We start from the raw sequence: 67199 nt of genomic DNA, 5'->3' as shown, positions 1-67199 counted from the left end.
ACACTTCTTTCCAGAAACATAAAACCAAGTTTTGTTCTGTAGTTTCTTTCAAAACAATCTGTTCCACCGCATTAAAGTTCATGACAGCTCTGTAAATTACGGGCCACTTGGCAGCACAGTTCTAGAAAAAATAAATACAAAACATTATTAAAAGTCAAAACTTACAACTATTTTAAGTCCTTCCTTCTACATTTTTTTACTCCTGCAGTTGTGACAGATCTGTGTTTGTTGCACACTTCTTTTGCAACCACCTTAACAGGAAAAAAAAAAAAAGTCAATTCCTTTATTAGAATATTTGTTTAACATTTTAATCCAGGATATTCTCCTACCACACTCAAGAATACACAGTAATACCTATCTATTTTAGATCTGTAACAGCGGAGTTCTTTTGTGGGCTTTCATTTAGCCATTTCAGCTGAAAGCAACAAGCAAATAAGCTAAAAACAGCTGAATCCAGTAGAATGTAAATAAGAGATCCTTGCCAAATCTTTCCTGGTTACCAAATGCTCTACCAAGTTTAAAGATCCCATTGTGATACCTTTGTACTTTATTTATAAGGCTTTGAATAAGCCACTCCCTTTCCATATTTGTTTGAGTTTATGCCTGTATTCCCATGATTATTGCAGAACAAATCCAGGTGAAAGGTTGTTCTTGTCTCACACCAACATTCATCTCTGTTTTTCCCCTTTCCCGATGACATTTTCTTAAACCATCAACTGAAATCTTAGAACAAACCAGAAGAATTCAACCAAAATATTTGAAGTTCTGTTGGAGTTTTGTTTTCTTGAGAAACAAGGCACCTTTCACAAAGCAATTTAACTGCACGCTGGGTTTCAAAGATCTCATTCTAAGGAGTTTTTGTGAAGTTTCCAAAGGAAGAAAAGCTTTTTCTGCTTTTCTCATTTCTCCAGTGGACTGAGAACTCTTTGAATCATATCCAACTATTTGGATATCTAATTTCATCAGTGATATCTATGCAGTACTGGATGCACTCCCACAGTCCTGCCTGAACATATTTCAGGCTGAATTGTGCAGGACTTAGGAGGGGTTCTCTGAACGCTGTCTCTCCTCTGCACCTTTGCTGGGAAAGCAGAACAGCGTTCCCAGGGCATTACACAACTTTGCCGCAGGTAAAGCATGAGATACTGAGTGGGAATGCTAATTAGAAAAAATTCGAAACTGAGTGACCTTCCCTCAGCACTAACATGCCACATAGTACTAGCTTTGTCCTGACATGTGAGGCGCTTCTCTTCTGTATCTAGTCCAGGAATCGCTTTAGATTTCATGAATCTACATGCAATATGAGTCAGATGTAAACAGAGTTGCCCAACCCTTAAAAAATTCCATTACACTTACTCTTCCTGCCAGTTAAAGTGAAAGTTTTAGGCCGAGCAGGTGGCCCACAATTCACTACCTATTTTCCTCTGGCTTGAGAGGCTGGGATGAAACAGAGGGTGACAGCACAGGTTGCTACCTGTGCACGCAGACATCACCAACATTTTCACGCACCCCTTCCTTGCACTGTTGTCCTTTGGGAAGCTGTTTGTGGGCCCCAGACACACTTCCAGCCTCTGGCTGGCACAGGCCATTAGTCAGTCTCTCTAGCTGAACCTCCCACTGATACCTTCCAGGTGCCACCTTGCACTCACGGCACAGGGCTGACCACACAGCTATAGAGCTGAGGAGCTTCCCTGGGCAGATTACACTTCTGCAACACATACCAACACTACAACAGTGTGGCTTAAAAAAAAGCAATAATAATAGGAAATCCCTGTAGTCATCGAGTCTGCTAATTCTTTCATTTTTCTTTCTTCAAGTCTGATGATATTTCCTGTTCAACTCAGAGCTCCACTGAAATGGAATGAAACTATTTGATAGGCATTGCTCTTTTACTACCAAAAAAAATAATTTAGTTGTCAAGGAGCATCAGGGAGATCTACAGATCTAGCCTTGTAGGCTCATGGACAGAAATGCTAGTGTTTTGTTTGTGGAAAGAAAGGGAATCATTCATTGTTTGAAAGTTTTTGGTACTGAACAGCAAAAGCTACTTATGTTCACTCACCCTTTATTACATGAGGAGCTAGTACAAAGGGTAACCATGGGTTTCTCCCCAGAACTTGAGAGAAGGTTGTTTGATATACACCAGAGACTTGAAATTAAAGTTGAGTTCAGAAAAATTAAGATTAATTTTAAATTAAAAGATAAGTGACTTTAGAAAAATAGGCTTACAGGTTTAGAAAAATACTTCTTTGCTTTCCACTTTGTTCCTTCCTGAGATGCTTGGTGGTTTCTGCTCCCCCATAATATAAAACAAAATAAGAACTCTTTATCTCCAACCTCACTTCAGTGACTCATACCAAAAACATACCCTTTTACTTCCCTGAACTTCTGAGGAATTTAGAAGTGCAATCCTCAAAGCCCCAAGGGAAGTTTGGCATTTCATAATAGCCCAGGAGCCCCACCTGATGTGTGAAGAATGCTTTGAAACATGCCTGTGATTAATTAATTAACATATTGGCATCTAACTAGCTTTTTAACACTCCCCCTAATGTTTTGGTTCAGAGCTGCCTGTGCCTGTCATAGAGACCGAAGTGGATTTATACGCTGACCTTGTAAAGAATAATGCATTTTACATCTGAGTAAACATAACAATGCAACATATATACAGTAACTTGTACGAAGGATTAATTACAGTGATTCGCAGTGCTCGAAGAGTAGTCAGTTTACAAAGGGAGGAAGCAATTACTTTTAAAGACGGTTCTTTTGCTTCAACATTTCTGAGCAGTTGCATCATTCTTATTCCTAACAACAAAGCCAAAATCAGGATGTTGGAAAACAGTTCTTCAGATGGGAGTCACAGCTCTGACCTTAGGTCTGCTCACCCAAGTGAAACGAAGGCTCACTTGCCCCTCTCCCTAGGTAGGGGGATGCCTGGGCGGTGAGGCAAGGCTTGAGCCCTCCGTGCCCACCGTACCCTGGGTAGGAGGCTGCTGGCACCAGGGTGAAGTCCTCAGTGGGCACAGAGCAAGGAACATGGAGGTGATGGACAACAAGCCCAGCAGCCAAACACTTCGTGCTTCCCTGTGGTTTACGTGAGTCCAGCTGTCCGGAGATTCACGTCCTGCACGCTGTTTGGTATCAGCTGAAGAACTCAACTGTGTTATTTAATCTGTAGAAAAATGTTTGCTCAAAAATGGTGAGTTAAATTAAATCTCCATTGAAGTGTTAACGAAATTACTTGGTTAACCAGGGTATTTTGGAATATTTCTGGTTGTTTAGGTAAGCATAAAACCCACTCAACCATAATAACAAAGTACAACCAAAATACTCAAGCAAACACAAATCCTCTTTCTCCCCTTCCAGCTACTAGAATAAATAACTTGTTTGTTGCATATGAGAGAATCTGAGGCAAGTGCTAAATCAAAGGAAGGAGTTTTGCAGTTGGAGGTTCATGGCCATCCTTACATCTCGTGGGAGTGCATTTCACTGCGCAGCTCTAACCGATGCCTCTGGCCTTCCCCGTGCCACAGAGCAGCTGTGTTATTGCGGGGGGCTGACAGGAGCAAAGTTGCTGCTGGCACAGGTGCTAGCACGTAGCCCAGGTGGGGCTTTTGGGGTTGTTCTCCATTGTCTTGGAAGGACAGAGTCAGTGTGCAGGCGATGGCTTTGACTGCTACCTGGGCTCGTCACCCCTGGTTGCTTGAGCAGGAGCCCGTGCAGAGTTAGCAGCAGTTGTTTTTGTCCTTCTTTTCTAATTTGCCTAATAGTCTTTGCTTTGGTTTGACTACAGACATCAAACCTCCTGAAAGACCAGGAAGCACTGCAAAGTCATATATTGAATTTGGAGGTGGTTTGTGAATGTCCCATGGGTCAGTGAAAAGCTCAGTTGTATCTAGTTTCCTAGAATAAGACGTGGAAGTAAGGAGCAAGCAGCAATGAATTTCTCTTTGAAAATGGTGATAAGTCTAGATCCAGCAATTGCTTTCATCAAAGAAGGCTGCTTTTCTAACGATGAGTGACATGCCAGATAAAGATCAAAACTGGATCAGTGTTCACAAATGAAACCGTTAGATAAAAAAAAAATAATGGTGGAAAATAACCAAGTGGTATTTGGTTTAGAAAAAAATCATATGGGAAATAAAAACTCTAAACCATTTGAGAAGGAGCAGCCCTAGTAGAAAAGACTGAGTTGATGCTGAATGTCAAAATGTTTATAAGCCTAAAAAATTATAATTCAGTGCTGTTGGTACAGAATGAGGATATGCTGATCTGTCTTGTATGACTCTGTATACACATCTGGATACCTCAATACCAGAATGACAGCCACAAATTGGAATGAATTCAGCAAAGAGCAACAGTGCAGATAAAAGAACTAGAGACTAATGTATGTTGAGAGAGTAAAGAGGTTAACACATAGCCTGAGGGTAGAAGAAAAATATGGTAACTCTTACAAAGTATTTGAAAAGTGTGAACAGCAAGGAATTAAACTGCTTAGATTGCTACGGGAAAATGGAAGTAAGAACAGTAACTTACCCTACCCACTGTACTACTGAAGAAATATAAACATCATGTACTGCGTAGTCTCATTTGAAGGTGGAAATTAGGAACTGCATTTCTTTCAAATCTGTTGTTCCTATGTCTAAGTTTTCCACTTTTTGTACAGACTAATGCGATTTTTTTCTGTAGAGTAACATCACAATATATTGGATTGCCACCCCAAAAGCTTTTGCACTCTCTCTAGAAACATTTATATGTGGTAGCCAAGAGACAAGAGCAGAAAATTTTTACTGCTGATTGAGGATTTGTCATTTCCACTTTTCCCTCATTTCCAAACCGTGTATTCTAGGAGTGACTGCGTTGCCTTTGAGCAATGAGAACATTACAACCACAGACAATGCCATGGGTGCTTAAGGCTCAGGCATGTTCTACAAAGATGACTCCTGACCCCGCATTTCATCAGGAGCATGCCAACAAGTGCCATTGGTGGCACTCTGTGCCACTGCAGGTGGCCAAGTTCTGCTCATGATGACATTCCTGTTGCTACACTTGAAGGAACATTTGTAACCAGAGCCCCATTGCCATGACAGGACCATAATTCACTGGCTAATCAAAAATAGCTGATGACAGCATTTGTTGTTCAAGAGAAGGAAACGGCCTTTGAAGGGCATTTCCACCCATCAGATTTCATTACATAACACTAAAATATGTCTTTCTGAGTATCTGCAGATTTCACATCCTGCACCTTTTGTGCTTTAGCACAAATTTTGCTCATGCCAAAGGGGTGATGGGTGAGACACCAGGTAGAAATTCCAGAACCTGCTCTTCTCTTCCTTCCCTAAAATTTTCGTAGTCAATGGTACAGTCTGAGTCAACAAGACACACCTGACTCAAACTCTCCGATATGATCATATTTCTATTAAACGTTCTGCACAGCTTCCATTCTCGCTACATCATAAAAGCCACTGCCTTTTCAACAAGAATCATCTAAGTAGAGAAATGTTATATTCACCATTTAGGGCTCTCAGGTGGTTCTGAAAAGGCTAGAGAAACAATGCAAAGAAAAATAATAATCAAAATTACGTGAAATCTATAATGGCTAAACTATGCTAATCACAAGTTTTATATACTGATTACATCTTTGTAGAGAAATATAGTCATAAATTATCGTTGAATCAAAAATTCACACTGTATGCTACCAATTTCCTTCTTGAAAAAAAAAATAATTATGTTAAAAATGATTTTGGTCTTTGTCAAGTTTTTGGGTAATAAAGGCAGTGAGAAATTCCAGGCTCTGTTGTTCTTGTTCCATGCTGCTTCCCTTGACAAAAGGTAATCTAATAACACTATGCTGCCTGTTAAAGTTTATATCCTGCATAAATTTGGCTTCATGACCAAATTTTGTAGTTCTTAGTTGAGAAAAGTTATTTTAGAAGACGAGGAATTTTGACAAACCAGGACTGCACACAGGAGTCCTGCCGTTATAAGCTGCATGGTTGGTTGTTTGTATATGAAAACAGTGATATAAATTAGTCCAAAATCTAAATTAAGAGCACCAATTTAGAGAAAAAAATGAAATGTGTCCCGACAGAGTAAATAACTGAAGGACCTGCTTATTATTTTTAACATTTCATATTCTTCTATAAATTCAGCTGTGGTTGACAACACAGAAAAGTGGCTGCATTTTCTCAGTTGATTGGGGGTTTAAGCGATGTAAATTGGTGGTCCCTGCAGGACAGCTGGCCACAACCAGGCACTGTCACTGCAGCTGGCAGAAACTTGTGCACTTGTGCAGGAGCAGGGAGGCCAACTACAAAGCGTCTCTGTTCTCCACGGTGCTCAGGCTCGGCCTCTCCCCTGGCAGAACCTCACGAGTGCCATCTTGAAGTCAAGGCAAGACTGCTGTCATGCCCCGCTTCCAGACACCTGAATTATCAATCCGATGTTTTCTGTCATGTCATCAGCAATTAAAAAGGGAAGCAGGAGACTGAAAAATGAGTGCTGTATGGAACAAAACTCCAGGCTTTAACAGGCGGGGTATGAGCCTTCCTGCGTGCATCATCCTCCTCAGCGTCCCATCCCCCTGCTGTTACAGCAGCACCCAGCACTTTGCTGCAGAGAATTATTTGTCAAGAATTAAAAAGCCAGATTTGCATGTAGGCAGCTCTCATAGGGCTGACGATTGGATTGTCCTGAGTTACAAGTAGAAGTATTAACCACTTAAAGGGGTATTAACCCCACAGCAAGAAAACACAACCATGCTGTTCCTCTACACACATTAAGGTAGGTAGTATACATTGTACGGGACTGGATCCTCTTCTGTCCAATAATCTGACCTTTGTAAAAGAGAAAGGGCCTATTAGGAATTAATGTACTGCACATAGAAATGTCTGGTTGCATTCCTCTTTCACAGACATGTGTTTGGCGCCTGAGGTATTAACTTTCAGACTTTGTTTCTTTTTACAGCATATTCGTCTGCAGTACTGTTGCCTACAAATGGGGTGCAGTAGAAAAACAAACTGTGTTGCCTTTGCACTTTCCCAATGCTCTCAGATGAAAAGGTAGGTCATTCATAGAATCATGAGTGATCTCAATGATTTCTTATATGAGACACCATAACCTAGTGAGAGTTTATTTTCAACTTTGGTAAGAACTATAACCCACATTAAGTTTCTATTTATAAGTAGCAGAATTTTTTAACACTCCAGTAGCAATAGAATCAACAGCATTGTCATGAAGTGTCTCTGTAAAATGAGAAAATAATAAATGCTTAGGCACAAAATTAAAGGCAAATCATTGTTATTTAATAAACAGACAATTGCTTCCAAAACATATTACATCCTTATCTGGTTCAGAGCTACTTTATGCACTATTTTGATTAAGTGGTTTTATTTTATTTTTGTATAAATGAAAACAACTCTTGTTTTGCAGACATAAGAATGAAAAATACATTCTGCAGGATGTTACTCACAAATCTTTCAAACAATAGTTCTGACCAGAGTACCCCAAAAAAAAAAAAAAAGTCTGACCAATGAGTTGCACAATTTATGTTCTAAAAGTTGTCTGTGCTATAAAATAACATTTGCTAAATTTCTTCAAAACCAGTGTATATATCAATTCAGATATGAACATACCATTAAGTTAAATCTAGTATTTTTTTAATGTAGCTGACAATAATTTTTTATTATATACCTTTCCTCATATTGCAATGCTTTTTTGGTAGTTCTACTCTTGTATCCTTACTTTGCAAGAATAACCGTGCAGCTTTTCATTTGACATTAGCAGGTTACAGTACTCAAGGCAGACATCAGAAATTATATAACTAGGTATGTCCCTATTCATTCTTCACTTTTTGTACAAGAATAGCTAAAAAGAAGCACTAGTCCCTCTATAAAATGTGTATTATATTAGTGTGTATAATGAATATTATATCTGTTCAACATTAAGCAAAAGATAATAATAATCATTTCAATAGTAGGATGTAACTGCTTATACATTACTAAACAAAGGAAATTGGAAAGGACCTTTATGTGACTTCACTCCAGAAAAGAGTAATTGGCAAGAGAATACTTGGGACAGAAGTCATTGCACCATCTTTTAACATGATAGCAACTGTGTGTTCATGTACGCAGAGCTACTCAGTGCAGGAGAGTTGAGAATATACGCTCCTGTGCATGAATATATGTGAACAATAATGCTAACACTAGTCACTTAAATGGGAATAAAGAGGAAATGGATGGAAAAAAAAAATTGATTTTTGTTAGCAGCATTTTCCTCATGTATTCACCAACACTAGAGCTTTTAAGATTCCAAGAACAGAATTCCTTATTCTGTACTCATGGGCACAAAAATGTTCATACAGACTATAATAAATGCATACTTTTGCACAGTGAAGCATTTACTATATTTATCTTCCTGAAATTGATGTTACCGGCAATGATTTATATTTGGGAAAACACTTATTTTCCCTTACATGAAGAACAAACTATTTTTATTGTTACCATTTTTTCTCATTATTTAAAGTTACTTCCAGGTATCTCTGGATTTCTAGTTTAAGACCCCCCTGTGGGGAATCCATTCTAGATGGAATTTCATGATGACATATCAAAAAAGAAAATCTTACCTTGACATCTTCATAGCTCAGTCTGGTGCTATAACGTACCTGTTGACATTGACCAACTGGTTGCTATGACCCAAAGAAGAGCAGCACCTGCTATTCTGCTCATTGAAAGGTATACTGATCTCAGTGTTGCACATTTAGTTTAAGGATGTTTTTATTTCATTTTTAATTATGAATTCTACTCAGTTCAAATGGTTGTACATAAAAAGGTGTTGTTATTTTACAAGTTACCATGCAAGGTTACAGAAAAGTCTTTCTGCATTCGTAAAGAAAGCCTCACCCAAAAATTCTATGCACAAATCAATATATTTGGAGACTGAAATTCAGAGCAAATTCAGAGACAAGCTCTCATGCTCTTTTCTTCTTTGTACTCCTGTGAGAAATGAGCCTCTTCTCCTCTAACTTGCCATGAATTTTAGCCCCTATTCTTTTGCATACAAAGAAGGGGGAGCTCCCATGTGGGCTTGTGCAATATGTGAATTTTCTCTGCCGTCACCACCACCTCTCTCACCCCTGATCCCACTGAGTGGAGAACCAGCACACCACCAAAGAGACACAATAACTTTCCACACGCCGGGGAGCTTCCTCCGAGAAATCAGCAACACTGCTTTAATGTACTTCATTACACACATTGAGATGGGCCCCATCCAAAAAGTTTCCTCTGAACACCACCACATGGGACCCCAGTGGGTGAGAGGATCAGCACCCACACAGCTCCAGCCTCTTTTTTGACACCTCTGAGGACACTCGACCAGAAGTCAAGGTGACTTGCTCTGGCTGGAGCAGCTCTATAACTTCACATTAAACCATTACCTCTCCTCTCCTGAAAAAGATGAATCCTCTCCCCATCCCTTTTTTGTTTTTACACACAACAGGTGAACAAAGCCCCAAACCAAGAAAAATCTGACATGCTTTCATTAATATCAATTCAGTACAGTATTTTACCCACTTAGCTCATAGTTACATTACAGATACTTGTCCAGAAACTTGTCTTGCCACACTAGATAAGAATGAGCAGAAATTTCACAACAAACACACAGCTGAATCTTGCATTAGTTGTGGAGATAAATCCCAATGTCAGCATTCTATAACACATTTCTAAACTGAATTATCTCTATTGCAGTTCATTTCCAATCATCAATATTTTAAACTAGGTCTCCTCAAGTAAGGATGTGAAAGCTGACTTACTTCCTCTTTAAATGAAAAGCAGACAGCCCTTACAGTTCGCAGAAGAGATAGCTCACCCATTATTTTATAAAACTACTCCATGGAGAGCAATAAGATTCGGAGGTGCTTACAGGAAAAGAAGAGTCACTAAAAGAAAGATTATCCTAACTAGCTCCATGAACCATCAATATCTTCCTCTGTTTTCCCTAAAAAGGGTTTGTTTTGTTCTCAGGAGGAGAGTAGAAAGCATATGAACAGTGATCACAACTCTTCCAAAAGATTTGAATAACGAAAAAGAAAAGGGCTTTGGTGGCCAATAATGATAGTGGGATGCAGTAGAACAGATGTCACGTCTTGGCTCTATCAAAGACTTTCTAAGTGACCTTGACTTAGGTAAGTCAAAATCTCTCTGTGTCCCAGGTCCCAAGGTAAGCAGGGATAACAGTAATACCATCTTTGTGATCTTGTAGAGACAGCTCCTTACTGCAGCATCTGTCTCCAAGTCAGCCTATGTCAGGCACCTAGGACATTATTGACCTCATATCCGTGTTGAAAATGCCATATGATGTAGGCACCTATGATGATGCAATAGTTGCTCAACAACTTTCTGTACGATATAATAACTTCTAATATGGATACATTTAAACTGTGGACTTAGTCTCAAATAATATAGCATCAGAGTATAAATAGTCTACCCGTGTTCGTGTAGCCACCCACCTCACATGAGGAATTGCTTGTGTAAGGGAGAAATACTAATGTATATGGAGGATAAAAACTAGTTTCTCATCAGATCTTAGGCATCTAAGTTGGATGTAAGCAAATGTTAAATACCTAAGCGCAAACAGAAGGTCTTGAAACACCATCTTTCCTGCCTAATCCTGTGTGCACCTATGTCTTTGTCCTCAGAGTTCTTTGGTGTATGGTCCTGTCCGCATGCAGCTCAAGGTCACTGTCTGAACACATCAGCAACTGCTCTGTGACCCATGTCCTCTGATACTACAGTGCCACTGTGCATGCTTCCTAGCCCTGTGTGGCACATGAACACGCTCAATACATCCACAGGAGGAAGCACCAGAGGAAGTACCACAGCAGCTGCTATTTCACTTAGAGGAGGAAGAGCAAAATCCTGTTACACAATAGCTTAGCAATTACAGATAAGGACAAGCTGCACCCACTTCCCAAAGTGCTGACCCACCTCTGCCATCTCTCAGAGACTGCCTGAAGCAGGAGGCTTGTGGCCATGCTGCTGTAAGGGTGTTCTTGGAGTAGCCACAGCATATATGGCATAAGTGCTTATCCCATCATTTCAGGAGTGCAAGAGATTGTGTGACTCTCTGGTCAAGGGGTCACATACTGGCCTGGAAGGCAGGACACCCAAATTCCTAATCCTGCTTCCAGTACAGTAACACATAAGCAGAAATGTGGAAACTACTATCCATGGTAGAAGAGCAGGTGAAGAAAATCTTGAGTGCTCACGTATGCTCACACACAGGAACATATATAAATGTATCCTAAGATAAATGAATCACTACACATTATTCTTTAGAGGAATAACAAAGGCACCTAACTCTAAGGAAAACTCCTGACTGAAAGATGGCTCCACCTACACGTCAGAGTTAGTTCCAAAGCTGAGTAAAGAAATGGGTCTGAGAACATACTTTATAATACAGAAAAAAACAGGGAAAGAGCAAGGACGCATGGCCAGAGGTCTGCAATAACTTCTGCGTAAGGAAATGATCACATAGTTCATGACCTTTGCAGTCCGGAAAACAGACGACTCAGGAGGGATGTGGCAGAGCGTGTAAAATAGTAAGTGTCATGGAAAAGGTAGTATGGCAGCAACTTTTTACTGTAACTTCGCATTCAAGTTTGAAGGACATCAAATGAAGCTTCAAATGAGAATTAAAATGGAACTGGAAGATGTAGTTCTCGTGAAATGGGTGGGGTTAATTGCAAGGAACATCAAAGATGCCAAAAGTAGATACGGACTTAAGAGGCAATCAGATCACCCTCGCCTATGATCTTCCCTAGGCATCCATTTAAGATTACTGGGAGTTTGGGGGTAGGATTATGCTTTAATTCAGGAAAACATATAAACACAGTCTCCCACAGCATGTTCCATGGGTCAGAGGGACTGCAGGGGTCAGCGTACCAGAAGTGTCAGGGATAAGGCTGACCCTCGGAAATCATTACTTCTTCTAATTGGAGCTAATGCTCAGAGCCAGCTTCACATTGCTTAGGTAGGCAGTGAAATATCTGAAAATCCGACCCTGTTAGTCTGTTAAAACACTAAGGTAAGGGCCTAGACTTTGTATAAAGAGCAGAAAGGTATTCCTGAGGAATACTGAACTGACTACAGTCTTGTAGCTTTACTGCACGGGTTTTACAACCTCTCTCTTCACCTGACTTCTGTCTGGATTGCACAGGATGTGTCCATGTGGCGTCTTGCATCCTGCCCTTAATGCAAACATGTCTTGAGAGGAGAATCACTTAACCAAACAGAAAGAGTCTGATGAAAACTTAATTAAAGTAGGTGGAAGTAAGTCCATTGTACATGCTACTCTGGGAATATACAAATCTTACGGATTTTGAGTTTTTGTGAACCTAAGGGATTTTTAAACTCTCCAAAGGTTTGCAAAATGAATTTGGTCTCTTTTTACTCTGCCATTTAAACTCATAGTTTGTTTTATTTCATGTAAGGATAATTCAATTTTTAAAAACCCACAAAAAATGTTTTTCTAACTACAGACAATCATGTGCAATGTATTAAGGACAGAACAGCCTCCAAGTCCAAGGTTTGGCATAGGCTCAGTTCTAAAGAGACATACTTACAAAAATTAGGATTTTTTTCTTCTCTCTGCTGCTTTCCCAGGGTGTCTCTTTCTTTTTTTCACATAGGCAGCTCTCTGCTTCTTTTCTCACCCTATTTTTCACCAAATATACTTCTGTCTTTCTTACTTTTTTGTAACCACCCTTAGATAGATAAGTAAGATGTACTCCCAGTAATGCTGGAGTCAAAAATTTTAATGAATAATGTTTCAGCAGGTTTAAAATCTGTCAGAATGCCTTAGCCCAATTCTAATAAGAACAGGATGTCCGTGGATTATTTCCAGCACTCTCTCTTGTGAGTTTATCGCTTCTGATTCAGAAGCACTGCATTTTGAATAGTTAGGGCAAATATTCAAAAAGCATTGCCTTAAATTACAATTTGATTTTGTTTAGGGGTCTTCATGCTCCCTTTTTCATTCATTCATCATGAATATGCTAATATGTGAACTGATGACAGAACTGATCAGAGTAAGAAGTAAATTTTAAATAAAGATATAAAAAAATCATTCGTTGGGAAGGACCCAGAGATCAACAAGAATACCTAGAAATTATCAGGAAATGTTTTTGAATGAATTTGAGATAGCTGTAAATAGTTAATGGGGATTTCTTTAGGAAAAAATTAAAGAAAGTCTAATTTACATAGGTAAGTATCAATAAAATGCTCAGTATGAATATTGAGCATTCCCTTTTCAGAGAAAGGGCCGGAATAATGGTTCATTCAGCCACTCCATGGCAACAGTCCAGTCTTCAGGGTCATCACCACTGGCACTAGGAGGAAAATTAAAACTAAACCTAGCTTCTGTTACTGTGGCACGTCATCATGTGTGACATACACCTCAGATCTTCCCTTTCCTCCCACAAAAACATCTTAAAGTCAAGGAGGTTTTGTTGATATTATTCACCACTGGAGCAACACCATAGTATTTATGTAAAGGATGGAGCAAAAGCCGTCAGTTTATAAGAAACATCCTTCCTCAGACACAGATAATTCCAAGTCCAACAGCATCTTCCAAGCAGCCCCTGCTTTTGGCTACTTGAGAGTCATAGTCAACAAAAATGAAAAAGGAATGTTAAAAAGAAATCGGCCTACTGTATCTCATCTGTAAAATTACACTGTCTCTTGCAGAGAAGAGTTACTTTTTAAAACAGACTTTAAAAAATAACCCCCAGAATAAACTAGGCAACCTCCTTAGTCTGGCTCCAGATGAAGAACCATCACAGATACAAGCCAGTTTGAAAAAAATTAAAAGCTAATTCTTGACGGGTAAAAGGTTCAAAGAAAGAAAACTTCAGCATTTATAAAGAAAGACAACTTCTAAAGAATCCTAAATAATATGCTACCAGAGGCATATGTTTTACAAGGCATATCTTTAATGTAAAAAGTAAACAGGAGGTGCATTCTCATGTCAGCAAACGCTGTTCCTGATCCTGCTATGCACAGGGGATGAAGCTTATTGATTCTTTTTTGTGTTGCAAAATATATAGTAATTACAGTGATTCAAATTTCTGCATTTTGAAAGACTATAACTTCTTCTCCCCTAAATTAAAATCCTTTCCATCTGTCCCAGTGCATAGCTCCACGCTTATCTGAACAGCAGCAAGTCAGAAGGATTCCAGAACCTGCCCACTTGGCATTGGTTTAAATATCCAGGTAAAAAAGTAGAAGTGTGCATTAATTCTGGGCATATTTTATTTTGCACGTGTATGCACTTAGAAGCATTTATTGCAGCAGAGCTACTGCCAGAAGCCAAGTGAGTAGATTTTGGACCTGAATATCTTTTCATTGCATTTTTAAAGGAAATATCCAAAAACACATCAATCTATTCTCAGCTTACAGTATCTTAAAGTACAGCGATAAACTCCCTATTACTGACAGCAGCTTTAGCATAAGAATTGCCTGTTATTATGTTGCCTGGAAGTCCTTGGCACACATCAGGATTTGGGCTGTCTAGATGCTGCAAACAGGACTCAGTGAAGAAGGTCAAAAGGAACTGTTATTAAGTTAGCTGTAACCAGAACCACTGCTCAATGGAAAATTTTGGAGAATCTTGGACCCACATGCAGACTAGATGCTCTGGCCACTTGTGATAATTGCTTAGTCTGCATTCTTGAAACCCTTAGTTGCTAACTCTGACTGGTTTTAAACTGGAACCCCTTTTCCTGTCAAAATCCCAAGGCACAGAATCAACAGAAACAATGGAGAAGAGGATGTTATTCCACTTCACAAAATGTTATCTGAACACAGAATAAGGACAGAGGCTACACTGAAATGTAAGCAAACTGCAATTTTACATATTGCAGGCCAGAAGCTGCCTGCATCTGAAAGGCCCGTTCTTTTTCACTAGAAGCAAAGAGGAGGCTGTAAGTGCAAACCAATGGTAAATCTTATGAATGAAACAGAAGGAACTAAAACAAAAACAGTATTGAGTAGTTAGACTCCGACATTTAAATAGTTAATGACCATCTTGCATTGGTGTACTTGCATAATCTTGAAATACTTTATTATTGAGAAATAAAAACAGATTATTTCCTTTACGAAGATGACAGCCAGAATATTTCTTTATGAACTTCAGAGGAGGTTCCTTTCATTTACAAAATGCCAGGACTCAGTCAGTAAACAATACAGCTTTGTTAATTAGTTACCCAACCTCATATGTGAAGTAATAATCCTTGTGATACGTGGCTCTTGCTCCATGAACTCTCTCACAAATAAATGTCTTTTGGTGATAAAGAAGACGTATCTCCCACTCCTTTTGGCTGAATCGTGTTAGTTTTGCAGTACTTCTGTGCTACAATAAATCTACAGAAAAGATTTGAGGTAGTGGCATAGATTTCACAAAATATGTTACAGAAAGCTTACATTGTAAATTCCTCTGTACCCACAGTTATAAAGGACATGTAGCAGCTTGCTGCCTTGCTGTAGAAGAACCCGCAAAACATATGCAAAATAATGAAAGAAAATAAATATTTTAAGGACCTGATCTTGCAAGTTGTCAAGTCGCCACCCAATGATTTCCATGGGAATGTTTGTGCTTAAAGAACGTGCTCAAGAGCTTTAATGATACAAATCCAGAGAACTCAACTTTTTACAGCATTTGTACTTCTCCTCATTTGAAACTCTAAAGATAGTCCTGACAACTTCCTCAGTTGTTTTAACCAGTTGATGTATTATAGATAAAAGAGAGTTAGAACTTGCTTTCCTTTTCACTTAAAACTTTGCCTTTTTTTTTTTTTTTTTTTTTTTTTTTACTGTGTGCCTAAGTACATTGATTAAAGAAAAACCCGCCTCTGCCTAACCTGGGCTCATTGACACATTATTCTATTTCATAATTACATTGAGTATTTTGAGCATGTGATCTGCCATACGCTTTATCTGAATGCATTTCAGCTGCCTGATCTTTTAATCAAAGAGGAAATAGATCTATTTGCGGTAAAAACATGACATGATTACTGAATTTGCCTTACTTTCTAGAATTTACAAGAACTTTTTGTACCCAGGTTTTACAACTGTACCGTGAGTCATCTTCCTAGTATAAATAGAGATGTCATCATTTTTATGACACCATGTTTTCTTTTTCTTGCCCCAATTTCCGTTCTGGCTTTAACCTAACAGTTTAACCTTACTCTTTCACGATTGCTTCCCGTGTTAAACTCGTGCTGCTGAGAACTCTTTGTTGATCTCTTCACCTCTTGCATTTCTGTTTACTACATATTGCATAGTCATTATTAAAACCAGCAATATTTTCTTGGAAACGTTTTTAAGGTCACTGAAGTGTTTTGGATTGCTGCCTGCTAGTAATCTGCCTACAAAGAATATCGTGAATCAGTGCTTAGCCAGTTGAACCGATTGTTGCTCATATTATTATTGTTCTCAAATGACTGGGATTCTGTTGCGGCAGGAGCTTTACAAATATAGGAAGAAACAGTACAAAAGGACCAGCTGTTGTTCAGATGCTACAGGTTTTAAAACCCTTTAACCAAAATGACACATGACTTTCATTAAAGAACAATGTTGTAATGGTTCTAGTACTCTTGGCCAGGGTCAAAATAGCTGGCTTTTAAAAAGAGCAATTTTTCTACAGGAGCTAAAATGCTAAGTAAATGCTTTCTTTCTTATGCTTCTAAATAGAAACTTTCAGAGGTAAATGGCAATGATAATTATATTTAATACATCATACTGCAATGTACTACGGGTCTTAAAGCCAAAGACAAAATTTGGTTGCTCTTGTTTTGTCATGGTGAGAAGCATAATATATGTGCATAGACTATTCATCCTAAAAAAGTTGAACAATGTCATACTTGTGCTCAATCATCTGCACAGTATTCCAAATCATTTATAGAACATTTTAATGTATTTACCCCAGAATAAATTGAGAAATTATTTTCTCTGTGGTTGCTTCACTTCCCACTGGCTTCAGCGGCAAAACCAGTTTAAGAAGCCTGGGCTTCTCCTCTTTCACCACACCAGCTTTCTTCCTCCCCAGCAATACCCACAGAGCAGTTTGTGGGGCTCTGTGAGAAGGTGGGCTGCTGAAAGGCTCTGGGTTATGAGTGACCCTGGAGAGGCTGATATACTGTGGTGTAGGGGTAGGAATGAGAGACGAGCAGGAGAAGAGGCACATGGGAGGAGAGAGGACTCCTTCAACAAACATTATCTTTGTAACACAGACTGACATCCTGAGAAATATCCTCCTGTGGCTCAGGAACAGCAATGGGAAGGTGTGAAGATCTCTGCAACAAGTTCCCAACACCTTCAGTAAAGGGGAGAAGGCACTGAATCTTTAACAGCAGTCGTAACTTGCAAAGGCAAATTAATCACAGGCATTAAAGGGGTTACAAACCCACTCCTCCTTACCCCCAAAGTCTACAAAGTACAGCTAAAAATTCTTCCCTTTATTGGGGTCACTTATTTCTTCAGATATTGTGATATTATTATTTCACTGATGCTGCTGTCACCTTATACCCTTTTGTTAACTCGAAAATGCACTGAATGTGAGACTAAAGAAAGGCTCAGTTAGATTATTTTTTCTGGCTGTGGCAGATCCAGTGCCAATGGTTACCCATACGGACATCCCCAAGCTGCTTACCCAGGCCTCACCACCCGTCCCAAGAGAGATGGCTGCACCTTCCCATCTGCTAGAATCACTGCAGGCATAGCCTCTTCTAACCCAGTTCTGTCAAAATTGATCCATGCTTTAAAAAAAAAATATATATATATTTCACTGCGAAGTATTTAAACTCACTCAAATCATTTTGACAGAATAATGTTAATGAGTAACAAGACATTCAATTCTGCTGGAGGCTGAGGTTAGGGAGGGGGGCAAAAATTTCCACTTGGAAGAAAGTAGCAGGCAGGTGACAGCAGCCGAGTAAGTCAGTCCCTTCACCCTGCTGGCAGCCACCATATGTAGACTCATCTCATACTGGCTATCAAAGTCTGACCCAAGCCTTCAGTTACTCCTGAGTGATGCTTTTCAGACAGTCGACAGCATCTGTTATTCAACAGCAAGCTAGACAGGACAGCTCAAGGGTGCCCTAGCCCAGACTGTATCTGGATTTGGGTGTAAAAGAAGAAAAAGTAATGAACAAACAAAAATAAAACTATTAAAAAGTAAATTTTGAACTTTTCTTTACACACTGTAAAGCACAAACATTGAAAATATTTATTTATGTTTCAACTTTTCAAGTGACAACACTGCTTGAAATTCAAAATACTGACTTTGAATGAGAGTTGCACAACTATCAGGCAAGTTAGTCTCTTAGGATGCACTTTTCCAAACTTTAATAAACCATGGAGACACCACTGCCTTATCTTATTGTCTCTGATTCCTTTTTCAATCAAATATGTTTCAGTTCTGGTCATATGTTATTAATTAGGTAACTACATGCTCTCTTTTGAACGGGTCGTGTATTGAGCAAACCTTGAGCTACATCCAGATCAGTTACTTCCAAATTCGGCTGTGCCAGAGCTGGACTTTTTCGATGGCAAAATCACTTATTAATTATTCTAAGATACAAGTTACTGTGGATGTGATTCTGTTTTTATTTTGCTGATATAACGCAGTATTACTCGGTCAGCAACTATATAAGGAAGTATAAAACAAAACATTTATTTACATCAGGCTGCATTGCTGTTGACTTAGTAACACAGTAGCAGGAATCAGCCTCTCTGAATCATTAATACCTTAAGGGAAAATTACCTGGCTGACACATCATTCTTTAATGTAATTTTTCCATGTCTTACCCCTTTCAAACAAAATGAAGGGCTATGCTTTAAAACCCATGTAATATGTAACAGGTGTGGGATTTGGTAACTTTGCTTGCATTAAATGAGCAGGTACTCCTAAAAGCCCTCACAAAAGAGCAAGTTTGGTCTCAGAAATCCTACCTTAGCACACCTAAAGCACAGGAGTTGTGTATAAGTGTGCATTATTTCCGCATTATATTCTGCAAAGTTTTAAAACGTTTGCTTGTGGATCTCTACTTTTTCATATGCTGAGCTAAATGACAGAAAGTGTAAGTGCCAGTGCAACTCAAACTACTTACGTTTTTTGTAACTGGCCTTGGAGAAGACTGCAATCGTTATCAAGAAGAACAAATTCATTTTCATTAGGAGTTTGGATAAGGAAAGGTTGTAAGAGTGAAAAGTACTTGTAATGTCAGAAGACCATTCTTGTAAAGTATCTGTTTATTAAAAGCTACCAAAAAATTAGCTAAAATATGAACGTTAGTTTAAAACACATGAGATTTTGAAAAGGTTGTGGGAAACCCAAATATTGGGTGGGTCATTTTCATGGATGAGCCTTGAAAAAAAATAAAATAAAATAATAATAATAATAAATTAAATTAAATAACTAAATTGTCATCATTTTATTATTTCCAAAGTGAAAAGTAACAAGATTTTCCATGTCCAGCAGAATATATGCACCACCGTTATCTACATATCTATGTCCCATGCATGTATGTACTCAGACCACCACAACGGCTCTAGCTCCTGAATGTTTGTTCCCTTCCAATAATACTTTTAGTTCCTGCCCATATTCCTAAATTTTTCCTGCTTTTCCTGCTTTTCAACTTAACTCACATTTTTTGAGAAATTAGGCTAAACTCAATTTAATTTTTCGTGGAAGGGTTTAAATTATGAAAATACTAAAAGTTCTAGTATGATTATGTAGGGCTGATTTCTATATCCACAAACACTGAGAGGAAGAGACCATAGCAAATACAATTCCCCTGGTTGTGTGGATGGCAGAGAAACTTCAGGTTATTTCTTTTCCACTTTGGACCTCATGGGGACCCTTGTAGTACTGCTATGGAAGATACTCAGCACTCCTCAGTCCTAGAGGATTTGACACAACCCCATTTCACCTCTGTCAGATCTTGGCATCTCAGTGGAATAATTCTCTGTCCTCGCTGTGCCTGTCCTACAAGCTGTAGCAATAAGGAGTCATTGATCAGGACATTCCATGCCCACTACATTGCACAGTACTTATCCCAGATGTAGCATTCTGCAGTATTTTCGTTAATGATTTGCATAAGGGAATCAATAGCCCTCATATTAGCTTTGCAAAGGATGCAATGCAAGGAAAAGCCGTAAGCCCTACCCTACACAGACAGCAGGTTTTGAGTTCAGAAGGATGAAGTGAAGAAACAAAGAGGATGCATTACAGAAATAAGATTCTTGTGGTCATTAAACAAATGGAGCACATTTCACTAAGGACAAATCCACAGCATGGCACTTGGGAATAAGTGGCTGAACAAATACAAGATGGGGAAGGACTGACCAGGCAGCAGTTCAACACAAGGGATCAGAGGTCACAGGCTGAACATGCGTCAGTAATGCCACTGGGTTGCAAGAAAAGCAAATATCGTCCTGGAAAAGTGTCAATGGGAAGGCTTTGTTCAGATGGAGTACCTCATTTGGTCTGAAGCATCATTTCCAGGAACGCCAGGAATCAAATGCAGAGTGTACAGAAGAAAGCAGGTAGAGCTCCCCAAGTCGGGAAACGTTGGAAGGACCTGGCCCTTCATCTACAAATGAAAAAAACGTAGGGAAACTTGGTAATGGTTTTCAGACATGTGAAAGGCTAATGCAGAGAGAACACTGCTGTGGACTAAACGTGCAGCAAGGGAGAATCAAGCAAGAATCAAAGTGGATCAACAAGTTTTAGCAAAATAACTGTTTCTTGTGTAGACACAGCATTTTATAATAATGTATTCACTTCATTCTTCTATGTCATTTTTTTTCTTGGAATGGTTTTTCCCATAGGAGAATTTAAGCTACAGAGTCAGAACAGATTAATTATTGTAACTATTTTAACACCAAGCAGTGCTAGGAAGGAATCCCAGTTAACCTGGATCTACTCTTTGGGTTCCAAAGCGGAGGTGGGCTCAGTGTTCCCTCTTTTTTGTTTTTGTTTTATGTTTGTTTGTTTTTTAATCTAGATAATTTCGAACTAGGGTGTGAATTAATTTATCTCTTTGCTTGGGAAGACTGATCATATTTCCTGGTGTTGTCTAATTTGGCAGGAGAAAAGTTAATGTTTTGTGTCAAATACTTCTGTCCAGACAGGAGCATCTCACTGTCACTGATTTTAACTCTGATTTCATTCAAAACTGCATGTGAACAGAAATGCTTTTTTTTTTTTTTTTTTTTTTTTTTTAAACTTAGTGGAAGGATTGCACAGATAATTTGGAATAAATTCTCTGATCAGCTACAGGCACTAATATCATACCAGCAAGGAATCTGCCTCAATGGCCTCCTCTGCCTTGCACAGCTTGTATCATATGGTAGTATTTGATGTTGGTCAACACCTGCATCTCATTAATATGATTGTTATCTTACAACTACAGAGTACCATACAATCAGAGTAATTTCATGCTTTACAAGTGTAAAAGAATAAAGTACACAAATACACAGAATCATTTTGCTAAACATCAAGTGTTTGAGATGTCAAACAATGAAGATTACATGTAAAAGATGGACAGACAGAGAAAGAGCAAACAAATCAGAGTTACCAAAGCTGGAATTTCAGATATTCTCCTATAAAACAACCAAGAGTGAATATATGGCTGACTGGTCAAACAAACCTCTGCAACTTAACATATGTAAATAAATTTAAAATTTCACAGTAAGCATTTATGATATCTGAATGTAGAATGTCTTCCTCAATAATATACCTCATAAAGACCAGAAGAAGAAATAATCACGTCCACAACAGAGGAACATCAAAGTTTAGTTACTTCATCTTTCCTTTCCATTGGAAATGAGACATTTATTAAAATAGAAAGCCAAGAATATCACTTATTACTCGGATTTTATTTATTTATTTATTTATAGACCTGGAAAATGGTGAAGTACTATACTGAAGAATGCATAAATCATTAGGAAACCCTATGTCAGCTTATCTTAGGACACCTTTGAGACTATTTTGCCTGTATATTTAGACATAGTATTAAAGATATCTGATTGTGGAAATGAATGAAAATGAGAAATAGAAACAAACATTTTTAAGTTTGACAGCTCTTTACCTACGTCTCTAATTTATCTGGTAAAAGCAGCACTTGTTTACATATCAGAAGAAAAATAAGAGGTACATTAGCCTTCACTCTATTGCAGCTTCACTAGCTTTAAAGCAGGCAACATTTGTATTTGATTATTTCAAGAGAAGAGAAGTTTTAAGAGAAGTTTTAAATGCTCTGAATGGCACTGAGCATGTGAGACTACAGTCTAGGGCTCCAGTCCTAATGTCTGCGTGTCTGGGAGGGAACCACTTCAATGGTCTCTAGGACTTCACGTGCCCCAGTGAATGAAGATAAGTCAGCAACAAAAGTAGAAGAGATCACACCATCCCGTGTTCCTTCTCCTCTTCCTCTCATTTGCACTGCAGAACACACTATGTATCTGAACTCAGTCCAGCTGCAAGAACAATTACGGGTCACCAGATGTTTGTGATCACAAATTTAGTGAAAGATACGACATCCAGAGCTGAGCTGATGAAAGACATGTGAGCCTTCTTTATGCATTTCATGTAAAATAGCTTGGGTTGTTTAAAATTGTCCTGGAGAGCTATTGACTTTGCACTGAAACAAATGAGGAAACTTCACATGATCTGCTCTGCTGGTTTGGCCGTGGGAGCAGTAACACCTCAACGAAGCACAACCTTTCTGCAACAAGTTTCTTATCACGGCACTAATGTGTGTTTGGAACCTGAGACCGTGCTTGGCTCAAAAGGATTACAGCTTCAAAGACAGCGGCTAGGAAGAACTGACTGAAGAAAATCCAAGTGCCTACCCACTCAGATTTACACAACCAATTATATTATCAGTGCAGCATTCCTGCGTGCCTAGCTTTTACATGATTATCCCAAGATAGATAAAAGGCCGAATTAGTCATACAAGTCCTGATAATGTTTAAAAAGAGTCACAGACTGATTACAGAAACTGCACGCGTTTTATGAGCACATAATAACAAGAACATTTGTAACTTCTACTGCTGGAATGTTTTTTTAAAACAACCACGTGGTCTCATATAGGGATGATCATCTACATATGGTAGTGTGTATGACTGGATTTGTGTGTATATAAGCATGTAACCAGATAAGGCAATGTTCTAAAGTACTATAACCCTACGTGCTTTACAAAATACATATATCTGTATAGTCCTACTGTTAACTTATAGAAGTAGAATACTGCTTTTTTAATTTGTTTGTTAATAAGGAAAATAAAACCTAGACAGAAGATGTTAGAACAACAGTACTGCCATTTTTATACTCTGTAATTAATACAGAACCTTTCTGTTCTTCAATACTTTTAGCTTTCAGATTTGTGCTGGTTAGGAAAGATCAGCTATACTTTAAAATGGAAAGGATGTTCCCTGAACACTGGGTTCAGATGCTCACCTAGAGATTAACTAAGCTATGTGTTCAAAAATAGATCATCATAATCTAATATTGCCTTCCTCGTGATTTATAAGCAGCTGGAGCTTCAGACTAGAACTAAAATTAAAAATAAAAAAAAAAAGTGTAGTACTCAGTAAGAAAGTATTTTGTTTACCCATGAAAGCTTGTAGTGACTCTACACAGTGAGACTCCCACACCTTCCTTTTATTAACTACAGGATTGGGGCCAAATTCTTACTGAATGCCTTTAACTACAACCAACACAATATTATGTAAATACAAAATCCTCACAGTAGTAAAAGGAGCCTTTAAATGCTGTCATATTTTGGTTAAAAAATATATTTATTTCTTCTGCATGTACTTAGAGTCATCAAAAAACATATAGGTAGCTAGCATAAAGCTGGACCATCTTTCCATGCATCGTGAAGGCTAATAGCCTACAAAGGCATATTTAGGAAGTGGGGTCCCTCTGAGGGTGGGCTCTTTCCAAGCTGTTCAGCAAAGCTAGGTGGTACCAAGAAATGAGGTAGATATATTTTTCTTTTTAAATACTCGACAGCTTGTAAACATAAAAACTGAAAAATGGTTTTGCGTCCACCTGAAAGAAGGATGAAACTAGATGCCAGGATCAAAAAAGGAGAAGCGTTGTCAGCCCTGCCAGAACTGGTTGCAGCACGCTGCTGCCCAGACACGGTTGTTCCATAGGTCTGAGCCCCACGTGTGCCACAAGGGAGGACGTGCCAGGAGCCTAGGGTAACCCCAACAGAGGCAGGCAGACACCACCAACAGGGCAGTCCCACAGCACCTGGGCAGGGTCGGGCTGGTTGGAGGGACACAGTCCTTCAGCAGCCCCAGAAACGGGTATTGCACTAGGTTCATGGTCCACCCAGGGGCTGCAGCCAGGTGTTCTTGCTGGAGAGAGCCAGGGACAAGGCTTCCCATAATACAAGTTCAAGGTCAGGCCGGGAGGTGGGCTAGAGACAAAGTTGCCTGTAACATGGGTCCAAAGTCCAGCCAGGAAGGCAGCCAGCAAACCCAGATTGCAAGAGAGCTGGACACGGGCATGCCTATAACACAGTGCCAACAGGAACGGGATGCCCAGATCTGAGCTTACACGGGCAGGGTGCGTGTCACAGGTGAGGCTGCTCGGGTCAGCTAAGGCCTGGTTGTGCCCTAGGAGGCCTGAGGGAGCCTCACACAAGGCCCTGCCATTGCCCATGGCACAGGGTACACATAGAAGGGGGTCTCCCATCTTGGCAGCCCCGCTCCAGCCCCACCACAGCTGCAGCCCTAGGCTCTCTCCTTCCCTCAATCCTAAGCAGAAGGCATCACACACTACAGGTTTCAGCATCCACTGAAATGCAGGGGTTTCTCACAGGGCCTGATTCTCAAGCGAAGTGCTGACATCCTGACTCCGACACTAGCTCCTGTCAGGTTAGCACCCCACTCCTACTCCGCATGTCCTCCCAGTCGCTGTAGGAGATTTTGTTACAACGGGAAGGGATCGCTAGGACAAAGGGATATGCAGAGGCACAGCCATTTCTTGGTTGTCGTGGGCTTTCAGGGAAATCAGAAATAAATGTAAAAAGAGTTGCCAAAGTAGCTCTGTGCTAGTCATAGGTACCCTGACACTCAACAGTCCTTCAGTCTTGGAGGGCATATGATCATTTTGTGCCACTGACCTGCAACAACACAATAGGCAAGAGCTCAGCCCAGGTAATTGTACAGTGAAGGGTCCACGACAAGTTCTTGATGATAATTTAGTGAATAAAGTAATGAACTGGCCTTGCTGGAGACTTTTCTGCCTCTCTGTGACTCCTTATAATGTGTCCTCCTCCGCCTCCAGTCTCTCTTTTTCTTGTAAAGCCTTGCTATAAGTTAATTTCAAAACTGCATAAAATTAAAAATAGTCAAGAAGTCTTTTTTTCTGTCATAAAGGTTTTACAAGGTGCCAATCTGATCTCAGGAGTATGGGTCATGGACGTTAGGTAGACAGGGATAAACAAAGCCAAAAGCAATGGAACAAAAGATGTCTTGCCTGCACTTAGGGAAACTCCAGGGATAGGTTCGTGTGATTTTGTCCAGATCAGTTAATTCTCTCTACTGTGATATCGCGTTAAATGTCTTAAGAGAAAGGAAAAAAACTATTAAAAGAATGTGTATGTTTTCTAAGTCAATTTTCGCAGCAATGAAGGTCTCTGAGTTTCTATTCAACAGTGAATGGTATTTGTTACGTATAATACTAAAATTTTTAAATAATATTTGTAATGCATATGAAAAACAAATAAATAATATATCTGTCTAGTGCACTGATATAGTAATTATTGCCTAAACTCTGCTTCATCCTGCAGCCAAATTCTCACTGATATTATCTTAGCATTTCTCATGTGAGAGTCCGTTTTGAACTTTTTAAGTAGAAGATTATATAAATATGGATTATGACCTTGAGGAGTTCAGTAAACTAACATGATGTTTAAAATGACTTAGTAATCAGAATAGAAAGGAACAAATTGTGTTTAATACTAACATTCTCTAGCCATGATTAACTCCAAAGATGACTAAAAAGCATGCTTCTCTTTTTAAAAATATTAATAATTTCAACACTAATTAGTAGATCTACTTAACAATATTTCTCAAGATCATAAATGATCTTAAATTTCTGGTGAAGGGATTCCAGGCTGCATTACTTCTTGTAGCCTCCTTGCTCATTAGCAGCAGCCACGATCACCTTCTAATTAAGTTTCTTTGCATGTGTTTATCTATGCATGCAAGGGCATTTTATGTGGAATAAAAGGGAGAACTTGTGATGTAGACGTTCTGCATTTCTTTGGGGGTGGTTGCAAGATATGTGGATTGTTCCACGTGTGTGCTGATCCAGAAAATGTTTTTCCTATATCACAGGGGTACAATAAATCTCAAAAAGACACGTTTACATGACAAATTACAGTAAAATCTTTAATGGTCCAAGGTAAATTTCAGTCTCAGTTAAAAGACTATACCTATGCATTTTACAAAGAACGCAAATGGCTAAACAAAATGTGAAGTGCCACGATGTTTATGGGATAATTGTGTTCCTAGCAGCTGTATAAACCAAGTACTTTGAGGATTTTAAAATAAGCTGTAGATACTTCTGTAAACTTGCACTGGATTCTGCTTGTCACGATCCAAACGTACTTACACATTCACGGCAGAGAAAATTTAAAACATCATACAGGAAGGAGAAACAAATGCAATGGACATATTTTATGGGTCCATAGTAAAACTTGCCTACGTTTATGAAAAGGCAGTCAATGTTTACAGCTTCTTGTAGCTTATTTTGGCCTCACAAACTATTCAATATAGATTATATATTGGTATCATAAATTGTAGATTATCTAGATTTAGATTTAACCACTGTAGTTATGAAGATATTTGTTCAGAAAACATAGCCAACAGAGTAACATCTATCTCCCCGGTTTAGTACTCCTTAAATATTTGAGCAAAATTCCCCCTGGATTACCGCACTGCAAACCTCCTAGCTCAGCACACTGGAATGAACACTGTCATATTCTTTCCTTTAAATAACAACGAGTCATTACTGCCTGTAAATGATTTAATGTGGATAGATTTTGATTTACTTTGCATAGCTGCCTAAATGCCTTTCTTCTCCCGCTTATAGCATTTTCAGTGAATTCAGCTGTAATGCTGTGTCATACTTTCATTTCCCAAGCAAGGGGCGTAACACTCCTCGCCTGATACACAGCAGGGAGGGTCTAACAGCTCTAAGGAGAAACAGAGGTTGTCAGTCATTCGGCAAAAGTGTGACTCAGCAGCTGCTAAATAAGCAGTAAAAATACCCTGCACGTGGGAGATAAACAGAAGGGGCAACATCTTTACAAGAAAAGAAATTCCCCAGTATGTATATAAACAAAAACGTCCTTCCCACCGTACTGAGTGCACATGGTAGGTTTTCCACCAATTTATTTTTGATCTTTTCGTTGTATATAAGGGACAGAGATTTATCTAACAATTCCAAATTTTTGCGAGGAATTGATCCATGCGGATTTCTGACTAAATTGAAGATGTCCATTTTGCTCATTGAAAAACCGTCCACGCTCAGGTAGTAGAACGATTTTTCTTACCACACTCTAAATGTTTACAAATGTTGCTCATAAATATTAAAAATTAAAAACCATCTTTCCAGAATAAAAAAATAAAGAGCTACAAGTTTTCTACATGTGGACACCAGCCAGCTTAGGATAGATCTACAGCAAAAACTCAATCTAAAAAGCCAGTGGAAAAGTCCTTCCTCGGGAAGTTAAAATGTGCATATGCATATTATATCAGACTGAACACACTGCAAATGCGTTCATGCACAAAAAATAAAAAATAAAATAAAATCTGCTTCCTGCCATTCTGTAGGGGAGTCCAGGTTTAAATTTCTAAATGCTATTCTTTAAGAAATGAGAAGACACCTACAACACCTATAGCACTATTCATTTTCTCTAGTACAGGAATCCAGCAAAAGTAAAGATATGAAAGTTTCTATCAGATTGACTACAACCAGCTCCTTGGCTTCAGGAAAGACCACTGTGCAAAGTATAATAAAGGTACATAAAACCCAGTTCTTACTGTGCAAAACATAGGGATCTCAAGTATATTGATCAAGAAAATGTTCTGGAAAAAAATAACAAATGGAAGAAGTTTCTGTAAATGCCTAAGTAAGCTTTGCCATCGCCTACGATAAATGCCAGATTACATGTGGGTTTAACAATTTCTTGCAGATGAGTATTGGAAACCATTAAATACAAATGTAGATACTATCTCGATAACCTAGAACGTAAACTGCATGGTTCTCCTTTTATGCTCTTTCCTATGTTTTGTCACAGAGGAAGCCTTTATTGGCCACTGTCAGGGACAAAGTATCAGATTTTTGGGGCCTTTTGAGGTACTGTGAAAAGCCATTCTTGTTCTTTACATAGATGTAGATGAAAAGTGGAATTTTAAGTTCAGTAGGTAATGGTTGTTGCCCACAGAGTAGGATCCAATCCTCAAAATATTTAGGAATGCCAACAATTTTCCAAAAAAGAAGATAGTACATACAATTTCACACAAGCACTTACAGAACGGAGATCCAATTAAAATATGTTTGCATTGCTATCAGTTTGCAGTATATTTTTTAGCAAGCAATTCGAAGTGGGGAGCTAACCTTGGTGGTTCACCAAGGCTTTGTTTTCCATCAAAGTATACAGCTTATTGATCTCCTGCCTTAGCCTGCCTTTTTTGCGCCATCAGTGCATCTATACTTACTCTAACTGGTGAAGCACAGAAGCATCTCAGTAACTACACAAGTACCACGTATCACAGATTATTTTTTTCCCCTTCTGAATACAGTTCTTTCACAGAGCCTTGCCTAGAGAGCTCTGTCAATTTTTTTAAACTTACACTATTTCCAAGGGACCCACAAAAATGCCAGTGAGTTTTCCAAGATCTGAAGCATTATTTAGTTGACAATATGCTCGAAGATCTGCTGACATAGTAAGTGGTACTGATGTACAGACTGCTGTAATTATGGTGAAAACATCTCTGGGAATCCAAATGCATATCTTAAGTTATACTCTCTGCCACCAGCAAGTAGTAAAAGAACAAAAATAGTAGCTTTTGTTCCCATAAAAATCTTAAAAAATAATAATATGTGGGATGGCTTATAGAAAATGCTAGTTTCAGTTAATTAACGAATCCCATTCCCAAAACTTTTCTAGACTCATACTGAAAAAATGAAAAGATATACTTAAAAACTCATGTTAATTTCACACAGGAAAAAAAAAAATCAGTATTTGCTGAGTGGAAAAGATGAGTCAAGATTGATGGAGAAATGCTATTTTTAAGCCCCCTAAAAATGTTACGGAGTTAAAAACATAAAGTAAAAATTATTTTTATAGCAGTTGGCAATGTCCATTTAAGGCTGACAGTTTCATGTGGATGAGTAGTACTACATATCATATGCAGCACCCACTGTTTTGAGTTTTTCGCAGTGTAGCAGCATACTCAGATGGCTTTAAAACTCAGATTCAGAATGTCTCCCTATTTTTGGTTTAAATCCAAGTTATAATTATAGTAAATGTACTATTTTTTAAAAGAATGCTGTTGCTTATGCTCTTAACATAGTGATTTTGTTGTTTTCATATTGCAAAACTGAAACTAGACTAGGATAAACACAGAGGGAAAAAATTAGGGCTTAAACCAAGTTTAATATGTAACTCCGACTCACCATCACAAAGCCCAAGAGGCAGGATATGCAATCCTGCATTCCTTACACACTCGTAATTCCTCTTGGCTTCAGTAGAAGTTTTGTTTGAGAAAGCATATAATCAAAACCTATAATTTCATTAATTGCATGCCACAGGCAGTCAATGTGAGGTAAGAATGAACCGAACTGGTTGGAAGGGAGCTGGAATCTTCAGCCCTGTCTGCATCTTTCTGGACCACTGGGTCTACGCGGCAGAGCTGTGAATCTTGTCTTCTCCCCACTCACCCACACTTCCACCTTCCTCGTGACCAACCATGTCTGCCGTGCAGAGGAGGCCGCAGTGCAGGTGCTCAGTCAGGGTACAACACAGCCCTCAGGTCTCTGACACTACTCTGCGTTACCACCCTTCTGCAAACTCTTGTCAGTACCTAGGGGTTCAACAGATGGAGAATACAGTATAAAAAATTTTCTAGTATTCACACACAAGACACGGGCAAACTGAATGTTATGCAGCTTTCAGTGCAGATTGCTTTGCATACCATATTACATATTTCATTACATGTCCTTTGGGCAGTTTAGGAAGTATCATCTAAAAACCATGTGGACAGACTTGGCTTTTACAGTGTTACTGTACACGCAACTTTTCGATGCATACCGTAAACATAAATTATTCTGCCGGTCATGTGCTACAGGTAGTTTGAAGTGTTCTACCAGGTTTGTTTATATATGTAAGAAGAAACAGTATGAAACAAGAACCTCCCATGTTATAAAGGCCTTCTATTTGCTAAAACATAACCAAAGAAAAAAACACTCACAGTTACCACCTACTCCTTTTTCTAAACAAAACAAAAAAAATCAAATCAAATTTTAAAAGAAATCGTTCACAGGTTGAGAACTGGAAGGCCATATCAGAGTGAGAGGTGAACCTACAGTGCAGATAAAGCTGCAAACAGAAGTTTGGAAGTGTACAGCATATAGCTCTCCAGCTACAAAAACCCTATTGCATTCCTGTATAATAACCCAGAAACTCTAGTTCATTTCTATATATGTGAAGATAACTCAGTTTCTTCAAGACCTAACTAAAGACTAAATCATACTTTATTTTACAACATCCATATAATAATATACCTTATTTTCGTTTGTCTGGTTTTGCTTTGTTTTGTTTTGAAAGTGTAAATACTCCTCCCTAAATGATTATATGGTCTTTCAGCAAGAGGAACCTAACTAGCATAGGAAGAACAGGACAAATCACCCCATGCAAGAAAATACAGAAACATATTTTTCAGTATTTAGAAAACAAAAATCTTCAGCAGTCTTTATTCTCCAAAATTTTGCAAAAAGTTCCTTCTTAACTATCCTAAGTCTTGAAACTTTGTAAGGAAGCTTGGAATGAGTAGATACACTCAACAGAAAAAAATAAAAGGGAAAAAAATGAAGGTAAATTGATAAGGGGAGACAGAGGGATAAAGGATAAGGAGGCTGAAAGGGAAGGAAAAAAAGAACATAATACTAAAAAAAAAGAAAAGGGAAGAAAAGCAATGTCCCAATGAAAACAAACGAATTGTTGAAACTATGGTGGGAGGAACTGATGAATATTAACTTTTATTATTCTGATTACAAAATATATTTCAAAATTGGATGAAACACATTGTATGTATGTTTTGCCAAGGACATTCTTGGCAATTACAGTCAGGAAAATTATAATTCAATCAGTGAGGCATTACTTAAAACCGCTTGAAAAAGTAGACCATTTGGACCATCAAACGGGCTAAATGGGTAAAGATTTTACAGACTCAATATTGCAGCCTGGTGCGGATAGCACTCGCATGTTGCACAGTGAGCCTGCCAATAATGGAGCCATTAGATACAGAAATTGCGATTTTTCTTCCTAAATGTATTTTACCAGTTTTTATTCTCATAAATGAGCACAGAAACCTCATCGTGGTTTTCTATATACGAGGACAGTTCTGGAAAAAAAATAAATCAAGCACTTGTACAGTGAGGCTGTTTTTTCTGTCACATCTAACATCGCTGTGACTGGTTTTTTTTTCTGTAACTTCAGTTTGTAACTTTTTTGTTGTGGAAATTGTATTGATCATGGCAAGTGGTTCACACCTGTGACTGGGTCTGCAGTTACTCTGTTCGTGTGGTGTGCTGGACAGAGCAGCAATCAGCGCACACCGAACCACCCTTCAGAAGGATGCTGCTGCCAGTGTCTCCACTAGTTGCTGTCCCCAGAACATCAGGGATGTCTCCTCGTTTGTCGAGACAGGAGCAAAACCCACAGCGGCGAGGTCGGCGTGACCTCCCTCACAAACACTGCTAACGGCTGCCGAACGCCGCGCTGGCTGGAGAAGGTGGGCGACCTGGCTCCGGGGCACGCCGTGAGGTCGGGGGCCGAAAAACGGCCCCAAAACCCCTCGGGTGGCCGCCAGGACCCGCGGTCCCCTCGCAGCGTCCCCCGGTCCCCTCGCAGGGCCCCTCAGCGGCCCCCGGCGGCGGGCACCCGGCGGGAAGGCGCCGCAGCGCCCCCGGCCCCGCCTCAGCGGCTGAGGGGAGGGAGCGGGGGGGGGGGTACTGAGGTGGGAGTGACGTCACACGGCGGGTGGGGGCGGGGCCAGCACTGCGGGGATGGAAAATTTTCGGCCCCGCCCCCCGCGCGCTCTGGAACGTTCTGCGGCGCTAACGGTCGCGGCCCGGCCTCGCGCCTCACACCTCACCCGCCCCCACCCCCCCCCCCCCGGCCGCGTGGAGCCGGGGGCCGTGAGTGGCCTCGCTCCGCGTGAGCGGCCCCGTCCGGGCGAGGGCAAGGGGGGAGGCGTCGAGGGCGTGCCCCCCGCTGTCCTGTGTGGGGCTGGGGCACGGAGCGACGCAGCCTGGGGCGCTCCCCTGACAGGAATTTCAGCGCTCCCCCCGTACCGCAAGCACCGGCCCCGCAGCAAGCGGCGGCCGGGCTTCGCCTCCCGGTGCCCGCACGCAGCCGACCCCCGAGGGCCGGGCCGGGAAGGGAAGGGCAGGGCCGGGCCGGGCAGGGTAGGGCCGGGCCGGTCGGGGGGCGGCGCGGTGCGGTGCCGGCGGGCGGCCCCTCCGCGATGACGCGGCCGCATTCCTGCCTGAAGAGCGGCGGCGCCCCGCGGGGGCCGTCAGACAGGCAGCGCCGCCGCCGCACTCGCACCGCTCAGACCCACGGGAAACGCTACTTCTCATCCGCCTCTCGCGCCGCCGGCACTTCGAGCGAGTTTTATCCTCCCCCCTGCCTTTATTTATTTAGGGGTTAGCTGGGCGCTCGTTCCGCCGCCGCTTTTGTAGCGAAGGATTTTTGCTCGTCCTTGCGAGGAGCGCCTGGTTGCCCCCGAGGAAACCTCGCCCCGGTTCCGACAGCAGAGGTAAGGCGCGGCTCGGGGGGGCTGCGGCGGGGCTCGGCCTTTGTGCGCCGGCCGCTGCCGCATCCCGGGCAGGGTGAGGGACGGGAAAATAAATAAATAAATAAATAAATAAAGCCCCGCCGCGGCGCAGCCTGGCGTTATCCTCCTGAAGGCGGAGGGGAGGAGGGCGGGGGGGCCGCTGTGACAATCTCCCGGCGGTGTTGCATCAGTCCGCGCTCCGGTACGTGGGGCTGTGTTGCGGGGGGGGGGGGGGGGGGGAGGAGGGCGCTCCCCCAGCCCCATCCGAGGGGCCGGGGCCGGGCCGTGCCCGCGCCGCCACCTTCGTGCGCGCGCCCCCGCGCCGCGCGCCCCCCGCGCCGCGCGCTGGTACTTTTCCACTCGGCGGCGGGCAGGCGCGCGCCGCCCACGTGACGGGCCGCGGCTCCCGCTGCGGCACTGACGTCGCCCCCTCCCCCCCCCCCTTCCCCCCCCCCTCCCTCCCGCAGGCGCGGCCGCCCCGCCGCCAAGGACACAAAAGAGCGGCCGCCACCGCCGCGCAGGGCTCCGCCGCGCCATGAGCAGCGCCGAGATGGGCAAGTTCAACATCTCGCCCGACGAGGACAGCAGCAGCTACAGCTCCAACAGCAACGACTTCAGCTATCCCTACCCCACCAAGCCGACCGCCATGAAGAGGTCAGGGGGCTCCGCCGGGCACGGGGCGCGGCGTGCGGGGACGGAACGGGGCCGCAGCCGCCGCAGAGGTGTGCGGGCGGTGTGCTGTGCCCTCGGGGGGCTCTCCCTGCGGGCGGGTGGCGCGCTTTCCTCGCTTTCCAACGGAAACGGTACACGGGAAGCGGCTGCGCGAGTTTGTCCGCGATGGTCGCTGATCGTGCAGTGTTTTCTCCAGCCACTACGCCGATATGGATCCAGAAAATCAGAATTTCTTGCTCGACTCCAACGCTGGAAAGAAGAAATACGAAACTCAGTATGTAAGTACCTAGTAATGACCTTTCAAAACCAGAAAAATGTTTTCTTGCCAAATAGATGTTTGTTTTAATTCTGAAATGAGTAACGACTTTCTATTAATTATGACCTATCTTCCTTTTCTCAGCATCCGGGTACTACTTCCTTTGGAATGTCAGTATTTAATCTGAGCAATGCTATTGTGGGTAGTGGCATCCTTGGTCTTTCTTATGCCATGGCTAACACTGGAATTGCTCTTTTTGTGTAAGTATCTTTTGGTTCATCAAAAAAACAACTTTCTGATGTGTAACTGATAATGGATAAATGTTTGAGGTAAAAATTTGACCTTTACAAAATAACCTAGTCATTGCCGTAGGTGCAGGATTGCATTTTAGTATTTATGGGTTGTTTTCATTAAAACAGTTGTGATGCGTTTGGAGGGACTTGTAAAAGCTAAACAACTACATTGCAAGTTCTCTAATCTACAAAACTATTTACAGTGACTTTTCCTTTGCTTTGTTAGCTGTAGATTCTTCATGAGAAACTGATAGACTTCCCTTGAAAAGTCCGTAATTCAAATGAAAACTAATAGAAAAATTCCTGTGGTCATGACTGGAAGTCATAATTGCACAGAAAGTATAGTATTTGGCTGTAGTGAGTTAGAAGAAAAAACTAGGAGGAAGAGGATTATTTTTGTCTTCCGTAAATCTGGTCTTCTCTGCTCTTATAAAATTCTGTGTCCCGATACCACTGATCGAGGACGGGGTCTCCTTTTCCTCCACTGACATAGTTATGCCTATAAGGAATAATGTATTTACATCAACAAAGAAGTCCTTTTTCTTGCTGTGCTTTTACTCAATTCAGGGAACTGATTTGAATGACACCTATAAAAATCCCTGTCTCTCTGCATGTGGAATAACCAGCATATCTTTATTGCTAGATCTGTATTGGCAGAACCTTTCAGGTGTAAGAAAAGACTGTAGTAGCGTAATTGGAAATTGCATGAGGAAACAGTTACCTACAGTGCTTCTAAATGTCCTGGGAAAGGAGATGTTTCATATATTGAAGGCAGTTTGGCTAACACAACATGCAATTTAAGTGACTGTGTGCAAATGGGAATCCTAATACTCACTTAGATGATACTAAGCAGAAGGAACAATTTGCCATAAATTCAGAATAGAGAGATATTTCACCTGTTCACACGTCAGTTGAAGATGTTTTATAGCAGGCATAAGATAACCAGAATAATGCACGTTTAACCATCTCTGAGGAGAAACAAAAATGAAGGGAGAAGGAAATACAAAGTTGGATATCTAAACAGATTTGTACATGATGGGGGGCTTCTTTTCTGAAGAAGAAAGAATGCTTAAAGCCATCAAATCAACAATTGGGTGCAGAGTTCATTTATTTACCTTTCATTTCCAGTTAGTGCATTGAAATCTATTTGCATTAGTGCCAATTCAACGATAAACTAGCGTGTTACACTTCAAGATCTGATGTAGTTGGTAGAGTTCTGATGCAGGAAAGCAGAATTGTCAATCACTAATGATACTGAGGGCTTATGATGACAATGAGGGCATTACAGACATCTTTTAATAACTAGGTTACAGATTCAGATCCAGATGCAGTTGATTATGACAGTGAATTCTTAGAAGACTGCGTGGAATCACTTGTCAGCGCTGTACTAAATAAACTAGTGATACGGTCCTGAAGCCAGAAAGTGAGTGAGCTTCTAGATGAGTTTGCTGACTGATCTTGTCAACACTCTAAGCAGCCATTCAAGGTTAGGACTAAAGGATCCAGAACCTGTATTGTTTTAATTAAACGTAATTAAATGTAACCTTTTACGCATCTCACTGTACTGTTTCTAGTTGATGCCTAAATTAAATCCTGGTTAAATCTGTGCCTGTCAGAAACACAGAGGTTTATTTGTGTGTGCATGCGTTGGTGTAGAATTGGCACGCTAACGCAAGTTTCCTGGATCCCTTGAACAGATCTGTGAAGCTTTTTTCTTAGATGTTCTTGTTTCCACGTCTTTGTACTATATTTACTAATTTCAGCAACGCTAAAAATGACACAAAAGGAAATTGACAGATTACACTGAGAGCTCTAAAAGGAGCTTCATGTTTTTTAGCAAATGTGCCGCTTCTTAAGTTTATAGTAAAGTAGCTTGCTCCTTTTGGTGTAAGAAAGGCCAGGGGGTTTTGAATACATTGTAGTTTTCCACAGTGTTCATCAGCTGTAAAGAAGTCCCCCCTAGTGTGCCACTCCAGGAAGTGCATTTGCTGTGGTTCACTTCAGAGATCTGAATTTTAGGTGTTTCAAAGCTGTGTTTCTGCAAGTAATATATGCAGCATGTAAAATCTGTGGAGAAGATAAACAAGCCACTATCAATTCCCATGTAATCACACAGGAAAAATAACTTTTGAGCCAATAAAGTATTTTTTTTAATGTAAACTTACATTTCCGTTTGAAGACTAAGTGCACAGCTCTCAACATACATTCATTTTCAGTACGTCCTTCAAGGCTTTCGCAGTTTCATCTTTACATTAAAAAAAAAAAAAAACATGTTTATATGTTTAAGCTGAAAGGCTGATTTGTTCATGACTAAGGTAGTCTTTACTTCAGCTGCAGTTTTAGCTGATACACTCAGGACATACTGCTCAACAAGGAAGACAGGAGAAATGCAGTTTCCAACAGTGATACAAAGCCATTGCCATTGGTAGTTTGGTAAATAATTCATATCAAATGTATCCAACTGAAATGACCTGATACTTGTCCTTGCTTATGCTGCCTTATACTGAATAGGTTAATTCTACATTAGAATTCCTCTAAAATGTATTCCTCTGAAATGCATTTTCATATAAAATCCCTTTTAAACGTGGTATTAATTGGGTTTTCAAAATGCTTTTAGCTGGCCTTAGAGTCTACAGTTTATTCCCAGATAATATTCTAATACGATTTTTCTTTCATTGTTTGATCTGCCTTTATTTAATAAGGTTACGATAAGTCATTTATGGCTATTAAAAAGTTGCATGTTTTTCCACCCCCCAGGATACTCCTGCTATTTGTCTCAATAGTTTCTCTGTATTCAGTGCATCTCCTTTTGAAGACTGCCAATGAAGGAGGTATGTCGAAGTATTATTTTGCAAGCGTGGTGTTTGTCTCATACTATGTTTTGGGGAAATGCAGTTCCAATGGGTTGTTTTTCTTTCTTTTAGGATCTTTATTGTATGAACAATTGGGAATGAAGGCATTTGGTATGGCTGGAAAACTTGCTGCTTCTGGATCAATCACAATGCAGAACATTGGAGGTGAGGGCAAGATCTTATAATGTCTATATCATCCATAATAATTGTTCCCTACTTATTGTGGAGACTTTTTTTCACACAACATGTATTCATTAACTGCTTGTGTTCAAGTGAGGTTATGAAACATGTTATGTGATTCTTGCATCTTGTGACATATTCTATATTTGTAATGATCTATGATGTTATTCACCTACAGCTATGTCAAGCTACCTCTTCATAGTGAAATATGAGTTACCATTGGTCATCAAGACATTTATGAACATCGAAGAGAACACAGGGTAGGTGTTAGAACTCCTCATCAGAGAAACTATTAGGAGAAACAAATATGGAGACTGTATATATCTTTATATGAAGACCACGTTCGATACATCATAGGGTAGCTTCTTACTCAGACAGAGATACAGTAAGTTTGCCCTTCCCCTGAGTGCTCCACTACATTTAGATCCAGCCTGTCCTTGGAAAAGGGTAGAAAAACACAGGTATTGCATCTTATTACAGAAAGCTGTTCTCTAAAGAACATCAGGTAAGTGTTGATGTATGTACGTGTAACATATGTATGGCAGTACATACTCTTGATAAGGAAAGGTAAATGCTATTATGTATTGTTTTTTAAATTATATTCCAACTAGTTTTGAGTGATTGTTTTGGTTTTCTCATGTTAACATTGCGGGGAAGTGATGGAATGTACAAGTTAGGTGAACTCATGTAATAAATGTCATAAGGGGCAGCTTTCAAAAAAGGTGTGGGGACTAAACACTGAACTAAAAGAGTTCATATGCCCAAGACCAAAATCATGAACTCCTTGCCAGTTAGTCCTGGAGACAACTTAACTCCATTGTGGCTTTCCTGCTTGGCTCTTAATGAGGATGCCTTGAGTAGAGTTCATGTTACCTAACTGTACTGGTCTGAAAGTTAGATTTTGAGCTCATCATTACTCTGGTCTTTGCATAATCTTTGAAGAGAGAAGGTTCTTTGTAGTGGTCAGTTTAGCGCACCTGACTTAGACACCTGTTTTGGGCATCTCCGATGAGTGATCTATCATGTCACTCTGTATTGAGAGGGTATGTAAAAACAGCTAACTAAAACAAGACGCCTAACTTAGATGGATAGAGTTAAGTGCTATAAATCTCACTCTTCAGAGTTGTACTTCTGTGCCTTGTCCTGAAGTGTCCCAGTCTTGAGAGGGCTGAGCAGCTCAAGACTCCAACTTACACCTAAGCCTGAGTTCAGAAGGTAGGCATTTTTCTGCCTGTGTTCCCCAAGGGGTTCAAGCCATTTGGTGTTCATACAGCTTGCTGGTGGATATTGTCATGATGACAGTGCTATTTTTTTATTTTTATTTTTTAATGTATTCAGATGAAGAATACAATACCTGATTTGCTTAATAGTGTAGTTCTTACAAGTTCATTCCTGGGACAGTTCATTTCCCTCGTTTGATTGAATCCAAGTCCTTATGTTCCACTTCTTAAGGAAGTTGGCAATACTTATAAGGGGGCTTGGAGACAAATATTTTTAACTGACTTGTCTTCAGAGAAGAATTCAAAATCAATTATAATTCAAGAGGGAAGTTTCAGCACTGTGAGTTGCATTGCGTAAATAAAGCTGCTGCTCTGCAACTGAGGCAGCAGTGTCTGAGAGATTTGTATCTACAGTGTTTTCTTCTTGGCTGATACTAGGTAGCTGTACACTGATTTAAAGTAAATCTTTTCTCAGTGCTGTAGCAACTGTGGACCCCGTTTAACTGACTCTCTCCATGCATTGCTTAGGGGAGGCTGGGTGGCTACCATTGGCATGGATTCCACTCTGGCAGCCTGGTGCCTAAAATGTAAGCACTTACCTGTTTAAATGTCCCAAAATAATGCTTACTGTAGAAGAAAATGTTCTGGAATTCTGCAACAATATTACAAAGAGTATCTCCGTTTTTACAGTTTGTTCTGCAATTTTTAAAATACTCGGCTGTATTTTGAAGCTGTGCAGTCCCATTCTTCAGTCCTCAGTACTGAAAAGCTGTTAAGTCCTTGGTTTGGAAGTCTCAATGCTCTTTGTTGTACGTACACAGTAACAGTGTGTACATTCTTATGACTCGCAAATGCCATGAGTCTGTGCTGATTTCTTTTAGATTTATCTGTTACATTTAAAAAATAAATGGAGAAATAAGAGCTTACCACATTAATGTCCTACACATCTGAACTTCATAAAATACATTTTTTACATTCAGCTATCCCAGGTAAACTTGGGGAAAGAATCAAATCGTTTTTTCACTTGCTACATATATCCAGAGCAAGTCTGTTAAAGTTATTCCATATTTCAACTAGCATATGGGTTTATAATAGGCTTATAATTCAGCCATTGAGTTTGAATGCACAAATTTCCAATTGGGTAATTAAATTTTGTTTATCTAAATAATATACAATTTTGAAATATATTCTGTATATATTTTCTGACAGTATTTAAAGTGTTAATGTTTGGAAATAAATGCTTAGTGTTACTTGAATTACTTAAAGAATATGGGATATTCCTGTAGGATCAGATAAAGGAAGTGATTGCTCTGCCACAATGAACTACTCAAGATCAGTTTTCCTGTTAGTTCAGTGGAACTGCACTATATTTACAGAGATTAGCTTTGTTTTCCCATGTTTCAAAGGAAGATGGTCACCTTCTAGCTCTCTAAAATGTTTGATCAAAAATGGCTTTTGCTTTTTATGGAATAAAGGGCAAAACCAATGTGAAGAAAAAACTTCCGACTGGAAGGGACTAAACATGCTTCCAGTAGAATCCCACTGCTTTTTTGGTATTTTCCAGCCAGTGGGCTTGAGCTACTGCCTTAACTCCAGCCCTCATCTGTTTTTCTTTAATTCCCGCAGGGCGCCCAACAGAATTTTATTGCCATTAAAGTGGATTGTTACCTTGCTGGGGCCCTGCTGTATTCTAATACATCTGGAGAGTTGGGAATCAACATTTAAGCAAATCACTATTCTTCATGGTTTATCCCAGTTGGCTTTCCTTCTGGTCAATCATTTACTTTTGTCTTCTGACTTCCAGATGCATATTAATTTTGGAAAAGGACACTAAAGGAAAGGCACAGTGTAGGTTTGGGGTGAGATACGAAGGTATTGTAGGGCTCTAGTTCCATGTAGTAAGTTGAATGCTAATCCTTTGTGATATCAGATAGTGTATTTATGTAAATAGCAGCCACGTGTTGTAGGAGAAGATAAGTGTGGAGACTAACCACCAAATGTTGTAATTTTTCAGTGCTTCGATTACTTACAAATACTCTTTTTCCTACAGAGAATGGTATCTGAATGGCGACTATTTAGTGCTGCTGGTGTCTGTCATCCTCATTCTTCCCCTGTCGTTACTGAAAAATTTAGGTAAGCAGTAGAGTACAATCAAATTAAAAATGCATTGAAAATAATGTGAGTAAATGGCTAATGGGATGTTTGAGTCTTGGAGTGCTGTGTGAATTGACAGCGTCTTTAAGATTGTCTCATCTGACTGCTCAGTGTTTAGGTAATTGGTCTCAGCCTGATTTTAAAAAAACAAAAAAGGTCAAGATGCGTGCCTCTAAGGCAACAGATGTGTTTGTGGAATACAAAAGGACAATAGATAGGAAAGCTTTAGAATAAGGATCAGCAGTACTTTGTGTTTTAATCACAAAGTTTGACCTATCTTGGTCAGCTGTGAAATAGTATAGTAGTGTTATTAGCCATCCTGTAGCAGCCTCAAAAGAATAGGAATGCTAGCCCTGGGCAGTTAAATTGTCTTTCCAGTGTAGATAGAAGTCAGCTTTTTCATTCTAGTTCCCAAGCAGTAGTAGAATATTTGTACCAGATGCTTTACATGAAATGTCTGTACTTCAGTGATACATTTGAATAACTTAGATAACACACTATTTGTTCAAATAATCCTGTACTGGAACTTTAATAACTGAAAGTCTTAATGTGAATTGCTTTCTAAAGTTATTTATTCCTACAAGTTAAATGAATCAATACAAACAGAATGGAAGGCAAACTTGTTGCAGAGGGTATTCCACTAAAATTAGTCGTATACTCACATTTAGTATATAATAATAAAAAATCAGATAATTTATTAAATATATATATATATATATATATATATATACACATGTATATGAAGTTCAGCAGCACAAACTCAATGCTGCATTTTCCTTACGTGTCTTTGAGAACTTCCAGATCTGGGTTGAGATTAATTTGAAGGTTTATATATAGTTTTTTTTTTTTTTTTGCAACGTAAGGAAAATTGCAATCCAAGGAAATCACTTTCGGAAAATACTCTGTCTTAATTTTATTTTGGCATGAATATTTTATCTTAGACCTTGTTTTTTATCTTTCTTGATTACAGGATATTTGGGCTATACCAGTGGTTTTTCCTTACTTTGCATGGTCTTCTTCCTGATTGTTGTAAGTATAATTTTGTAGACTTCCAACTGCATTTTGAAGTGGAATTAAACAGAGTTTCTGAAAAGTTTCACATATTGCATTAGCCAAACTAACAATAAATACATTACTTTATTTCTAGGTAATTTGGAAGATGTTTCAGATTCCTTGCCCTATGGGCAGTGACATAGTGAACATGACATTAATAAATGCGACACTGGCACCTTTGGTAAATGAAAACATAACAAGCGATGATGCCTGCAAGCCGAAATACTTCATCTTCAACTCACAGGTAACTGACTGAAAATCAGATTCTGTGTTGAAAATCACTGAAAGACTATATACACAAGGGAAAAAGGACCTAATTTATTCAAGTCTTGACTCTGACAAATAAGCTCAATTACAGTGGTGAATCTTGACACATGGGAAAGAAGTATGTATAATAGCCAATATCAAGATCAGGCTATGATGAGTTGCAGAAATCGTTCTAAATACAAATATATTCAGTTCAGCATGGACTTCAGTGAGATTTGACAGTATTTGGTATCTCAGGGTCTGAGATACTTCACTTTTGCCAAAGTTTCAGTTATAAAGAATAGCTAGTCTTTATGAAAAAAATGAAAGAGAGAACCTAAGTCAAAACTGGAAATTTATGGATTTTTTTATTGTATTTCTAATGTCTGCTTATTTAAAAAATACATATTTATGTTTTCCAGACTGTCTATGCTGTCCCAATCCTAACATTCTCCTTCGTGTGCCATCCTGCAATTCTTCCTATCTATGAAGAACTGAAAGGGTAAATGCTAGATATGTGCCCATTATTTCACTGCATAAACAAAGTAGTATAAACCGCCATCCTGTCATTGCTAACAATATTTCTTTTTCTCCTTCTTATAGCCGAAGCCGTAAAAGGATGATGAATGTGTCCTATGTATCTTTTTTTGCCATGTTCCTCATGTATTTATTGGCTGCTCTTTTTGGATACCTAACGTTTTATGGTAAATATTACCATCTCTGCTTTCTTTTAAATAAATTATGCTCTCCAAAACCACAGTATTATTTTTAAGTTAGAGCAAGCAAGCTCTTACTTTGGGTTCCACATAACACTGCATTTTTTTAATATTTCTATAAGCCTGCACCCAAAAGTAGATCAGTAGTAGAACTAGGCCTAAGGCACAGGATTAAGATTGAATTAAAACAGATTCGTTGCCTCCAAGTTATCCTCATATAAAATTGGAGACGTATTCCAAGAACTGTGAAGTTCTTGGTTAACATTGCTCTAACTGTAGATTCACTTAGGATATTGTGCAGACGCAGTTGTCTTGAGAACTATGTTAACTACATCTAATTAAAATACCGTTTTCTTTTTAGGAAATGTTGAATCGGAACTGCTTCATACTTACTCTGCTTATCTGGGTCCTGATGTTCTTCTTCTTATTGTGCGTCTCGCTGTCCTTATGGCTGTAACCCTTACCGTACCTGTAGTTATTTTCCCAGTAAGTGATTTTTTTAATCTTACTATCATTTTTCATCTGTCCTGCTGTAGTCATTTGTTGAGTTGGCAACTTCAATTTATTAATTCCTAGAATTTTTCTCTAATGTGGAAAAAAAAAATATTCTAATAAGCTTGTTGAAATATCTCTATACTGTTAAATGAAATAAATAAATAGCCAACATTTAAAAGCAGTAGATACAAAGACATGCAGCTATATCGTTTTCCTGATATGATTGGTGGAACAGATTGCCGCTTTCTAAAAGAACTTACGTTACCAGCTTACAGAAATCAGCATGTTTTTTTAAGTACATTGTTAGTAGGAATTCTGGCCAATTAGCTGTATGTTGTTGAACAGCATCCTTAGATTTAAAGGGAAAAAAAAAAGATTGTTGTTAAAAAGAGATTTTTCCTTGGAATTTTCCTCAGTCTGCTTTTAAAATCTTAAAATCTAGGTAACTGAAAGCAGACTTAAAATAGATTTTTACTTTCAGTTCTTTCAGCTTTAATTAAAATCTGAAGTTTTCAGGAAAATGTTAAAACACTTGAAAGTCAAATTCAGGTTACTCTCCCTGACTTTGACAATGAAAACTAATCTGTCTTTTTTATTACATTTTTCTTCTCACTAAAAGATCCGCAGTTCCATTACCCAGCTACTGTGGGCAGGGAAAGAGTTCAGCTGGTGGCGTCACTGTTCTATTACAATTGTTCTTCTGGCATTTACCAACGTGCTTGTTATCTTTGTTCCTACTATTCGAGACATCTTCGGATTCATTGGTAAGCATTTTCATGTCAGTTCAGGCAGTTCCTTAAGTCTTGGAAAATGCAGTTATGATCTAATTAAATTATATTTACCTGTTCATTTATGTTTACCTGTTCACAAAATTTCATTTTTGTGCTTTGTAAACACAGGTGCATCTGCTGCTGCCATGCTGATCTTTATTCTGCCTTCTGCCTTCTATATCAAACTAGTGAAGAAGGAACCAATGAAGTCAGTGCAAAAGATTGGGGTATGTATAGACAAATACAGAATGGTTACACTTGCCTTTATTAATGCAGAGCAAAAGCTTTAGTTTCCTTCTTCATGACTTTGAAATCCTAGTAAAGGAAGTCAATGAATTGACATTGAATGTCATTTTAAGTAACATATAGAAGTTATATAGGTACTCAGAACTGAGGAGAGAGATGTCACAAGGCTCAATTCACTTCAGTGGCTTTTTTTTCTTTTAATCTCATCTCAACAGTAGTGCTACATTTAGTTCATTCTGATGCTGATGAGAACCAGCTTTCAACAGTTTACCAACAACTGCTATCCAAAAAAGCCTTGCGGTTCTCCCTTAAATTTTCTTTCAAGACTTACTTATCTAATTTAACTCATGACAGTTTACCTCCACCTATCATTTGGGTCTTCCTGACTGACTGGTGTTGGTGCTTTTACTGATCTCAGACTGACTGAGAGTCAAGCCAGTGCAGAGTGGCACAGCCTGACTGCTATCAGCAGAGCTACGTTAATTTCCCTCAGTTGAGGGTAATGTCTGCTATACTGGAAAAAAAAATGTATTATTTGAAAAAAGACCCCAGTTACAAGACAGATGCCCATCTCCTTATTGTTTACTGTGATGGTTTGTTTTTTTTCACTAGTTGATCCTTCCCTCATGAGTAGCAGCATTTGTGACTTATATGAGCATGACTTATAGATACACTAGCAAAAACTGATAATGCTTCTTTATATTTTCTCTTTTCAGGCTGCGTTATTCTTTCTAAGTGGTATAGTTGTGATGACTGGGTGTATGACACTGATTATTCTAGATTGGACCCATAGTGATGTATCCGATGGCCATTAACTGACCTGGTCTAATACTCACTGCTCCACTTCAAATGCCAGTGTTCACTCAGATACCTACTGAGAATGAAAATGAGCTATTCAGCTTCCTTTAAAATGCAGATTCTTTGTTGATGGTTCTTCTGATTGTAGAATACCTGAACTCTGCCTTTAAGAAACTATTCTGCATGATGGAAATGGATACTGACATCAAATCACGAGTGTCTGGCTGAAGGAAGTGACAACTTTATTCCATTCCAGAGAATGGACAGAACTCTCTGTAGACTTTTATCAAGCCATGTTTGGCTTTCGTCATTGTTACTTGGATATTTTGTTATTTTACTTGAATGTGCCTAATGGAACCATTTGATGTGAGAAATGACTCTTAATTTACAGCAAAGTGTTTAAATAACCAATGAGAGAGAGAGAAAGAGAAACACTATTATTTTTTGTACCAAAAATTCTTATGGACCTCAAAAGCACTATTTTGACTTTAAGAAACTTTTTTTTTTCTAAAAAGAATGAAAGAATATCATAGAAGAGCTCATAAAAGTATTTGATCAGTGTCCTAAATTAAATCTAGTTTGCCTTTCTGTAGAGGCATAACTAGAAGAAAATTTATTTTAAAAATATCTTCTGTTTTGGTCATTAGAAACGAACCAATTTAAGTCAAAATCCTCTAATTTTAAATGCTTCCCATAAAATTCAATTAATTTGAAGTATAGTGAAAATAATCCTCAAAATCCTATTTCACTATACTTAAATTTAAACGACAGTTATCTTTGTTTCCAAGAATAGTGTGGAAACCCAAATTTTCAAGCTTTAAAAAATAACGACCCTTTAGAACAGGTATGTTTGAGGAAAACATACTTAATGTAGAACTCAAAAAGATGGTGTTGACATTTCCCTTCTTGAGGTACTTAATAGTGCAATTGGGTAAGACAGGGTTTGGGGTTTTTTGCTTTTTTATTGTTCTTTGTTTGTTTTCTGTTGTAGATATAAACTAAATGGCACTGAAGCATATCATGCCATTGATATAAAACTCCCTCCTGGAGTTCTGTTTATTAATAAGGTCCACTGTCAGTTGTAGCAATGTTTGTTGTCGTTTTTTTTTTCTGTCCAATCTTGAAACACTCAGTAGGAAAAGAAAAAGGTCCTAATGTAGTTTACTAGTTGTATAATATTCCAAAACTGTACAGTATTTCTCAAATTACTTATCCATTATTGGATTTTGAATTACTTGACTATTCTGTTTCTGAGTCAAATCCACAAAATAACTGCACCAGTGTTTCATGCTTGGTACAAACTCTCTTCACAAACACAACTGGGATTCCTCTTCCAATTTATACTGTATAGTAGTACTAAAGATAACCTCATAGACTGGATAGTCATCTCATACTTGTTTGCTTCAGAAATAAGTAAGTTTCTTATGAGCCCTAGCTAGCTAGCTGATGAAACAGGTGCTGTATGGTTGTGATAGCTGTTTTGTTTCTAGTGCATGTTTAATCTCTCATTCTTATCCCAGGTTGAAGAGAAATAACACTTGTGTAACAGCGTACTTGGCTTATAAGAGGTTCTCAAACATAACAATATTGGGTACAAAAGCCTAGATAGAGATTATTAATGAAATAATCATGGCAATGTGGTCAGCTGTCTTCATCTAACTTAATGTTTTAGAGATCCAATTTACAATGTTCTGCTCGGTATTTATGTCAGAGGGAACAAGTAGGGGCCTGTATTCCATTGATTAGACAGTGCCCGAGACTTTTTGCTCTTGTAGAATCAATCAGGAACAAATCTAAATCATAGTCATTGTTTGGCAGATAACATCAAGCTCTGCCCAGCCATTTAAAATCTATGAAAAACTTGCAGGTATTTTGTATCGATACTTCTGCATGGCTATAAGTACTGGTCGCTAAGTCTGTAATGTAAAACTGTAACGAGAAGTTAGATTCCTTTTATGTTGTTTGTATCATTAGTTCAGTGGTACTCAACTGACAATTAACGATCCTGGAGTCAGCACTGACTAAAGCTCCTTAGGTACTTCTCTGCCTCAGGTACTTGACATCCGTGGCTAACTATCCCATGATACCTGATCACTGTACAGGAGTGCTGAGCGTGCGCCTCGGTACTTTGGCAGCTTTTCTTCTTCCTCTCCACAAATGTAGAAGGGTGGAAGAGGTTTAAAATGTTGTCTACCTTTGAGCAATTTGTAGCACATAAGGGATGAAACACTTCCCTTGCCAGTATTTACAAAAAAAAAAAAAAAGTGAAAAATAACCTCCTTTCTTTCAGTAACCATAGGAGAGGAGGTAGAAATGAGAAGTCACTCCACAGTCCTTCTTGGCAGCCAGAGAGGAGAAGAAATTTTGTGATGACACCTCATAATGTTGCATGATACACGTCACTTAATTCTCCTAGTGTAGCAATTTCTGGCTTTTGCATTGTGTTGTTCTTTGATGGCTGGCTCTCTACCTGCAACAGTTGAGTTCCACTTGGCTGGGTTGATTTCGAATGTATGGTTTTTTTGAAACTTGTCTGTCTAAAGTCACGTACATAACAAACCACCTGAAAGAGCAGCTTCAGTATTAAACCACTGTTTTGTCACCTCAGTTAGACATTACCGTCTTCCATGATATTTCAGTCATAAGTGTAACATTATTTATAAAACATTAATCCATTAAGCCTAAGCCTATTTTTCAATATTTATGATAGTCTATGTACATAAATTGTATGTGTGTATATACTGTAAGTATAATGTATATAATGTAGGTTTGGGATTCGGGATTTATGTATATATTCCTCTCTCATTACTGAATATTACATCATTTCAATGAGTTGTTCATGTTGTACATCTGTGTAACAACTGTCAAAGGAAAAGTCCTTTTACAACAACATGGAATACCTACAAAAATGGAGGTAACGTGTTAACACCTGAGGTGTGTAGGAAAACACTACGGTTGTATTTATTACAAATGTATATGTTGCAGTAAACACAGGCGTCACTTGGGTCCATAAAAAGCGTAGTTCAGGTTCGTGTATGCTTTTCCTGTAAAATCTACCATGGATGTTACAATCTCCTGAATGCAGCAATTTAACAACTTTTACGACCTAGCAGCTTTGTTAGGCCGTCGGCTTCAGGCATCCTACGGTACATCCGTGTACATATGTGAATATCCACTGTATTGTTAGAGGCCAACAGTCTGACTGCACTTGTTGGCAGAGAGCGCAACACAGTTTCAATGAAACATTGTATGTTTGTTTTAACTGAACTTAAATAAATAAATAGATAATCCGAAGCAATGTCGTGGTGGTTCTTGGGGGGGGGAGGCATGTGGAGGTCTTCCTGTGAAGCTGACATTAAAGTGCACCTTTAATTTCATGCATGTTTAACAGATTTATGAGCCCTTTTTAGGAAGGGAGCGAGGGGAATTGCATACAATGAAGTCTACAACTTATGAAACTGCCAAAGTAACCAGAACAAATCTGAACATCAGAGAAAATGAGAGATTGAATTCGGCAAGGAACCTGTGTTGTATCAGTTCTCGCAGTACAGGCACAAATACCTGCAGGCAAGACTTGTTCTATTGCGTCTTGTATAAGCATAATAAATGAGCCTTGCCAAAATCTGGTGCCGTTTTCCTGCAGATGAATCTCCAGGAGGGTGACTGTGATTCTGTAAACATTTTCAAAACAGGGACTTCTGTTTATTTTGGATTATATTGTACGGCCAACGTGCAAGTGCAACATACCGATTTCTTCATTGTCCAGAAATTCGCATCAGTTCATATGAATGTTCGTATTTCTGAAACACTAAGAATTAGGTTTGAAAATAATGAAGGTGTAATTGTGTTGTGTTTGCAACAAAATTCTATATGAAATGACTATTGAAGACATACAGTTAGGCACCCTGAAATTAGGAAATTTCTCAATTAAGGTTGCTTTAATTACATGGTCGCACTATTTTTTTTGCAGGAACCCCCACTGAGTAGCTAGCTAGCTATTCATTGTTTTCTATCACATCCAATATGCGTTCACAGCATTTACGTGTTTCTCAATGACCAAAGCCCATTCTCATGAGTGATGGATGTGCTCATCTCTTCCGAGTTCTCATTTTAATGTCATCTCTGTGAAATGTAAATGATTATTCATTTTCTCAATGTTGCAGGCCTGTAAGAAGGTGTTATTGTTCAGTCCGCAAGTGGGGACAGCGCTGTGAAGCAGACGTGTATTTGAGTGCACCATTTGATGTCCTGCACTCACTTATTTCATATTTCAGCATTTATTTATATGCATCTGAAGCATAACCCTAACTGCTGTAAGACAGAGGTTTGGAGTGATCGTCATTCTTGAAACAGGAGCCCTAAGCACCATGTTAGCCACCTGCAAACAGTAGCAGTATCTGGAAATGTCCATTCTCCTAGCTTGCCTACCACCACACAGGTTTCATACCAGTCTAGGAGCCATTTCCTTATAATACCACTGGACTTTGAACAATTAACCCACCCTTCTGCAGTCAGGCATCTCCGTCAACTTAGATAATATGCGAACGGGGGGGGGGGGGGGGGGGGAAGCTGCAGAAGTAAGCTATTGTTGATATACAGGCTCACTCTGTATGATAAATGAGATGGTGCAATTAAAAAGAATTAGCACCATGTAAGTGTGTATGTAAAATCTTGTTCCCCAAACCCCTTTACCCAACACAATGCCTCTACAGGGATAAGCTGTCACTTAGGGAGGGTTTATTCACAGTGCTCAGACTTGGGAATCTCCGGAGTCCTCTGCAGGTGAGAGGCGGCATCTCCACATTCTCCTGGCTCCCCTCACGTTTTGGTTTTCCTTGCCCTCCGTCCTTGTCCAGCAGCTCTGTCCCGAGGCCCTGCCTACTCTCCTCACCTCCAAGTGTTCACACAGTGCCCGGATCCTGCCAGATGGTGCCCAAAGGCCCCCGTTACTGAGCTCGTGTTCCTGTTTGCAGAGCAGCCCCGCTCCCATTCAGTAAGCGTGCCTGGGCTTCCCTTCTAGAGAAAACAAGCAGAGGGCCTGTGTACATCCAGGTTTTGGTGCTGGAAGGAGCAGAGATGCCATGAGGGACCCCCAGTCCTGTCCTTCCAGGCGCTCGGATGCCTCACACCTCCAGTGCAGAAGTGTCCGGTGCCTGTTTCCCCAGCCTCACATCATGGTTTCAGTTCCTCGGATGTGACAGCCTAAACCCCACCTCCTCTCAAGTCCATTCCCTTCCCCGTCCCATTCTTGCTTCTGTCCTCACACAGCTGGTCTGGAATGCCATAGGTGGCTCCTTGTCAGCTCCGTCGCTCTCGCTCTGTGCCCAGTCCCAGTCTGCTCCCCGGTCCCACCACCCCCAGCTCCTCCGTGAGCTGCGTCCTCCCCTCATCCGCCGCCTGCCCGACCACCTGCCATAGCCCAGCTCCCACCTTTCCCAGGCACAGCAAGAAGTCCTCCTGTCCATTGTCCCAGTCTCTTGGACTGAAAAGTGCCAGGACGAATATCTGAAAGCAGATAAGGCTTAAAATAACAGAAATATGTTCCAGTAAGAGAACTGCCGGGTAATCTCTGTACTAGGTGGCATCATCAACCGTGCTTGAAAATGTTGTTTAAATTATGTGATATTTTTTACTTTACATATATTAATTTTTACAGGTTTTCTAGTTGCAAAACATAAATTGATAGGTAATAGATGTTGGATAGGTACCAACAATACCATAAAAATTCATTATGGGTCTCAGAAAGGAAGTGTAGCTTCTGTAACTCTCCTCTTGGTGACCCTTACATTTTCTTCATGTCCTCTGCAAACAGCTCAGACTGCAGCCAAACAAAGGGGAGCAGAGCAAAGTGATGTGCAGTGGGTATCCCCAAATGCTCCGGAGTCGCTGGGCTTCTCATCTACTCGGACCCACCTGGAAAGCCAACAAGAGGTCAAATGGGAAAGTGAAGCCCACGAGTCCCTTTTGTAGCAAACCAATAAAAGCTGATATTGAGTCCCAAACTTACACTATTTTTCACTGTCCCACAAAGGTCCATGATTCACCCAGTTCCTCCTGCACATTGTACGTTTTGAAGCCTGTGCTCGCTCTGCTAGCTGCAGAAGCTGGCCTTCCACCTCTGGTTCTTCTGTGAGAGCATTCATATCGTGTACACCATACTGCACCCATCTGCCTCCATCAGACCTTAAACAGCTGATTTCAACCCCAAATCCACTATAGGGCAGAAAGGCAGCAGCCTCTCCTTTCCCAGGAGCCAGCCCCAAACTCTACAGTAAGCTCTTCTGAAAGAGCAAGGAAAGCCCAGTCCGTGTCACCAGCTGGGTGACACCAACACATGAGCTGTGTTTCCAAACCGAGCCATTCATTTAACATAAAACAAATGTTATTCCTTGCTGCCACAGATTTCCAGCCATTATGGCAGGTCAAACACAGCACTTCCCTATTCCTGCACTTAACAGAGCTGGTTTCCATCTTGCGGTTAAATTTCTCAACCCATTTAAACAATCCCTATCTTGGATCAACATGCTGCTTATCTCCGGGTCCCAGTGGAGAAGTCTTATGACGGTTATTATGTCTGAGTGTGGCTAACTGCTAGCATATCCATTCATCCTCCCCTGCAAATTTCAGCTTGGCAGGCAGCAGCGGTCTTCTTCTCTTCTGCATTTTCCAGCAGCGGCTTGACCAGAGCTAAACCTCTGGAGTATTTTCTTTCTCACTTGTGTATGGCTAAGTGTGGGAAAGAATCACTTCCCCTCTTTGTCATCCAGAAAGTCTGAAGTAGGATTAAAAACCCTTCTGAAAACTGTCCCTTTTAGCAAAAGGCATCAACTGTATCTTTGAGTAAGTATTTTGCCTTCCGATTTTTATAAATACAGAGGAAAACCAAATACGTGGAATCTGAAATGCTTTTATGGGTGATTTTGTTTCCATCGGTTCTGCTGTTCCCTGACTAAGCAGCGTTGCTGTGTGCCACCAGACCTTTCCCTTGCCGGTGACACGGGCGCTGTCCCTCCCCGTCCGTGGGCCGTGAGTTATTGCCCACAGTCAAACAGCATGCCGATAAGGCTAGAGGCGTCCTTCTGCAAGATCTTTCCTGGTTTCGTTTCTTTTTCTCTTCAGGCTAATACGCCGTGGCTTTCACTTCTCCCCTCCACCACAGACATCCTAAAACTTTCAGTTTTCATACTCATATGAGGTTTTGCAGACTTCTCGGGACTTTTTTCCAAGAAGAAAAGCCTTTACTTTCCATTTGTTATGTAGTTTCCCGTGCAAAGATCCCAGAGGCTGCAAAGAATTCATTTCCAAGAGGAAGTAAATATGCCCTTTTCACCCAGCCTAGCAAACATTGCCAGATAGCTTTACAATGGGATTTTATAAAACTACACAAAAGGGGGAATTTTTGCATGACTCAGTGATAAAGAAAATGATAAATATTGCAGTGTCATGTCAGCCAGCGTGACAACCAACAAGAGAGGTGCCCGAGAGAAAAACGGGGATGTTTGCTATCGAAAGGGGAGCAGCCAGGCAGTGGGACAGGGTGGTCCCAGCCTCAGGACCCCCACACCAGAGCTGTGCCCCCCAGGTGGGAGCAGCCTCCACCAGCGGCCATATCCCAAGGTGATCCCACCGAGATTTGTTGGCCTCTCTGTCTTCTCTTGGAGGGAGCAGGGGCAATGTGGAAGTAGTCCTGGAGGAGGTACGTATAACAGAATGTGGGAAGCACTCAACACCAGCCAGCCCAGCCCGCAAAGTGGCTTAATTAATAAATTTTCACAATCATTTAAAATTATTTTGAAATCATGTGAAAAAAGGGCAGGAGAAAATTGCACATGCTGACAGCCTCCAAGAGATGCCTGAGTCATTACTTAACTCCCGATCCTTAGTGCCCACAGGACTATCTTCTATCCCACCGTCACATTAACATAAGCAATAAAATAAATCACCATAAGCCAGAGCCCTTTCCTGCTGACGGAGCAATTACTGGCATCTAAGTGTTCAGTGAAATGAAGGAGACAGCTTGTCTGAAGAGCATGGAGGGCCAGATCTCACCTGCGCATGGTTCCTCCTCCTTCTTCCAGCCATGCATCAAACACGCAGCCAGGTGCTTGTCGCTCTCCAGAAAAACCTTCTCAGCCACCCTGGAAAATTTTTGCAGTGATGAGCTTCGATGCTACAAATGTAAGAGGTAAAACTGACTCACTCTGCAGGAAAATGCTCAGCCTAGCCCCCGGCCCTGAGGGACCTACTCAACACCAAACCACGCCAAGACTGCTCTGCGCTCTTCCACGCAGTCAATTGAAATACCCTGAATCACTGGGACCATGTAAAAACTGCAACGTCACAAACAAGACTCCGACCTTAAGTCAGTAACTTCTCCTTCTGAAAACAAACCAGTGGGAAATGGTAGGTTTGATGCGATTTTCCGGGATGCAGACAGGAAAGGACACGGGGGAATACTCCCTTCCAGCCAAGAGATTGATGAGGTATTCACATCTGAAAGGAGGAATTTGCTTGACTCATAGGAAATATCTTTGTTCTTGGGGACTGAAAAACAGCCTTTGTGGAACAAAATGGATGGTCTGAGCCACGACTGCGTCTCGAGGAAGAATAGCTTTGTCTACTGAAGAAACTAACAAGGTGAAGAAGTATTTTAATGGCATGAGAGGGTGGTTTGGGGGGTTTGTGTTGTTTTTCTTTTCTTTTTTCTTATAGCTGGCTTTACAAAGGCAGAGGGCTGGTGAATTGTTTTTTTAAGAGTACAGCAACGCAGAAATTGAATGATGTTTAGATTTTGAATGATTAATTTGGGTTATGATACTTTTGTCAAGCTGTTCACTTATGTAGCAGAGACAGAAACGGGTAAATCTTTTGCTCTGGAGACATTTCCGTCTCATCATTAGCAATCTCATGTAATGTCGGTACTAGCAGTCACACCTCGACCCCAGCTCACCCTTTTTAAACCTAACATAAAGTTAACAAGGGTTAGCTGAGGCAACAACAGAGGCAGAGCCGCAAATCCCCTCCAGCAGCCCATGAAGGCATTCACTCCTCTTCTAATTGACCTTTCTAGGCAGAAGGGTGGCTGGAGCATTAATTAAAACAATCTCCAAGTCTGAATGTAGAGCCGCGACAGTCCGAGGGTTGCCCTTTTGCAGGAACATGAATATCTGCACACCACGCGCGATGACAGAGCCTCTGAGAATGGTTTGGGGAGCAGAGCCCCGGCCTGGGTGGCTGCCAGGACCTGAGCCTAAAATAAGTTATTTCTGTACTCAAGTACATGGAATTAATTCAAAAGCCCAAAGCAAGAAAACAGAGCTCAAATTCTGCACCGCAATGAGCCAGCGACCCGGGTGCTTGCAGGGGGAGAAGCCCTGCGGCACAGGAAGAGTTACCCCACTCCCGGGCCTAGTGCTTATTCCTAATCCTATTAGAAATTGTGTCTGGATCGTTACCAAAACTATTCTTGTGATATTTTCCACTTCAAGGCCAGAACGCCTGCGTGTACCTTACAGCGTTGTGCCTGGCACACGGGGCACAGCTTCCACAGGGCCAACGGGGCACAGCTGCTGAAAAACTTGCGGTGTTTCTGGGACACATTTACCAGGTATTTGGTCTTGGAACTCACCTTTTTTTTTTTAGTTTTGTGGACTCTTAGAAACTTTCAGACACGTTACCCAACCAAGGAACTTCTCAGAGATGCCCTGTGGCAGTAGATGGTTTGATGCACGCCTCAGATAACAGACCTGAAGGCACCTGAAGAAAGGTACGGGCGGTCACTCATGGACGGAGGCTCCTCAGCGCGGACATTGGGACCCCGGCAACGTGCTTGTGCTGAAGCCGTGGGCTGCCTGTGGGGGTCCCAGACAGATTTTGGGGTTTCCACGCTGCCTGGGGAAGCGGTCAGGGCAGCAGTTCCCCCAGCTCAGCACGCGGGGTGACGAAACCAAGAGCATCCGCTGGAGGTGATGCGGCACAGAGCTGCATTTGTGTCTCCCTCCCATGGGCTGATCGCAGGCCAGTCTCGCAGAAAATTGGGACAACTCTTGTCTGATGTTATTAAGCAGCATGATTATGGAAAAAGCAACCACTCACTCTGAATCCACTTTCTTTCTCCCTCCAGTTGCCAGCATTATTCGTTCTGCTGTGATATAAGGCCTTTTAATGTTATTTTGTGTCTGCTAAGTTTCCTGTGTGGGAGGCACCGTCCTGATGCAATGTATTAATCCTTAGAAAAAAAAAAAAAAAGATAAAAAATCCAAATTTCAGAGTTAGTCGAATCCTCTTGAGGATGATTTTCTTGTTTTCCATTTCCATTTGATTTTGCAAATGAAGCTGACATATGCGAACCCTGCTCTTCACTTTATACTTAGATTTATGAGCATGATTTAGATTTAGTTTGGGATTATCAGGACCTCAACTGCTCTTTTTGTTAACTCTGGGTTCTGAAAAAAAGTCTCTGTAGGGAAAACACAGTTGTGGCCAACACCACCCTAGATCAACACCCGTATTATTTGTCACAACACATATCTCTGAAGATAAAGCACTTCCTGCTTTCCGAAAGGTGCGCACCTACCTCCCGGAATAGTGAAAGGGAAAAGAGACAAACCCGTGTATGCCAAACAAAATGCATACCAAAACTGGTGTGGACAACAAAACTCAACTAAGGATTTTTCAGTGTTGGTGTCAAAGAACTAACACTGAAATCTTTCTGCACACCGTAAGCTGGACTGTGGAAAACCAGCAGAGCAGCAGGGGGACACACGTTCCCAGAACCTGGAGTGCCCCGCAAGAATCGTGATTTAATTTTGCTCCTTTCCTCAAATAACTTTGCCACAAGAGTATATTGTCTCCTTCACATGCTGTAACGTGAAAAAATAGATTATGTTATCGCATAGCAAAGTAAGTTGTATTTGATGTGCATTTAAAGTGTGTCAAAAGAGGTTGCACTATCATAGCCAAAAAAAAGCATAAGGACACGAGGCAAGATTTATAGGTAGAGATGATATCCTTTATTAGATTAAAAGGTCTAATTAGAAAAGAAAAAAAAAAAAGTTTGCAGAAGCCCTTGGGAGTTCAAAAGTTTGTCCTGGTTGGTGATATTCATCAAACTTGTAAAGGACACTTAGCTCAGCCTGCACACCTCGGTTTGCACACTATGTGCACGCGCTGTCCCCTGTGTTATTGCCACGCGGTGTAATGTGTTAGCACAAAATATGCCACAGGACGAGAAACCAGAGGGCAAGGTTTACGGCAGCAGCATGACAAGCATGTAAATAATTCAGGCATTAGCATAATGACATCTGCAACAGGCAAGGTATTAAATACATTTGTGTCACTGGCGTAGGAGAAAGCAAACATTTTTGCCGTAAGAATGACGGCACTTCACCCTTCCCATGATATGATGTTATCCACGACAGACCCCAGCCCTTAATAAAAAAGGGGAAAAAGGGAAGGAAAAAGGTGTGTGAGAGGAAACTATGAGTGTTAGTAGGGGGGCAACACCATGAATTTTAATGCAGAAATTCAGAAATTTCCAAACATGAGATTAAAATGAGGAGGAAATAAATAAATAAATAAATAAATCTACTTCTATGATGCAGCATTGCTGCTTCCAGAAGGCCCAAAGACAGAGGCATTTGGTTGTGCTGCCTCTCCACATTGCACAGCTCACCAGCCCCGGTGTGGCAGCACGCTCAGGCAATCGATTTCCTGGTTCGGAAACATGGCTTAATGAGCCATAAGCAGCGGCGTTCGCCGTGAGTGACACGTGTTTGTTTAACTTACGTGAGAAATTAAATGTAAAGCATCAGCTGCCATTTAAAATTACCTGGAGCTCAGAGAAAAGCAAACAGCTTTGTGCATGTAACATTAGATGCGGGCACTGAACCCTCCTCCTGCGTGAAAACTGAAGAGCAAACAAGGAGCAAGGGGGATCCTTGGGTCTGCATCGCCAGCAACGGCCAGCCGTGAAATAAATGGAAAGCAAATGTTTGCTCTGCTTAAAAAATACTCAGATTGTAATAATTGCATAATGGTGTAAGCTTTGAGAGTTTTTTTTTGATAGTTTATGGACACTGCCTCTCTGCTCGCTGAATATTTACTAGGAGAAGGGTGAGGTTCCCATCAGTTTGCTATGGCTCACCCTGTGGTTAAACCCAGCACATTTCAAACAAAGCTCTGCACGTGAAGTGAGCTCCGGTGTGCCATATTTTTAGTTCCTCAGTTCCCCGTAGCACATGCTGCCGTGTTTGTTTAGCTTTTTCTCACTGCAGGCAGTGGGCATGCCCCAAAGCCTGGTCACTCTTTTATTTAAGGTTCTGATTTTGATTTCTTAAAACCTCAAGATCTTGTTGAAAATTCACGTGAAAAGCTTGTCGCTCCCCTTTGCTGTTGGCAGCTGGATTTTTTTGTAGTTGTTCAGTTTTCTGGCTCCCTGGTGCCTGATCAGCAGTTGCATGGAGCGGGGGGAAATGCATGACCCCCTCCAGCTTCCCCAAATGTGTTATGTTTTGTTCAGAGTAATGTAATTTAAAACACATTTACAAAATACATTTACTCCTTCCTTTTACTACTGCATTAGGAACTATGTTAATAGTGAAAACATATTGGATCAAGCAGCTTAGTGTACTCCAGTCCATAACAATATTTACAATGCGGCTTCAGTCCTCGAGCGCACAAAATTTGCAGGACCAGGCTATGATTTGCAGCCACGGCAAGGCTTTGGAAGCACAGCCTTTCCTAGTGGCCATCTGAGACTAAGAAACCCCTAATAAAAACACGGTCAAGTTCATAAACTGAGTACATGTTCTAAACCCATTTGTGCTTTTTTTTGTATTTATTTAAGAGGTACAATAGATATCTGCCAGCATAATATATATTATGTATAATCTATCTGTAAATTTCCAGTATAAAATAGTAATATATATGAACTTATGTATATTACATATTGTACTATATCTTCTGCCTTCTGGTTACCATGAGCTCTATGCACCGGACCTGCTGGTAAAGCACGTGTTACACTCATGCTGTAAGAATATTTTCTGCTATCCCATACATCCAGATATTCTTTTAAGCCAACTTTTAGTCTTCTACATGGGTCTTAGAAATTTTACTACACTTTTCTTCTGACCCAGCTCTGTTAAAATGTTACTTGCTTTCTTCACCTCCTGACTAAGTAATGTGAAACAGATGGAAAAATAGGAGGGATGTGCAGATGAGATAAAGCAGTGGGAACCAAAACTACCGAATCCCTTTTCTGATGTGAACGGTCTCTACCGATGTCTGTGTATGTTCCACTGATAATTATTATCTCGTCTGCTGTAAGCATGTATACAGTTAGCTGTATGCATTGCTAAGTGAGCAGCACCTTCTGCTAAGCCCCATTTACCAGAAGAGGAGGAAGGACCAGGTTGTTTACTTGGTTATGTGTCCAACTTCTGGTCACACCAAGCATCCCAGCCCAGGCCTGGCATAGGAGAGGGATGCAAGCCCACAGCTCTGCAACACAGCTTTAGGTGGGTAGATATATGGCCACTGGGAGGCAATAAAGCAAGCACTGGTGGGAGTAGGTTCAGCTTTCCGTCTCCAAAAATGCCAGAAGCCGGCACGAAGGCAGACGTACCACTGCAGAGGGACATACTGGTGACTGAGAAAGACGTATGGAGTCTCTTTAAATGTCTTCTCTCTCTTAGTACTGTGCTCCTATCATTAATATTACCATGTAGGTCTTCCTGGTTAATGTACAAGAGAGGGCAGCAGCTCTCAGACAGAAAATTCGCAAGTGTTGTATCCAACAGGAGGCTGTGAGCAGTCGTATTTTGTACCCAAAATCTGTAGGACTGGGTCCGGCATGGAAGACTCCTGGTTTCCATCCAAAAGAAACCCAACAAAAGCCCTTTTGCTGGTACATTAAAGGGAAGTATATCAAGTACATTAAAGGGAAGGACAGCTTCCCATGAGCTAGGGGGTCTTGCTCCACAATTTGATAGGGAATCCTGAGTAAACCATGTATTTTCTCAGTTTTCCTCCAATTGTTCAATCTGCAGTGGGACTACTAATACTTGCCACTTGTAGCAAAATATTAGGAGATTCTGAGATGAAAAACAGTGTGTAAGTTCAAAGTGCTTATCATAATCAATAATTCTACAATATGATAGACTCCTCACTTTAATCAAGTGCACTTTAAAAAAAAAAATGATTTGCTTTAAAGATAATTTCCCAAAGACTATCCTTGAAATCAGAGGATTCAGATAGGGAGTACTTAACGAGATTGCAGGAATGCATGCCATTTCTAGTCCTGTAATTAGGCAACAGAGCAGATCTAATCACTTCATTGCTGTAATGACAGCTGCTACACGAAGCCTAAAAACAGAGAGCAAGGGAGGTTACCCCACAGGTACTTCTGAATGTTTTTAGCTGTGCCTCCAAGCAGGGGCCTGCATTCTTCAGCGTTTTTGCACGACGTTTTCCCTTTCCCTTGCTGCAGCTTGAGCTCGGTGGCACGCCGGGGGTGCAGCAGGGGTGGGCAGCTGCGTGCAGCAGGGGAGGCTCAGGGGAAGCACACAGCGATGCTGCACACTTCTCCATCTGAGGCAGATCAGGAAGTTTTGGTGTATTCGTAACAAGAAGTTCCACCTAGCTTCATTTGATCTGTTTAATGCATTTCCCGCAGAACTTGACTCCTCCACAAACACATTATTAAAAGATTGCACATTTAATAATCACCAAGTGCATGCACACTGCTGTGGCCTCAAGTGCTGTCACCGTCTCTAGGGAAGGAATCTCCGGCATACATGATATCCAGAGCCTCGTGAATTGCAGATTAAATGTTGCTTTCATTTCATTTAGGTTTAGCACACACACACACACAAAAATTGTTTGCATTTTAAAGAATTGCAGAAGAAAATGTAATTGTCAGAGGAGCAATGGCATAGGTACCAGATACCACGAGTCACCTGTCCAGTCCTAGAGACATGTTAACAGCCTCAGCTTCCAAATAACCTCAGCATTTCTGCTGTATTTCTGCCATATTTCTTGACATGCGCTTGGGCATGTCAATAGATGTCTTTGTTTTGTCATTTTAAAAATATTAGTGATCAAGATGTTTTTAAAGGACTTCATTTTAATCTAGCTCTCTACTCTTAAATATGAGTATGATTTTCTTGTATCTAAAGCTAATCTATATTAGTTTGTTGGTTACTGTGGTGATTTAAAAATTAGTTCCTCATTTTGCCACCATCCTGAAAGGCTGATTTCACCTTATCAGATCAGAATTGTCAAAATTAAGAATTCTCCCCTTTTTTTTTTTCAACTTTGTGATGTTTCATGGTCCCGTAACATCTCCAGGATACATTACTGTTGGATTACAGTATGGTCAGTATGTGCAACCTGGACACTTACAGGTTAGCTTCTAATTTCACATATTGTCAGGTAAATAAGCACTGCAATTGCTAGAGACACTGAGATCCCTCAGCTCCCGTAGATGTAAGAAGGACTGACAGATGCTCAGCAACTTTGAGTGCTTCTTATTAATGATATGAATTTAGATACATATTTGGCACCCAAATTCCAAATTAAACTTTCACATTCTTTTATATATGTATCTTCTCATAAATCTTTTTTAACAGAGGAGAATTCAATTACTGAGCTGTGCACTAGGAGGCCAGTCCCTGATTAAAGAAATTATCTTCAGTATGATTTAATGGACAACAGTTATCAATCATTTCATGTTTCTAGGGACATCCCATCTTCCACAGCTATGCCTTATGCTGGGACTGGGAGTTGCAGGTTGCCAGGATTATTTCTGGCCCCCCGACCTAACAGATACTTCCTTTCCACATGCTGAGAAAACCTTTAAAATTACTCTGTACAAATGGCATGGCAAAATTATCCTTTTCTGGGGGAAAGGAGAGACAATCTCTTCTTTGCATTGTATCACAACACAGCACCATGGATACGACTAAGTCTGAATCTACTCATTTAGAAAGATCAAAGTTTTATGGTCTTGTCAGACCATATAAATTGGTCTATAGCACTATAAATTCATGGTAAGAAGCAACGCCTTAAAAGAACATAAACAAAAGAGCATTTCATTACACATACTTTTAAAGTGTGTTTTAGTGAAGTTTTCACTATCACTATAGGCATCTATCATACTTGCAAATCTTTTTGCTTTAGTCACCGGTATTTGCTTAGGCTCATGCAAGAAGTTTGAAGCCTTTGTATTCTAGTAAAACATTTGCTCAGACTGGAGAAAAGAGCTAGAGCAGATGATCAGAAGTTAAGGACAGAAAGCACAACTACCTGGTTGGTTGCATGAATTCCTGAGTCTAAAGAGGAGTAAGAGAGGAGAGCTCCTCCCACTAAGCCAAGGTTAGTCACTGCAGTTGTACACCACTCTTTGGCCAGGAAGCCAACAGATGGTACTATCGCATGATCACGGAGTCACAGAAATACATGCAACATTTCACAGCCCTCAGAAAACCGACTGCCTCAACTTGCAGAGTTGGAGGCGGCTGAACATGTTTAAGCACAGCTGATGCTATCATTGTTCACGAATTCTGCGACAAGTGTGGGCAATTCTTTACAGAGTGTCATGCAAGACCAGTCATGTACAAATCTCCCCATTACACGTCGTCGTCAGTGATGCTCTCCCTTGCTCAGCTGTTAGACAAAATATTCTTGTCAAGGACCGTCACAGAACCGACACTGGGACCCTATGAGCACCAGCAGGCTTTCAACATGATGGTAGATTTCCAAGAAACCTTTATTTTTGTCTGATAGCAAATCCTGGCATCTCAGACTGGAGACACCATCGGTAATTGCTGACAAGTTTACTTCCAAGAAGAACGTGGCACGGGGCAGTGTAATAATTTGCTGTAGCACCTTGGAAGAGTTCAGCCTCCTCAGTGGACTCCAAGCATGCCCATGGTGTGTTAGTACTTGAAGCACCCTCAACCCAAGTAGGTATGGCACTTTGTTCCTCCTTGGAGCACACCTGCAACACTTTTTGAGCACATGGTCTCTGTGAAGCCTTGGTGTGAAGGGGACCTTGCCATTAAACTACTTCCTAAAAGAGGCTCAGCCCTCCTGTGAACAGCCCCGTAGAGCTTAGATGCTGCTTTCGCAGGTCTAAACTCATGGGCACTCTGCAGCAAATGGACACAGAGTTCTTAATAAAAAAAAAAAAAAAAAAAAAAAAGCCCCAGAAGTCCATGTGCCTTTTATTTCAACTAGCACAAGACATAAATGTAGCACAGAGGCGCAGAAATAGCCATTGCTTACACGCTGTGCTTCTTCATCAGCCTTGGCCATTCTTGAAAGCCTGTCAGGACTTCAGAGATGTTCAAGGTTACTTCCTGGCAAGCAGCTTTTTCTGCAAAACACGGGATCTTTCATTTCTCTCCTTCACCTCCTTTCCTGTTTCTGATCTTCTCTCTTTTATTCCCCCCTCTCTCACACATGCCCTAACACGTAAGTCCAAGCGTGCCAATGACGGATGCACTAAAGAGAACTCTGTGAGCACTCCCCATGACTCCCCCTACCCACGCACAGCCACCTCCAGCACAGGCAACTGCTTTCCCCTGGGCTTTAGCCATGCATTTGCCTGGGGGTACAATACCAGAATGGGTAATCATCCAAAATCAACGACCCACTGTCACCAGCTTCGTGCCAGGTGCAAGAGTCGTGCCCAGAATCTCTTGCAGGCATCACTGCAATTTTTAAGCAAAAGACAGCAAAGAAGCCAGCCAAGTCCCAGTTTAAAATGCACCCCAAATCAAGCAGCATTCACAAACTGTGCGTGGAGAAGCTTGTCCAATGCTTACATGTGTGATGATTTAGTCAATCAAAGGATAGCTTGCTTTTTTTTTTTTGACTTAAGTTCACTTGTGTTCCATAGGTAGAGTGTTTCGTTGCATACCTGCAGTTTCTATTAGGCAGTTTAAGTTAGTCAATAAGCAGAAATTTCTGAAGGACGGCTCAGAAAGGAGATTTCCAAACTCTGGAAGAACATTGTACTTCAGAGAGCAGTTCTGGAAATGAGCACGGCTGCCGATGCATTTTAGGCAGCAGAAATGTAATCTACAGAACATTTGGAGGCTGCAGGTCTGAACAAAAGAAGGATGGAAATGGCGTTTTCACAGAAAGAGAAAGGCTCGGGACTGTTTCAGAGGAAAGGGAAGAGGATCCATTTTGATGAGATAAAGGTGCATTGAAAGGCATCCAAGGAGAGAACTGCCAGCTCTAGGCAGACAACAGGAAGAAAAACGATGGGCCTGAAATATAACAGCAAATTCCTGAACCTTTCGTACATCCGAAGCCAGGGAGATTTAATACACGAAAAGATAAAGGCCCATGAGGAGTGAATAAGGTCAATAAAGAGGCATGAAAACCTACTGAAAAAATCTTACAAGAAATTGTAAAAGCTAGAACTAGAAGGTGCTGGTCACAAACATCAAAGTTTCACAAAACATCTTGGCAAACAGAGCCAAAAGTGTCAAAATCAGGAAGAGACTGAGAGTGGAGAAGTATGAAATATTAAAAGTGTAAAGTAAAGTGTACTGTAAAATACTTTTAATTTCTGAGAAGTGTTGTTGTTCTTGATGAGCTGTGTTAAGATATGCTAAAAAGTTTTTTTTCCAAATTCCACAAAAATAATTTACCTTGGTTCTAAAAATATGCATGACAAGGTAAGACCCAAATTATCTGTAAGGCAGAAAACGCCTGTCTGTATAGGTATAAAATGAAAGGGGGGAACTGTGCATGGAGCCAACCACCATTCATCTGATACTCCACCTGATGCACATTTTGTTTCAGAGAAACGAAGATTTGTCGTCCTATTGCCTACGTGGGTACCACCTGAACACACACAATACATAATATATCCTTTTCTTTAGTAATTGCAGAGGTTTAAAGGTAACTAAGTCTGAGTGGCACGTACTTTCTTACCTGTTTTTGGCACGGCCTGGTGCTGTGCCCACAGGGCTGGATCTGGAGGCAAGTACCTGACCCATGTCCTTTGTCGATCTGAAATTTCTATGGGGCTGCCTGGGAGTGATTCATTCAGGGGAGGAAGAGTCAAAATAGCAGCCCTGGGCTCACCAACCCTGGGCAGCTCACTCCTCCTCTCGCCTGTTTCACTGCCAGGAGGGTGCATGGCTCTCGTCCTCGTGGGGCGCAGTGGGGTTGCTTCGTGGTTTGCTTTACACCCAAAGAACGACCCTAGTGAGGAACACTAAAATGCTCTACAAGCACCATAAAGAGAATCCAACTCCAACATGCAAAACTGATGATTTGAAAGCCACAGACCTTCACGTATGACATCTGCCTTTCTGGCCTGACATTTAGGGGCCCTGGGAGGGGATGTCCCAGAGCGTGCAGCCCGCGATGCTGCGGGTGGAGCAGCCATGGGAGCAGCTCCCCAGCGGGCTGCCGGGTTAACAGCCCCAAAGCCACGCACACCAGCATCTGCCCCTCGCGTTGAGATGCCCTGTGTGAGCCGGTGCTGCATGGGGTGAGGGCAGGGACTGCGGTGTCACCCCGCCAGCCCTAACGCCGTCTTGCTTCAGGTTCGTTCCTAAGTTCTCCTTCCTCGCTGGAAGGCTCCTATGGTACTTTATGGATGTAACTCCAGAAATAAGCTACAGCAAATCGTGCGCACATCAAATCCCCCTGTACCTCTGTAAAATGTGTCTCGCCCCAGCTGAAGACGCTGCGACCCCGCACGCGAATCGCAGCGCCTGCAGCCCATGCATCTCGCATGACGAAACAGGAAACGGGCAACGTGCTGGTGCCAGACCTTCCGTGGCCATTTTGGGGAAGACTCCACCAAAATAAATATATAAAAATAAATAAATAAATAAATAAATAAATAAATAAATAAATAAATAAAATAATTTTTTTTAAAAAAAAATGCGACCTCCTTGCCAGAAGGGGCTCTCTTTTGGGCCAGCCGCGGAGCTGCAAAAAGCGAGCAAACCCCGGGTTTTCGTGTAAAAAAAAAAAAAAAAAAAAAAAAATTTTAAAAAAGAAGATTTCGCACCGCGGGACGGCGGCGGGAGGGGTCCCCGCGCGGGGGGTCCCGGGGGGGCTCCGCGGCACCTGGCGGCGCGGCCCCGTCCCCTGCGCGGCCCCGATGCCGTGTCGGCGGCGCGCCTTGCGCGCTCCCGGCCGCCCGCCCACCTCCGCACGCACACACCCGCGGCGGGAGGAGGAGGAGGAGGAGCGGCATCCTCTGCGTCCTCTGCCCTGCGATTTAATTCCAACCCCCCCCCGCGCCCCCCCCTTCCCCTGGTCCTCCCGCTTGCGCCGCCGAGGTTATTTTATTGAATTTCTTTAGCGCATCCTCGCTCCGGGGGTGCCGCCGCCGGCAGAGGGGGGGATCCGTCGCACGTCGGGGGGGTCCCCGCGGCTCCGGGGAAGGTAAGGCGGCGTCTGATGCAATCGGGGGCCGGGGCCGCGCTCCCCGCGCCGCCTTTGTCTCCGCGCCGCGCACGGTGCTGCGGAGCCGGGCCCCGGCCCCCCGCCGGCAGCGCTTTGTCTGCGCCGCGAGCGGCCCCCACCCCAAAAAAAAAAAAAAAAAAAAAAATCGTAGCCGGCTCCGACCCCCGAAAAATGCGCGGAGAGAGCGGGGCCGGCTCGGGGGAAATGGGGAGGGGAGGTTCGCGTTTGGGGAGGTTCGCGTTTGGGGAGGTTCGCGTTTGGGGGGTTGCCTTTGGGGAGGTTTGCATTTGGGGGTTTACCTTTGGGGAGGTTTGCCTTTGGGGAGGTTTGCATTTGGGGGTTTACCTTTGGGGAGGTTTGCCTTTGGGGAGGTTTGCATTTGGAGGTTTGCCTTTTTGGAGGTTGGGATTTGGGGAGGGGGAGGCATGCGGCATCACCCCCCCCCCCCCCCACATAGACACACACACGGAGGGGGGAGGTTGGAGAGGGGGGAGGAAAACGAGGGGGGGGGAGTGCCGGGATGCTGCCTCAACCCAAAAATGTTAAAGGAAAAAAAATGTAAAATGGCAGTTAGCAGCCGGGAGCTTTCGCTGGCAGCGCCAAAATAATTTTAAAAAATAATAGAAAATTGAAATAATGAGGGTTTCCACCCGCCCTGGTGGCCCCACGTGTGCCGCAGTCGCCGCCCGCTGCGGGCTGAGCCCTGCTGGGCCCCCCCAGTGCCCTGCCCGGCCCCAGGGGCCCGTGGGGTTCGGGTGGCTCTGGGGAAATGCGGCAGGGCCCAGGGCACGCGTGTGTGTGGGGCGCAGCCACGCTGCGTGCTCCTGGCGAGCCCAAGGCGCGGACAAAAAAGGGTCAGGTTTGGATGCACGCTTGTACATGCGCTCACGTGTGTGCGTGGACGTTCGGCTCGCAGTACACACACACGTGTGTGCGTGGACGTACGGCTCGTTGTACATACACACGTGTGTGCGTGGACGTACGGCTCGCAGTACATACGCACGTGTGTGCATGGACCTGCAGCTCGCTGGTAGGGCAGTGGTATCGATCCATTGTTTCCCCGAGTTTGCAACGCAACCTGTAGCTGTAATTCCCCCCCTCTCCCCCAGCCCCCCCTCGTGCAAGAGGCGATGGGGAAGTGTGTAAAACTGCGCTTTGTTTACGTGACACTGGAGGAAGTGAAATGAAAGCCCTTTGCGGCAGCTGGCTTCGTGGAAGGCGCAGCAGGGATCCTGCCGCGTGCTGACAGCCCTGCTGCTGCTGGGCACCTCCGCCAGCGGGTGCGGGCATCCCGGGCTGTGTCCGTCCCCTCTCGGTGGCGGCCTTGGGTTTTTCTGCTGCTTGAAAGGCAAAATAAGGGGGGGGCAGATGTTGTCGTAGAAGTGAAGTATTAGAAAAAGCTCATTTCTGATCGATCGAACATGCTCTGGAAGGAAACAGAGATATATTCTGAGCCTGACCACCTCAGAAGTAAGGGTGCTACAAAGGGAGAAAGCGAGAGCACCGTTCCATCTAACTTTTTCTTCCTTTGCCACCGAAGCATGAACTTCGTTTAAAAAGCCTCTAAAAGGAAAATCCATCTGTTGCTGACGGATACATAGCACCAACAATTGCCATTTCCAGGCTGGGAGCCCATTCCCAAATTGCTCTGAGGCCA

At 41.4% G+C, this 67199-nt stretch overlaps 2 protein-coding genes and 1 long non-coding RNA gene across 5 annotated transcripts in view; all 3 read left to right on the top strand.

Annotated features, from left to right (window-relative positions):
* Window positions 1–6686: 6686 nt before the first annotated feature.
* LOC310902092 lies at window positions 6687–15827 on the top strand. Its single transcript, XR_014586478.1, has 3 exons — window positions 6687–6780; window positions 6964–7058; window positions 10017–15827. It is a non-coding gene; the product is annotated as an uncharacterized lncRNA (long non-coding RNA).
* Window positions 15828–32776: 16949 nt separating this feature from the next.
* Window positions 32777–48391, top strand: SLC38A2 (solute carrier family 38 member 2). 2 transcript variants are annotated; one of them, XM_083843022.1, is made up of 16 exons: window positions 32777–33128; window positions 33614–33800; window positions 34015–34096; window positions 34219–34334; window positions 37125–37198; window positions 37292–37384; window positions 37578–37659; window positions 40670–40752; window positions 41744–41802; window positions 41921–42070; window positions 42495–42574; window positions 42676–42776; window positions 43150–43274; window positions 43903–44047; window positions 44183–44280; window positions 45016–48391. In XM_083843022.1, the coding sequence occupies exons 2-16, from the start codon at window positions 33682–33684 to the stop codon at window positions 45112–45114; spliced, it is 1506 nt and encodes a 501-aa protein (XP_083699148.1). In that variant the 5' UTR covers window positions 32777–33128; window positions 33614–33681; the 3' UTR covers window positions 45115–48391. The 2 variants fall into 2 exon arrangements, with proteins under 2 accessions (XP_083699148.1, XP_083699147.1); XM_083843021.1 differs by having other exon boundaries at window positions 43903–44280.
* Window positions 48392–65282: 16891 nt separating this feature from the next.
* SLC38A1 (solute carrier family 38 member 1) overlaps window positions 65283–67199 on the top strand; it is a 38790-nt gene continuing 36873 nt past the window's right edge. The window contains exon 1 of one of the 2 annotated variants that reach the window (XM_083819373.1): window positions 65283–65521. The gene's annotated coding sequence lies outside the window, so the exon portion shown is untranslated. The remainder of the gene's footprint in view (window positions 65522–67199) is intronic. The other variant, XR_014577447.1, reaches the window with a different exon arrangement.

Source organism: Anser anser (genome assembly GCF_964211835.1).
Source record: "Anser anser genome assembly, chromosome: 1".
Classification (NCBI taxonomy): Eukaryota; Metazoa; Chordata; class Aves; order Anseriformes; family Anatidae; genus Anser; species Anser anser.
The sequence above is the reverse complement of the archived record's forward strand: the minus strand, read 5'-3'. Positions and strand labels throughout refer to the sequence as shown.

Bases quoted from the DNA above. Each gene is read 5' to 3' on its own strand.
- SLC38A2 (XM_083843021.1), top strand. From the start codon at position 33,682: ATGAGCAGCGCCGAGATGGGCAAGTTCAACATCTCGCCCGACGAGGAC. The intron at 33,801-34,014 runs GTCAGGGGGCTC...TGTTTTCTCCAG, and splicing joins AAGCCGACCGCCATGAAGAG to CCACTACGCCGATATGGATC. The intron at 44,281-45,015 runs GTATGTATAGAC...TTCTCTTTTCAG, and splicing joins AGTCAGTGCAAAAGATTGGG to GCTGCGTTATTCTTTCTAAG.